At 44.4% G+C, this 72,089-nt stretch overlaps 1 protein-coding gene across 1 annotated transcript; it reads left to right on the top strand.

The window, feature by feature from the left end:
• Positions 1 to 18,044: 18,044 nt before the first annotated feature.
• Positions 18,045 to 66,604, top strand: LOC106604872 (short transient receptor potential channel 7). Its single transcript, XM_045718219.1, has 7 exons — positions 18,045 to 19,125; positions 40,276 to 41,038; positions 48,061 to 48,243; positions 50,434 to 50,598; positions 56,156 to 56,372; positions 63,670 to 63,903; positions 66,336 to 66,604. Exons 1-7 carry the CDS (start codon positions 18,662 to 18,664, stop codon positions 66,602 to 66,604), a joined length of 2,295 nt encoding a protein of 764 aa, XP_045574175.1. The 5' UTR covers positions 18,045 to 18,661.
• Positions 66,605 to 72,089: the final 5,485 nt, after the last annotated feature.

Genomic DNA, 72,089 nt, shown 5'->3' with positions numbered 1-72,089 from the left:
CCATGACAGAATTAAAAAGTATTTCCTGTTACCAAGTCATTTACGGTTTCTATACCTTTAGTATTCCATGAGAACCAATTTATCAGTAAATTCTGAAAAGCTATCCAAGGATCGTTCCATGAGGTTGTGTTTTTAGAGGGTGATATTGGTTATTGTAGAATATGTTTATTTTTCTTCCATATTGTTCTTAACTTTAGCCTTTGAAAATAGACACTTAAAAAGTTTCTGGGCATGAGCATGGACATCTTCAATATGTAACCATTGTTCCTCTTTAGTGTATTTAACCAGACAGCATGTCGCAAGTAAAAGCCTTGGGTAGCAAGTTGATACAATTCCAAGTCTGGAAGGTTAAAACCACCCTCAGACTTTTTATTCTATGAATTGTCTTTGCCTATATAAAGTGTTATGACTGAGTATACTTTTTCAAAGAATGTCTTCGGTGGGGTAATTGGTTTTATCGAAAATAAATACAGAAAAATTGCCAGCCATGCCTTTCTAAAGAGGTTTATTGTACCTGTAGGATTTATGGGAAGATTATTCAAATTAATTAGATCTGCTTTCATACCGTTGAGTAATGGAATAAATGTATATTTATATATTTGTAGTTTGTTGTCACTTATTAAGCATTTTAATTATTTAATATTTTTGGTGGTCTACTTAAAGGATCGCTGTACATCGTGAGTTATTGTTTTTCCTTTCCTATTGCCATTATATCTCCTGAAAATATTTTTTGCAAAGGGGCCATTGAGTTTTCAATATTGGTCAGGTATATCAGGAGATCATCTGCAAATAAGTCTAGTTTAAATCCATGTTTACCAATACTGATACATGTTACATTTGGGTCCTGTCTAATTCTTTCTGCAAGCAGTTCAATTGCCAGTGCAAACAGGAGGGAGGAGAGGGGACATCCTGGTCTTTCTTTCTTTCTTTTACATTTTATTTCACCTTTATTTAACCAGGTAGTCTAGTTGAGAACAAGTTCTCATTTGCAACTGCGACCTGGCCAAGATAAAGCAAAGCAGTTCGACACATACAACAACACAGAGTTACACATGGAATAAACAAACATACAATCAATAATACAGTAGAAGAATCGATATACAGCATGTGCAAATGAGGTAGGATAAGAGAGGTAAGGCAATAAATAGGCCATGGTGGCGAAGTAATTACAATATAGCAATTAAACACTGGAATGGTAGAATGTGCAGAAGATGAATGTGCAAGTAGAGATACTGGGGTGCAAAGGAGCAAGATAAATAAATAAATACAGAATGGGGATGAGGTAGATTGGATGGGCTATTTACAGATGAGCTATGTACAGGTGCAGTGATCTGTGAGCTGCTCTGACAGCTGGTGCTTAAAGCTAGTGAGGGAGGTCTGAGTCTCCAGCTTCAGTGATTTTTGCAGTTCGTTCCAGTCATTGGCAGCAGAGAACTGGAAGGAGAGGCGGCCGAAGGAAGAATTGGCTTTGGGGGTGACAAGTGAGATATACCTGCAGGAGTGCGTGCTACCGGTGGGTGCTGCTATGGTGACCAGTGAGCTGAGATAAGGCGGGGCTTTACCTAGCAGAGACTTGTAGATGACCTGGAGCCAGTGGGTTTGGTGACGAGTATGAAGCGAGGGCCAGCCAACGAGAGCGTTCAGGTCGCAGTGGTGGGTAGTATATGGAGCTTTGGTGTCAAAACGGATGGCACTGTGGTATACTGCATCCAATTTGTTGAGTAGAGTGTTGGAGACTATTTTGTAAATGACATCGCCAAAGTCGAGGATCAGTAGGATGGTCAGTTTTACGAGGGTGTGTTTGGCAGCATGAGTGAAGGATGCTTTGTTGCGAAATAGGAAGCCGATTCTAGATTTAATTTGGGATTGGAGATGTTTGATGTGAGTCTGGAAGGAGAGTTTACAGTCTAACCAGATACCCAGGTATTTGTAGTTGTCCACGTATTCTAAGTCAGAACCGTCTAGAGTAGTGATGCTAGGCGGGCGGGCATGTGCGGGCAGCGATCGGTTGAAGAGCATGCATTTAGTTTAACTTGCATTTAAGAGCAGTTGGAGGTCACTGAAGGAGAGTTGTATGGCATTGAAGCTCATCTGGAGGTTAGTTAACATTGTCCAAAGAAGGGCAAGAGGTATACAGAATGGTGTCGTCTGCGTAGAGGTGGATCAAAGAATTTTAGTAAGAGAGGGTCCAGATTGTCTAGCCCTACTGATTTGTAGGGGTCCAGATTTTGCAGCTCTTTCAGAAGAAATTTCATCAGATAATGAATTACTTGTGTATATTTTTGCTTTAGGACATTTATACAATATTTTTATTCAATTTATTATTTCAGCTGGAAAGTTGAAAGCTTACAAAGTTGAGTAGAAAAGGTCATTCAAGACGGATGAAAGCCTTTTCGGCATCAACAGCATTATTGAAATCTATATCTTTTTTTTTTTTTGCGTATGGTATTAAACTATTTTTAATAAACCCTGTTTGATATGTATGTATCAAGTCTGGTAAGATTTTTGCCATTCTATTGCTTATAAGCTTTGTTATTATTGTATTCTCATAATTTATCAAACGTATGGGTCTATAATCAGCAAGATTTTCCTGGTTTTAACCTTTTCACATGTACCAGATTTGTGGGTTCAATCTCCTAACATGCTTGCCACGTCACACACAGAGCCAGAAGCTAGTGCTACTTTGATGACTTCTAATTGGACGAACAGGCTACACTCTCCACTCTCGTGAAAATTCTGCGCAGCAGCATGAAAGAGTCATTGCTGCTGTGTATCCAGGGTTGGGGAGTAACGGATTACAAATAAACTGTAACTGGAATACAGCTAAAATACTCTAATCAGATTAGAGATACTTTTGATTACTTTTAAATTCAGAAAGGATGTTTTTGAAAAAATTATTTGACACCTTTCTGTTTTCTAAATGACATTCAAATAAGAATTGAAAAGGCCCAAATTTAAGTTTGTTCCACCTGAGCGAGTCTGACCACAAGCCAGAGACCATTATAGTCCTCCACTGTGGACGCGTCCCATAAAACCTGGTGGTCAAACACAGAAGTGGTTCCAATCATTTTTGTGTTTGGTGTAGGCTTACCTTGGTGTGATGTTTGATAACCGTGTAATTCTTTCTCGGACAAGGTGAGTTTTATCAATATATTTGCCTCAAAATTCAAAATGCTAATTAGCAACAGAGAAGACCTCAGCAAGACTACAAATTCCTGCAAGTAGATCCTGCATGTCATCTCTAGCTGACACTGTCAGCTACCGTTCACCAGCGCAATCAGAAACCTGATGAATCCATGCGCTCTATTGAAATGAATTGAATAAAGTGTTTAACATCTTCAGTCCCCTTTCTCAGTCTTAGCTAGCCACTGACTACACTTTCGCTAGCTAGTTAGCAGAGCAGTAGATAAAACAATTATTTTCTATTACTTAACCTAGATAATTTGGTGTACAGTATGTCGAGTTTGGGGTCTATTTCAGATCTGATGGCATTTTTCAAGGATGAGCATAAGATCATTAAAAGGCGAGAAGACCACTATAAGTCTGGCCATGTGGAGAAGTGCAGCTATAGTGAGAGGCAACTTACCGGTTTGGTCAGGGCCAGCATGAGGGATAAAGTTTATCCTTTGTAGGTGTGTAGCTATTAAGTTAAGTTTAAGCATCTTAGCAATACAATGTGTTCTACACAGCTGTCAACATTCTACAAGGAAAGAGCCACTTCATTAATTATTTATTAATCATTAACCAGATTACCCCGGATACTAGACTTAAATGAGTGATAACTCAGTTCTAGAATGTTGTCACTGATGAGAATGAATCTAACTGTCTATTGACATTCAGAATTTACTTTGTTTAGACATTCAGCCTGCATTGTGGTTGCATGACCAGAGACAAATCTTCAAAAGCACAGTATTTATTTATATGGAATGGTACCTGGAATGGTACACAGTCTTGATTGATAGTACCCTTCCCACTATATGTGTCACACCCTAATCTGTTTCAGCTGTCCTTGTGATTGTCTCCACCCTCCTCCAGGTGTTGCCCATTTTCCCCATTATCCCCTGTGTAGATATACCGGTGTTATGTTTGTCCGTTGCCAGTTCGTCTTGTTTGTCAAGTCAACCTGCGTTTTGTTTCTCAGCTCCTGCTTTTTCCCAGTCTCTCTTTTCTCTCCCTCCTGGTTTTGACCTTTGCCTTTCCTGACTCAGAGCCCACCTGCCTGACCACTCTGCCTGCCCCTGACCCTGCCTACCGACCTGTACCTTTGCCCCCACTGGATTTTTGACCTCTGCCTACCCTGACTCTGAGCCTGCCTGCCGTCTGGTACCGTTGCCTCACCTCTGGTTACTGACCCCTGTCTGCCTTGACCTGTCTTGCCTGCCCCTATTGGATCATTAAACAATTGTTTATTTAACACGGTCTGCATCGGGGTCTTACCTTAAACCTGATAGTACGAACTGGCCATGACTGACCCAGCAGACCTGGGCCAGCTGCTCAACGCCATCTCCTCCCAAGGAGCCTTCATTGGTAGGCCCGAAGAGTTTATTTGTAGGCTGATGGAGGGGTCCAAACGTTGGCTGAGCAACATGACTGGGCGTTGGACATGTTGCAGTTCCGCTGGTTGGCTGGGGGCAGCCTGCCACGGTGGTAACCGCACCTCATTAACTCGGCGGTTAGCAGCGCCGCCTCACCATCCACTCCACCTTCCTGGGAGCCCAGTTACCTCCCCCGGAATGGTTTAATGGAGAGCCGAGCACCTGTCGGGCATTTTTAGTTCAGTGAGTCCTCATTTTTGAGCTACAGCCCTCCTCCTTCCCCTCGGATCGCTCCAGAATAGCCTACCTCATCACATTAATGTCAAGAGGGGCTCTCACCTGGGCCGACCATATGCGTGAGCCTGGAGGGGTTCATGGGGAGGTGAGGAAGGTTTTTGATGCCCGTGGAACCCGGAAGAATTGTTTGACATGTTCCTGCACGGCGTCTTGGAGGAGGTTAAGGACGAGCTTGCGGCTCGGGAATTACCCACGGCTCTTGACTCCCTCATCGCTTTGACCATCTACCTCGATGGGCGATTGCGGGAACTATGGATGGAAAGGGAATTCGATGTCACTCGCACGTCCAGGGATTCCACCTGCCTCTCAGCCATCCCGGAAGACCCCAACGTGGCTGAGAGCACCCGAGGTTTCCCAACCTTCCTCGAGAGTCAACGAAGAGGGCCGAGGCACTGTTTCCCAAGCCCATGCAACTAGGCAGTGCTGGGCTGTCGCCAGCGGAATGGCAACACAGGATCAGCACAAGGAGCTGTCTGTATTGTGGGAGTTTTCGTCATTTTGTGTCCTCGTGCCCGGTAAAGGACCAGTCTCACCAGGGAACGAGTACTCTGGAGGGCCATATGGAGAATGTTTCTGCTTCCCTTACTCGCAACCCTTTTCATGTCATTCTGCTGTGGGGAAATCAGTCCAAATCTCTCCGGGTCCTCATTGACCCTGGGGCCGATGAGAGCTTTTTGGATGCCACACTGGCTTCCCAGCTGAACATCCCCACTCAGCCTTTCTCCATTCCCATGGATGTTAGAGTGCTGGACGAGCACTCTATAGGTTGCGTCACCCATACCATCACTCCCATCAACCTTCGTGTGTCAGGGAATCACAGCGAGACCATTCAGTTCCTGCTCATCAAGTCCCCCCAGATTCCACGTGGTGTTGGGATTCTCCTGGCTCCAGCGACACAATCCACTCATCAACTGGTCTATGGTGGCTATCATGGGCTGGAGTCTGTTCCACGCCCATTGTCTGAAATCGGTGCATCCTGCCCTGGGATGTCTTCCTGGGACCTCGGAGGTGGCTCCGGACCTCTCTGCCATTCCCGCAGACTACCAGGACCTCCAGGAGGAGGTGTTCAGCAAGGCCCGGGCCTCTTCCCTTCCGCCGCACCACCCCTATGATTGCGGGATTGACCTTCTCCCCAGTACGACGCTGCCCCAGAGACGCCTGTACTCACTGTCGGGACCAGAGACCAAGGCCATGGAGAACTACATTGGGGACTCCCTAGCTATAGGATTTATCTATCCCTACTCCTCTCCCGCTGGTGCAGGGTTCTTCTTCGTGGAGAAGGAGAAGACCCTGCTCATTGACTACCGGGGACTCAATGACATCACAGTGAAGAACTGTTATCTGCTACCACTCATTTCCTCGGCCTTCGAGCCGCTCCAGGGGGCCATGATCTTCTCCAAGCTGGATGTATGAAACACCTACCACCTGGTGTGGATACGAGAGGGGGACAAGTGGAAGACCACCTTCAACACGGCCAGCGGCCACCACGAATATCTGGTCATGCCCTTTGGCCTCAGCAACGCCCCTGCCATGTCCCAGGCTCTGTTGAATGACGTTCTCCGCAACATGCTGAACCGGTTCGTCTTCGTCTACCTTGATGACATCCTCGTCTTCTCCCGCTCCCCCAAAGAACACGTGCTCCATGTCCGGCAGGTTCTCCAGCACCTTCTCGAGAACCAGTTGTTCATTAAGGCGGACAAGTGCAAGTTCCATCGCTCCACCATTCCCTTTCTGGGCTACATAATTTCTGCTGGGAGTGTCCAGATGGATCCTGAGAAGGTGAATTCAGAGACTTGACCCGAAGTCACTCCTGTGTTGTCTTGACTGTGTGCTTAGGGTCATTGTCCTGTTGGAAGGTGAATATTTTGCAGAGTCTGGAGCTCTGTCAGAGTTACCATCGGGTTCTTGGTCACCTCCCTGACCAAGGCCCTTCTCCCCTGATTGCTCAGTTTGGCTGGCTGGCCAGCTCTAGGAAGAGTCTTGTTGGTTCCAAACTTCTTCATTTAAGAATGATACAGTCCACTGTGTTCTTGGGGACCTTCAATGCTGCAGAAATCTTTTGGCACGCTTCCCCAGATCTGTGCCTCGATCGAATCCTGTCTCAGAGCTCTACGGACAATTCCTTCAACCTCATGGCTTTGTTTTTGCTCAGACATGCACTGTCAACTGTGGGACCATATACAGATGAAGTCGGAAGTTTACATACACTTAGGTTGGAGTCGTTAAAACTTGTTTCTCAACCACTCCACTAATTTCTTGATAACAAACTATAGTTTTGGCAAGTCGGTTAGGACATCAACTTTGTGCATGACACAAGTCATTTTTCCAACAATTCTTTACAGACAGATTATTTCAGTTATATCTCACTGTATCACAATTCCAGTGGGTCAGAAGTTTACATACACTAAGTTGACTGTGCCTTTGAACAGCTTGGAAAATTCCAGAAAATTATGTCATGGCTTTAGAAGCTTCTGATAGGCTAATTGACATAATTTGAGTCAATTGGAGGTAGACCTCCACAAAATGGTAGACCTCCACAAGTGTGCTTCATCCTTGGGAGCAATTTCCAAATGCCTGAAGGTACCACGTTCATCTGTACAAACTATAGTACGCAAGTATAAACACCATCGGACCACGCAGCCGTCATACATCTCAGGAAGGAGACGTGTTCTGTCTCCTAGAGATGATCATACTTTGGTGCAAAAAGTGCAAATCAATCCCAGAACAACAGCAAAGGACCTTGTGAAGATGCTGGAGGAAACGGGTACAAAAGTAGCCACTGCTCCAAAACCGCCATAAAAAAGACAGACTACGGTTTGCAACTGCACATGGGGACAAAGATTGTACTTTTTGGAGAAATGTCCTCTGGTCTGATGAAACAAAAATGGAACTGTTTGGCCATAATGACCATCGTTATGTTTGGACTAGGATTGCAAGCCAAAGACACCATCCCAACCGTGAAGCACATTTTTTGTTCATTTTTTGTTGTTGTTCATTTTAGCAGATGCTCTTATCCAGAGTGACCTACAGTAGTGAATGCATACATTTCATTTCATGCATTTTTTGTTGTTTTTGTACTGGCCCCCCGTGGGAATCAAACCCACAACCCTGGCGTTGCACACACCATGCTGGCGTTGCAAACACCATGCTCTACCAACTGTGCCACAGGGAAGACAGCACGGGGGTGGCAGCATCATGTTGTGGGGGTGCTTTGCTGCAGGAGGGACTGGTGCACTTCACAAAATAAATGGCATCATGAGAAAGGAAAATGATGTGGATTTATTGAAGCAACATCAAGACAGTCAGGAAGTTAAGGTGTGGTCACAAATGGGTCTTCCAAATGGACAATGACCCCAAGCATACTTCCAAAGTTGTGGCAAAATGGCTTAAGGACAACAAAGTCCAAGGTATTGGAGTGGTCATCACAAAGCCCTGACCTCAAGCCTATAGAAAATTTGTAGGCAGAACTGAAAAACCGTGTGCGAGCAAGGAGGCCTACAAACCTGACTCAGTCACACCAGCTGTCAGGAGGAATGGGCCAAAATTCACCCAACTTATTGTGGGATGCTTGTGGAAGGCTACCCAAAATGTTTGACCCAAGTTAAACAATTTAAAGGCAATGCTACAAAATATTAATTGCGTGTATGTAAACTTCGGACCCATTGGGAATGTGATGAAAGAAATAAAAGCTGAAATAAATCATTCTCTACTATTATTCTGACATTTCACATTCTTAAAATAAAGTGGTGATCCAAACTGACCTAAGACAGGGAATTTTTACTAGGATTAAACGTCAGGAATTGTGAAAAACTGAGTTTAAATGTATTTGGCTAAGGTGTATGTAAACTTCCGACTTCAACTGTAGACAGATGTGTGCCTTACCAAATCATGTCCAATCAATTGAATGTACCACAGGTGGACTCCAATCAAGTTGTAGAAACATCAAGGATGATCAATTGAAACATGATGCACCTGAGCTCAATTTCGAGTCTCATAGCAAAGGGTCTGAATACTTATGTAAATAAGGTATTTCTGTTTTTATTTTGGGGATCAGTGTCCTGACCACGGGACGGTTGACGTAGGCTAATGCGATTAGCATGAGGTTGTAAGTAACAAGAACATTTTCCATTACATAGACATATCTGATATTGGCAGAAAGCTTAAACTCTTGTTAAATCTAACTGCACTGTCCAATTTACAGTAGCTATTACAGTGAAAGAATACCATGCTATTGTTTGAGGCGAGTGAACAATTTTGAACATGAAAAGTTATTAATAAACAAATTAGAAACATTTGGGCAGTCTTGATACATCATTTTTAACAGAAATGCAATGGTTCATTGGATCAGCCAAAAACTTTGCACATGCGCTGCTGCCATCTAGTGGCCAAAATCTAGGCAGGAATAATACATTATGGCCTTTCTCTTGCATTTCAAAGATCATGGTACAATAATAATACAAGAGAACGGTTGTTTTTTTCTTTGTATTATCTTTTACCAGATCTATTGTGTTATTTTCTCCTACATTCCTATCACATTTCCACAAACTTCAAAGTGCTTCCTTTCAAATGGTACCAAGAATATGCAGATCCTTGCTTCAGGGCCTGATATACAGGCAGTTAGATTTGGGTATGTCATTTTAGGCAAAAATTTAAGAAGAAAAAAAGGGGCGGATCCTTAAGAAGTTTAATACATTTGCAAAAATGTCTAAAAACCTGTTTTCACTTTGTCATTATGGGGTATTGCGTGTAGATTGATGAGGAAAAAAACGATTTAATCAATTTTAATGTAACAAAACGTGGAAAAAGTGAAGGGGTCTGAATACTTTCTGAATGCACTGTAGCTCACTGGAATGGCATACAGTGGCTTGCGAAAGTATTCACCCCCCCTTAGCATTTTTCCTGTTTTGTTGCCTTACAACCGGGAATTAAAATTGATTTTAGGGGGGGGGTTGTATCATTACACAACATGCCTACTACCCCTTTGAAGATGCAAAATATTGTGTTTTGAAACAAACAAGAAGTAAGACAAAAAAACTACTTGAGCGTGCATAACTATTCACCCTACAAAATCAATACTTTGTAGAGCCACATTTTGCAGCAATTACAGCTGCAAGTCTCTTGGGGTACGTCTCTATAAGCTTGGCACATCTAGCCACTGGGATTTTTGCCCGTCCTTTAAAGCAAAACTGCTCCAGCTCCTTCAAGTTGGATGGGTTCCGCTGGTGTACAGTAATCTTTAAGTCATACCACAGATTCCCAATTGGATTGAGGTCTGGGCTTTGACTAGGCCATGTTTCCCTTAAACCACTCGAGTGTTGCTTTAGCAGTGTGCTTAGAGTCATTGTCCTGCTGGAAGGTGAACCTCTGTCCCAGTCTAAAATCTCTGGAAGACTGAAACAGGTTTCCCTCAAGAATTTCCCTGTATTTAGCGCCATCCATCATTCCTTCAATTCTGACCAGTTTCCCAGTCTCTGCAGATTAAAAACATCCCCACAACACGATGCTGCTACCACCATGCTTCACTGTGGGGATGGTGTTCTCTGGGTTATGAGAGGTGTTTGGTTAGCGCCAGACATAGCATTTTCCTTGATGGCCAAAAAGCTCAATTTAGTCTCATCTGACCAGAGTACCTTCTTCCATATGTTTGGGGAGTCTCCCACATGCCTTTTGGGGAACACCAAATGTGTTTGTTTATTTTTTTCTTTACGCAATGGCTTTTTTTCTGGCCACTCTTACATAAAGTCCAGCTCTGTGGAATGTACGGCTTAAAGTGGTCCTATGGACAGATACCCCAATCTCCGCTGTGGAGCTTTGCAGCTCCTTCGGGGTTATCTTTGATCTCTTTGTTGCCTCTCTGTTAAATGCCCTCCTTGCCTGGTCTGTGAGTTTTTGTGGGCGGCCCTCTCTTGGCAGGTTTGTTGTGGTGCCATATTCTTTCAATTTTTTGGGGATAATGGATTTAATGGTGCTCTGTGGGGTGTTCAAAGTTTCTGATATTTTTCATAACCCAACCCTGATCTGTACTTCTCCACAACTTTGTCCCTGGCCTGTTTGGAGAGCTCTTTGGTCTTCATGGTGCCGCTTGCTTGGTGGGGCCCCTTGCTTAATGGTGTTGCAGACTCTGGGGCCTTTTAGAACAGGGCTGCGGTCCAAACACTTAAAATACACACCCTCATCCTCTTATCCTCGACTTATGCCCTTGGGGGAATCCCCGTCGCTATCTTGAAGGGTGGTCCAAATGATTAGCCAAGCAAGGAATGTTTGCAACGTAAGCCCCTCAGCCATCGTTTTCAGTCGGCTTTGCGAGTGTATAATTATGTTCACTCGGGGCCTGAAACTCCCCATAATTCAATTTGCGACAATTGTGCATCCGCTAAGTAAAGTCAGCGAAAACTTAAAAACAACATCAATGGAGAAGTCAACATACAAGTGTAAGTAAAAACGAATGCAAATAATTTAGAAATGTTGCTACCACATAAAAAGTTAATGTTTTTGTTTGGTTGTCTTTTGGAAATTGCAGAAATTAAACATTTCCCTTCTTCAGAAGTTCCAGCTAGCCAGGCTAACGTTAGTTAGCTATTTAATTTGCTAGCTATCATACAGTAGGCATATATTAATAATTATTTGTTTAATATAAGTAGACATGCACTCATAATTGAATGTAGCGCATATAAAGCACCCACAAGCCACCGGTGGCTGAAAACACAATCATCGCGGGATGAACGAGTGATGAATTTCTGGCCAAGGGTGGTCCATTTAAAAATCATTCCTTCTTCCTGCAAGTGTATACTCGTCAGACGTCATGATACGTCATCAGAAGTGTCCACTTAATTTGAGGGCTACGGGGATAGTGTTTAAGTGTTTGGACCGCAGCCCAGGTCTATATATGAGATCATGTGACACTTAAATAAAGTCCACCTGTGTGCAATCTAACTAATTATGTGACTTCTGAAGGTAATTGGTTGCACCAGATCTTATTTATAGCTTCGTAGCAAAGTGGGGGAATGCACATGCACGCACCACTTTCCAGTTTTGTACATTTTTTTACGTTTTTGAAAAAAGTACTTTTTTTCATTTCCCTTCACCAATTTGGACTATTATGTGTATGTCTATTACATGAAATCCAAATACAAATCCATTTAAGTTACAGGTTGTAATGCAACAAAATAGGAAAAATGCCAAAGGGGATAAATACTTTTGCAAGACACTGTAGGTGTGTCCAAACTTTTGACTGGTAATGTAGACCAAAGCCTAGTCTATTTTACCGTTACTAAAGTCAAGTGAGTTATTGTATTTTAATATAGATGTTACCAGTTTAGTGAGCAACTTAGCTAGCTAGTAAAATAAAAGTTTTTTGTCTTTTAGATGGGCGGACCGGAAACCCAGAAACCCACACTCGGGTCTGCTGCTGCCGTTTTCCGTGGGGAAAGAAAAATACGACAATGAATTTGCAAGATATATATATATATACACACAGTATGTTTGTGTATTATGCTCATGACTTAAGATTGGGTGTTGATGGTGTCACGATTGTCGTAAGGAGTGGACCAAAACGCAGCGGGAAAATGTATACTCATCTTCTTTTTTATTTGAAGAAGGAAAAACTAAATAAACACGTATACAAAACAAACGACTCCAAACAGTCCCGTCAGGTGCAACAAACACTAAACCAGGAAATAACTACCCACAAACCCCATAGAACAAACACCCCTATAAATAGGACCTTCAATCAGAGGCAACAAGAAGCAGCTGCCTCCAATTGAAGGTCAACCCAATAAACACCACATAGAAATAGACCAACTAGAAATAACATAGAAATACACTAACATAGAACATAACCCAAACAACCCCGAACCACACTAAACAAACACCCCCTGCCACACCCTGACCAAACTACAATAACAAACAGCCCCTTTACTGGTCAGGACGTGACAGATAGACGACTTATCACATTGTCCAAGGTGTGTTTGTGTTATGAGACACAATGAGTTTTCTGTCCAGATAAAGATGTGATACAGCATTGAAAAATACCTACCACTGACGAAATGTCTCTTTGTTTTACAGTCCAAAAGGAGTGCATCCCTCAGAGCATCCGGTGCATGGATAGCCTGTGTCAGTGTGATCCGAGTGCGAGCATCCAGTTGGGGAGACTACAGCACATCGAGCCTGTGGACGGACAGGCCAGTAACTCATCAAATATGATAATATCCAATATTGTGTAAAACATTGAATTTGTAGATGCATTGAAATTTTGACTTTCTGTCCACTTTTCCCCATGTTTTAGACATGATGCGTGACATGCGGAACATCAGGCTCACCCTACGAGAAGCACTGCATGATCAATGCCAACCTCAGCACGGATATCTACTGGAAGGGATGCACTCTATCTCTCACTCTCTCTCACTCTGGGGGTAAGACAATTTGAACATCACAGATATAAATTCCCACTGTACCCATGAGAAAATGCAATGTGAATTGTGTGGTACTACTGAATTAAACTACATTACTTTAGTTCGCTGCTTTGAGCAAAACGTGTATGTAATATAACATATTCTGGGTGCCAGGTGTGTGGGCATGATCTATGTGGAATATTTGTTGGACTATTGGCTTCCCTAAAATCAGGTACTGACCAGAGGAGCAATACGAGTCTGTCATAGGTCATCATGCTGGACCTTGGACCTGGTGCCAGTAAGGATGATCTTCACAAAGGTGGTAAGACCCTCACTCCTTGATATAGAAACCCTTTGACTTCACTGCCTCTTCAATAGTAAGGTCCCTTGCACCATAGGGATACTTGACCTCCACCACTACTGTGGTGCCCACCAGACAATCCGGTGAGGCAGGCAGGATCCCAGGCACCGTGACCCAAATCCCTGACTCCTGCGCATCCCTGTAGCCATTTTGATCCTCTCCTCGTTATCTGTGCCCCACTTCACAGACAACACACCATCCAACGACTGTTTTCAGAGGACCCATTTTAGCAGTGACGGAGTAACGCGCTTGGCCATAACCACTGCTCCATAATTGCTGGCCGTCAACCTCCCTCTCTCATGGTGTGCCAGTTGGTGCGCTGTCCAACTGTTGGCTGCCGTAAAGCCTCCTGCTGCTCCACAGACAGCGCCATGCCAACCAGGCTGCCTGCATGCCCCAGGTGCCCCTCTTGTGTATCAATGTCCGGTACAGACAGGGATGACAGGAAGGGTAGCGGTTGTTCTGGCTCAGGTTCAAGGAGATACAGTGCCTTGCAAAAGTACTCATCCCCCTTGGCATTTTTCCAATTTTGTTGCATTACAACCTGTAATTTAAATGGATTTCATGTAATGGACATGCACAAAATAGTCCAAATTGGTGAAGTGAAATGAAAAAAATTACTTGTTTCAAAAGATTTTAAAAATTAAAACGGAAAAGTGGTGTGTGCATATGTATTCACCCCCTTTGCTATGAAGCCCCTAAATAAAATCTGGTGCAATTTACCTTCAGAATTCACATAATTAGTTAAATAAAGTACACCTGTGTGTAATCTAAGTGTCACATGATCTGCCACATGATCTCAGTATATATACACCTGTTCTGAAAGGCCCCAGAGTCTGCAACACCACTAAGCAAGGGGCCCCACCAAGCAAACGGCACCATGTGGACCAAGGAGCTCTCCAAACAGGTCAGGGACAAAGTTGTGGTGAAGTACAGATCAGGGTTGGGTTATAAAAAAATATCAGAAACTTTGAACATCCCACAGAGCACCATTAAATCCATTATTAAACCATTTAAAGAATATGGCACCACAACAAACCTGCCAAGAGAGGGCCGCCCAGCAAAACTCACGGACCAGGCAAGGAGGGCATTAATCACAGGCAACAAAGAGACCAAAGATAACCCTGAAGGAGCTGCAACGCTCCACAGCGGAGATTGGAGTATCTGTCCATAGGACCACTTTAAGCCGTACACTCCACAGTGCTGGGCTTTACGGAAGAGGGGCCAAAAGGCCTGTGGGAGACTCCCCAAAGGTATGGAAGAAGGTACTCTGGTCAGATGAGACTAAAATAGATTTTTTTGGGCCATCAAGGAAAACGTTATGTCTGGAGTAAACCCAACACCTCTCATCACCCTGAGAACACCATCCCCACAGTGAAGCATGGTGGTAGCAGCATCATGCTGTGGGGATGTTTTTCATCGTCAGGGACTGGGAAACTGGCCAGAATTGAAGGAATGATGGATGGCGCTAAATACAGGGAAATTCTTGAGGGAAACCTGTTTCAGTCTTCCAGAGATTTTAGACTGGGATGGAGGTTCACCTTCCAGCAGGACAATGACCCTAAGCATACTGCTAAAGCAACAGTCAAATGGTTTAAGGGGAAACATTTAAATGTCTTGGATTGGCCTAGTCAAAGCCCAGACCTCAATCCAATGGAGAATCTGTGGTATGTCTTAAAGATGTTGATGTAACATGGCGCCGACAGAGATGGTCGCCTCGCTTTGCGTTCTTAGGAAACTATGCAGTATTTAGTTTTTTATGTATTATTTCTTACATTGTTGCCACAGGAATTATTAAGTCTTATTACATATAGCCGGGAAGAACTATTGGATACATTGAGACCTCGCCTTCTGGATGATAGCGGGGTGAACAGGCAGTGGCTCGGGTGGTTGTTGTCCTTGATGATCTTTATGGCCTTCCTGTGACATCGGGTGGTGTAGGTGTCCTACTACTTGTTCACCCACGACTGCGTGGCCATGCACACCTCCAACTCAATCGTCAAGTTTGCAGACGACACTACAGTGGTAGGCCTGATCACCAACAACGACAATACAGCCTACAGGGAGGTGGTGAGACCACTCGGAGTGTGGTGTCAGGAAAACAACCTCTCACTCAACATCAACAAAACAAACGAGATGATCGTGGACTTCAGGAAACAGCGGAGGGAGCACCCCCCTATCCACATCGAAGGGACAGCAGTGGAGAAGGTGGAAAGTTTTAAGTTCCTCGGCGTACACATCACAGACAAACTGAAATGGTCCACCCCCACAGACAGTGTGGTGAAATTTGGCTTGTCACCCAAAACCCTGACAAACTTTTACAGATGCACAATCAAGAGCATCCTATCGGGCTGTATCACAGCCTGGTACGGCAACTGCACCGCCCACAAGCGCAAGGCTCTCCAGAGGGTGATGCGGTCTGCACAACGCATCACCGGGGGCAAACTACCTGCCCTCCATGATACCAACAGCACCCGATGTCACAGGAAGGCCAAAAAGATCATCAAGGACAATAACCACCCGAGCCACTGCCTGTTCACACCGCTATCATCCAGAAGGTGAGGTCAGTACAGGTGCATCAAAGCTGGGACCGAGAGACTGAAAAACAGCTTCTATCTCAAGGCCATCAGACTGCTTAACAGCAATCACTAACTCAGAGAGGCTAATGCCTACATTGAGACCCAATCACTAGTTACTATAAACAATGCCACTTTAATAATGTTTACATATCTTACATTACTCATATCACATGTATTTACTGTATTTTATACCATCTACTGCACCTTGCCTATGCCGCTCATCCATATACTTATATGTACATATTCTCATTCACCCCTTTAGATTTGTGTGTATTAGGTAGTTGTTGGGGAATTGTTAGATTACTTGTTAGATATTACTGCACTGTTGGAACTAGAAGCACAAGCATTTTGCTCCCCTTGCATTAACATCTGCTAACCATGTGTATGTGAACAATAACATTTTATTTGAGATTGCTGTACACCAGCGGAACCCATTCATCTTGAAGGAGCTGGAGCAGTTTTGCCTTGAAGAATGGACAAAAATCCCAGTGGCTAGATGTGCCAAGCTTATAGAGACATACCCCAAGAGACTTGCAGCTGTAATTGCTGCAAGAGGTGGCTCTACAAAGTTTTGACTTTGGGGTGGTGAATAGTTATGCATGCTCAAGTTCTGTTTTTTTGTCTTATTTCTTGTTTGTTTCACAATAAAAATATTTTGCATCTTCAAAAGTGGTAGGCATGTTGTGTACATCCAAATAATACAAACAACCAAAAAAAATCTATTTTAATTGCAGTTTGTAAGGCAACAAAATAGGAAAAATGCCAAGGGGGTGAATACTTTCACAAAGCCACTGTACTCATTCAAGGGTTTTTCTTCATTTTTACTATTTTCTACATTGTAGAATAATAGTGAAGACATCAAAACTGTGAAATAACACATATGGAATTATGTAGTAACCAAAAAAGTGTTCAACAGATCAAAATATATTTTATATTTGAGATTCTTCAAAGTATCCACCCTTTGCCTTAATGACAGCTTTGCACACTCTTGGCATTCTCTCAACCAACTTCCCCTGGAATGATTCTCGCTTTTTTGAAAATGTGTCGCTAGAGGGGTCTGAATACTCGCTAAATATAGCGACAAAGTCGCTAAGTTGGCAACACTGCAGGCTCCGCCCTATGGGACTCCCAACCACGGCCAGTTGAAATACAGCCAGGAATTGAACCAGGGTCTGTAGCGACGCCTCTAGCACTGAAATGCAGTGCGTTAGAGCACTGCACCACTCGGGAGCCCCGGGAAAGTAATCTAAAAGTAATTTACGGTAAACAGATTACATTACTGAGCTTGGGTAATCCAAAAGTTACATTACTGATTACAATTTGACAGGTAACTAGTAACTGTAATGGATTACATTTCGAAAGTAACCTACCCAACTCTGAGTGTATCAGTGTTAGTGTGTGTGCTGTCGGCAGGGGTCAGGGAGACCTCGGTACACTTGAGTAATTGGTCTGTGTCTAATTAGGGGACTCCACCTGCAGCTCTTCAGCTACCAGTCTTGCATGTCAAATATCTTGTCCTGGACCACGCACACACACACACAAACTGTTTAAACAAGACTCACAATAATTAGGGTACTCATAAAAACCGTAATAAAACCTTAGTGTACAACTTCATGTATGCCTTAATTAGTTTTTGTGGGAATGACGGGGGCACATCGCTATTTCAAGTAGACCCATACACAACTGAGTGACGTCTACCGGTGGATAAGACAGCCACAACAGCAGGTGCGTTTATTTAATAACAGGTGATACAACCCCTTTTTACAAAATACATTTCAAGTAGGTCTTCACAAAGGGGCGACCCCGACCTCGTTCACACGAGAAGGGAATCTCTTTTCATAGCAAACAGACGATGAAAGGCAAGGCGACCGTTTCATTCTGTCAGTTCTTACCTGGACAAGATCTTACTTCAAAACCACCAAGGATTTAAGAATGTAAATCACAGCTTCACATAACCAAAGATACCTACCTTACCCAAAGGTAGGCCTACAGATAGCCAGTTGTCTAATTAGAATTGCATTCTGCATGCTTCACCTTTAAATCAACTCCTACAGGACTATGCTCTAATTCAGTCTAAATTGAATTAGGAATATAGAATATAGGCTAAACTATTGAATTTGGTCTGTTTATAGTCAAGAGCTGAGCTCCCTCCCTAGTCGTATGCTTGTCAGTTGTATTATTTCAACCTAAGCACTAACGACTTAACGACTTTATCGATCTGAGGGCTTCATTATTTTCCAAGCGAGCATGTTAAATAGGATAGTTGCGTGCGCATAGTGTGTGTGTGCCAGGCTTCCGGCTTGTGTGTGGGTGAGAGTTGCTTTTCGAAACACTGGTGCCATCGGTCCCGACCCGTGCTGGAGAAAAAATATGAAATTGTGCCTTCAACTTGCCACACCTGCCCTGACCTGATTTTTTAAAATGTTTTATCTCAGATGCAGTATTTTGTCTCTATAGCTAAATATTAACTCTAACTTATGCTGCTCACGAATTCTCCCGATGTCTGACGAAGGAAGCGACAGCGCCGAGCTAGCAGAGCTCCGGTGCTCTCCCTCCCCATCTCCACCCGGGCCCCCCGGAACCCCTTCTCCTCCACTGTCGCCAGACCTCTCCTCCAGTCCCCCGGTGCTTCGAGACCCAGCCCCGTTACCCCAGGACTGCCTCCGCCCGTCGCCAGAGCGCTGCAAACCCGGGGACTCCCCGCGCGGTACCCTGCCAAAGTTAACCCAGCGCCTGACGAAGACGGGCTCTCAGTTCCGCCAGAGACAGAATGCGCGCTTAACAACTGCGGCGGACAACGGGCGCGATGCCCCCTCTCCAAAGCGCAGAGGAGACGGAGACACCTCCTCGGCAACGTTTCAGGACCTCGGACAGCAACTCCCCCGCGGACAGGACCAAGTGTATTACCGCTGCACTAATCAGCTCCTAGAACCCCAGCGAGACAGCAGTGAGACCCAGCCACCGTGAGTCTACCCTTTAATTAATTATGACAAGGTTAGGCTTTACCTTATTCAAATATGAGGAAACACAATTAGTTGTTACAGAATAATTGAGTAAAATTAATAATGTGGGTGGCGTAGTCTATGTAGCCTATAGGCTACGCAAAATATTAACCCCATACAATGAATGACTGGATACAGATGTGCCATATTGTTTGATTAAATATTGGGGTGTGCAGACATAATATTATACTCAAGAGATACTGTACACGCGCAATGGGGATGTATGGGCTAATGGGGTTTCCCACTGGACCTCAACAGGTACAGTGACCATATTGTTGATGATGTCAGATAAATAGCTTCATTCTCTAGTTCATTGTCTTTAACTGTGCATGTTTTCTGTCATTCTATTAGGCTACTTTTGTCTTTCTGTTTTTCAATGCAATGTTGTATGCTCAGTGGAAATCTAGTTGAGTGTGTCTCCTCTTTGAAGACTGAGCAGGGGGATTCCATCCCCGTTTAAAGGAATTCGTCTCGTGTTGTCCAAATCCTAAATAAATAAATAATAAATAAATAAATAAAATACATAGAACCCATCAGTCAGATCCAGCTAAAATATACACACCCTAATTCGGGTCCATGACACCGCTTGGCGGTTAACGGATTCTACCATGGCAGCGTGTTTGTGCTGCTTGTTCTTGATTTGAGAGAGTCTTGATTGACACCGGAGAGACCGATACGTTAAAGGATGGCGGCGAGAGGAACCGAGGCAGGGTCGTACGTGCCGTGCAGTGTCAATATTCCCGTATGCAAATGAGAAGTTTGACAAATAAGCCTATTGGACAGACGTGGACATGTGAGGTCATCCACTGCATTACCCAGGTAGAAAGGCTGCCACATCAAAGTATAACATAAAGTCTAAGCCAGTGGTATTACAGTTGGAAATATAATAGGAGATATTCCAAACGGCCTGCAGTGTCTGTGTTTGATCACTCCGGTCTCTATCTGCTCTATGATACAGTAGCATTAAGCTTGAAATCCTTGTCTTTGACGAGAAGAAGAAAGCATCATAGGCCTGTCTAAAGTCCAGCCTGAGAGAGAACATTGCTACTTATTATAAGCTCTGTGATCTACTGGCCTTTTATCTTAAACTGTACATTTAGTGGCTGCTAGTAGTAGTAGTAGTAGTAGTAGTAGTAGTAGTAGTAGTAGTAGTAGTAGTAGTAGTAGTAGTACTAGGGGAGTAATCTGATTATAATTTTTTTAAACAGTTATGTTACCAGAAATAATATTGGAATCAGATTAAGATACTTTTTCAAAACTCAATGATTACTTCTTGGATTACTTTTAAATTCAGAAGAGATGTTTGCGAAGAAATGCATTATGACACATTATGTTTTCTCAGTGACATTCAACCCAGAATTTAATATACTGCTCCAAAAAATAAAGGGAACACTTAAACAACACAATGTAACTCCAAGTCAATCACACTTCTGTGAAATCAAACTGTCCACTTAGGAAGCAACACTGATTGACCTTAAATTTCACATGCTGTTGTGCAAATGGAAGAGACAACAGGTGGCAATTATAGGCAATTAGCAAGACACCCCCAATAAAGGAGTGGTTCTGCAGGTGGGGACCACAGACCACTTCTCAGTTCCTATGCTTCCTGGCTGATGTTTTGGTCACTTTTGAATGCTGGCGGTGCTTTCACTCTAGTGGTAGCATGAGACGGAGTCTACAACCCACACAAGTGGCTCAGGTAGTGCAGCTCATCCAGGATGGCACATCAATGCGAGCTGTGGCAAGAAGGTTTGCTGTGTCTGTCAGCGTAGTGTCCAGAGCATGGAGGCGCTACCAGGAGACAGGCCCGTACATCAGGAGACGTGGAGGAGGCCGTAGGAGGGCAACAACCCAGCAGCAGGACCGCTACCTCCACCTTTGTGCAAGGAGGAGCAGGAGGAGCACTGCCAGAGCCCTGCAAAATGACCTCCAGCAGGCCACAAATGTGCATGTGTCTGCTCAAACAGTCAGAAACAGACTCCATGAGGGTGGTATAAGGGCCCGATGTCCACAGGTGGGGGTTGTGCTTACAGCCCAACACCGTGCAGGACGTTTGGCATTTGCCAGAGAACACCAAGATTGGCAAATTCGCCACTGGCGCCCTGTGCTCTTCACAGATGAAAGCAGGTTCACACTGAGCACGTGACAGACGTGACAGTCTGGAGACGCCGTGGAGAACGTTCTGCTGCCTGCAACATCCTCCAGCATGACCGGTTTGGCGGTGGGTCAGTCATGGTGTGGGGTGGCATTTCTTTGGGGGGCCGCACAGCCCTCCATGTGCTCGCCAGAGGTAGCCTGACTGCCATTAGGTACCGAGATGAGATCCTCAGACCCCTTGTGAGACCATGTGCTGGTGCAGTTGACCCTGGGTTCTTCCTAATGCAAGACAATGCTAGACCTCATGTGGCTGGAGTGTGTCAGCAGTTCCTGCAAGAGGAAGGCATTGATGCTATGGACTGGCCCGCCCATTCCCCAGACCTGAATCCAATTGAGCACATCTGGGACATCATGTCTCGCTCCATCCACCAACGCCACGTTGCACCACAGACTGTCCAGGAGTTGGCGGATGCTTTAGTCCAGGTCTGGGAGGAGATCCCTCAGGAGACCATCCGCCACCTCATCAGGAGCATGCCCAGGCGTTGTAGGGAGGTCATACAGGCACGTGGAGGCCACACACACTACTGAGCCTCATTTTGACTTGTTTTAAGGACATTACATCAAAGTTGGATCAGCCTGTAGTGTGGTTTTCCACTTTAATTTTGAGTTTGACTCCAAATCCAGACCTCCATGGGTTGATAAATTGGATTTCCATTGATTATTTTTGTGTGATTTTGTTGTCAGCACATTCAACTATGTAAAGAAAAAAGTATTTAATAAGATTATTTCATTCATTCAGATCTAGGATGTGTTATTTTAGTGTTCCCTTTATTTTTTTGAGCAGTGTATATAGGCACAAGTTTAAGTTTGTTCCACTGGAGTGAGTCTTACCAGAGGTCAGAGCCCACTATGGTGACACACCAAATGTATTTGATGGATCCTATTTGTCTTCTTCTAATGCCTCTTAAAGGAAAATTCCACCACTTTATAACCAGTTATTATGCTGTTAGTGTTCATGCGCTACTGTCAGATTTGATACACATTTTGATGTTTTATCGTTTTTGTTAGTCATACTGTCATTTCGAAGCTGTTACGGTGAGCGCTACAGGTGGAGAAGTCAGGTGCAGGAGAGCAGAGAGTTGTGAACAGGTGCACACTTTATTTGTGTAGAGGCAACAAAACAGACAGACGCCACTGCGTCAAAACCTCCAGCCAAAGGATAAAGTGCAAGGCGCGAAACAGTCCCAACAAATGAGCAAATGTTACAATAAACAACCTTCGTGAAATACCACGGAAAATATGGGAAAAACCCAGCCTGGCGCGTACACATGAAAACACGTAACAATTACAATTTCACACAAAGACATGGAGGGGAACAGAGGAATAAATACATGCAGTGTGATTAGGGAATGAGAGCCAGGTGTGCAGGGAACAAGACAAAACAAATGGAACAATGGAAAAATGGATTGGCGATGGCTAGAAAGCCGGTGACGTCGACCGCCGAACGCCACCGAAACAAAGAGAGGAGTCGACTTCGGTCGGAAGTCGTGACAGAAGCTTCTGTAATGCCTTGCCTTCACTATGATTCTCAGGGTGCATTTTGTCTCTCATGATGCAATGCGCCGCTTAGATAGCCTGCCGTTAGCGTAGCTAGCTGGCTATCAAGCCCAGACAAAGCTTAGTCTAAATACACTGAACAAAAATATAAACACAACATGTAAAGTGTTGATCCCATGTTTCATGAGCACGTATTTCTCTCAAATTTTGTGCACAAATGTGTTTACATCCCTGTTCACCAATCCATCCACTTCACAGGTGTGGCATATCAAGAAGTTGATTAAACAACATGATCATTACACAGGCGCACCTTGTGCTGGGGACAATAAAAATGTGCAGTTTTGTCACTCAACACAATGCCACAGATGTCTCAAGTTTTGAGGGAGAGTGCAATTGGCATGCCAACTGCAGGAATGTCCACCAGAGCTGTTGTCAGAGAATTTTATCTTACTTTCTCTACCATAAGCCACCTCCAACGTCGTTTTAGGGAATTAGAGTGCCCCATGGTGGCAGTGGAGTTATGGTATGGGCAGGCATAACCTATGGAAAATGAACACAATTGCATTTTATCACCGGCAATTTGAAGGCACAGAGATACAGTGACGAGACCCTGAGGCCCATTGTCATGCCATTCATCCGCCGTCTTCACCTCGTGTTTCAGCATGATAATGCATGTCGTAAGGATCAATAAACAATTCCTGAAAGCTGACAATGTACCTGTTCTTCCATGGCCTGCATACTCACCAGACATGTCACTCCCTGAGCATGTTTGGGATGCTCTGGATCAATGTGTATGACAGCGTTTTCCAGTTCCCACCAATGTCCAGCAACATCGCACAGCCATTGAAGTGGAGTGGGACAACATTCCACAGGCAACAATCAACAGCCTGATCAACTCTATGTGACGCACTGCATGAGGCAAATGGTGGTCAACAGATACTGACTGGTTTTCTGATCCACGGCCCTAATTAATAAAGGTATCTGTGACCAACAGATGCATATCTGTATTCCCAGTCATGTGAAATCCATAGATTAGGATATAATGAATTTATTTCAATTGACTTATTTCCTTAAATAAACTAACCTAGTAAAACCCTTGAAATTATTGCATGTTGCGTTTATATGTTTGTTCATGTCATAAGTTATGAGTGCATTTCACATTACTTTTGGGTTGTAAATATATTATAATGATTACATGACTGTCATGCTGAATATATGTTCATGTCATTGTCACCAATCAACTGCAATACACTCAAAATGTATTAGAATTTAGATGCTAACTACCTATGCTAAACATAATTTGAACTTCTACTTTTAAAAATCCACCTCTCCAAATACAAGTCTCTCACCGTTGCCGCCTGCTATAGACCCCCTTCAGCCCCTACCTGTGCTCTGGACACCATATGTGAACTGATTGCCCCCCATCTATCTTCAGAGTTCGTGCTACTAGGTGACCTAAACTGGGACATGCTTAACACCCCAGCCATCCTACAATCCAAGCTTGATGCCCTCAATCTCACACAAATTATTAATGAACCCACCAGGTACAACCCCAAAGCCGCAAACACTGGCACCCTCATAGATATCATCCTAACCAACGTATCCTCTAAATACACCTCTGCTGTTTTCAACCAAGATCTCAGCGATCACTGCCTCATTGCCTGGACCCGTAATGGGTCAGCGGTCAAACGACCTCCACTCATCACTGTCAAACGCTCCCTGAAACATTTCAACGAGCAAGCCTTTCTAATCGACCTGGCCCTGGTATCCTGGAAGGATATTGACCTCATCCCGTCAGTAGAGGATGCCTGGTTATTTTTTTTAAATGCCTTCCTCACCATCTTAAATAAGCATGCCCCTTTCAAGAAATTTAGAACCAGAAACAGATATAGCCCTTGGTTCTCTCCAGACCTGACTGCCCTTAACCAACACAAAAATATCCTGTGGCGTTCTGCATTAGCATCGAACTGCCCCCGTGATATGCAACTTTTCAGGGAAGTTAGAAACCAATACACACAGGCAGTTAGAAACGCCAAGGCTAGCTTTTTCAAACAGAAGTTTGCTTTCTGCAACTCAAACTCTAAAAAGTTCTGGGACATTGTAAAGTCCATGGACAATAAGAACACCTCCTCCCAACTGCCCACTGCACTGAGGATAGGAAACTCTGTCACCACCGATAAGCCCACTATAATTGAGAATTTCAATAAGCATTTTTCTACGGCTGGCCATGCTTTCCACCTAACTACCCCTACTGCATTCAACAGCACTGCACCCCCCACAACTACTCGCCCAAGCCTCCCCCATTTCTCCTTCTCCCAAATCCATTCAGCTGATGTTCTGAAAGAGCTGCAAAATCTGGACCCCTACAAATCAGCTGGGCTTGACAATCTCGACCCTTTCTTTCTAAAATTATCTGCCGAAATTATTGCAACCCCTATTACTAGCCTATTCAACCTCTCTTTCGTGTCGTCTGAGATTCCCATAGATTGGAAAGCAGCTGCTGTCATCCCCCTCTTCAAAGGAGGGGACACTCTTGACCCAAACTGCTACAGACCTATATCCATCCTGCCCTGCCTTTCCAAGGTCCTCGAAAGCCAAGTCAACAAACAGATTACCAACCATTTCGAATCCCACCGCACCCTCTCCGCTATGCAATCTGGTTTCAGAGCTGGTCATGGGTGCACCTCAGCCACGCTCAAGGTCCTAAACGACATATTCATTGCCGTATTCATTGACCTGGCCAAAGCTTTTGACTCTGTTAATCACCACATCCTCATCGGCAGACTCAGTAGCCTTGGTTTCTCAAACGATTGCGTCGCCTGGTTCACCAACTACTTCTCTGATAGAGTTCAGTGTGTCAAATCGGAGGGCCTGCTGTCCGGACCTCTGGCAGTCTCTATGGGGGTACCACAGGGTTCAATTCTTGGGCCAACTCTTTTCTCTGTATACATCAATGATGTCGCTCTTGCTGCTGGTGAATCTCTGATCCACCTCTACGCAGACGACACCATTCTGTATACTTCTGGCCCTTCTTTGGACACTGTGTTAACAACCCTCCAGACGAGCTTCAATGCCATACAACTCTCCTTCCGTGGTCTCCAACTGCTCCTAAATACAAGTAAAACTAAATGCATGCTCTTCAACCGATTGCTGCCTGCACCTGCCCGCCTGTCCAGCATCACTTCTCTGGACGGTTCTGACATAGAATTTGTGGACAACTACAAATACCTAGGTGTCTGGTTAGACTCTAAACTCTCCTTCCAGACTCACATCAATCATCTCCAATCCAAAGTTAAATCTAGAATTGGCTTCCTATTTCACAACAAAGCATCCTTCACTCATGCTGCCAAACATACCCTCGTAAAACTGACCATCCTACCAATCCTCGACTTCGGCGATGTCATTTACAAAATAGCCTCCAATACCCTACTCAACAAGCTGGATGCAGTCTATCACAGTGCCATCCGTTTTGTCACCAAAGCCCCATATACTACCCACCACTGCGACCTGTACACTCTCGTTGGCTGGCCTTCGCTTCATAATCGTCGCCAAACACATTGGCTCCAGGTCATCTACAAGACCCTGCTAGGTAAAGTCCCCCCTTATCTCCGCTCACTGGTCACCATAGCAGCACCCACCTGTAGCACGAGCTCCAGCAGGTATATCTCTCTGCTGACCCCTAAAGCCAACTCCTCCTTTGGTCGTCTCTCCTTCCAGTTCTCTGCTGCCAATGACTGGAACGAACTACAAAAATCTCTGAAACTGGAAACACTTATCTCCCTCACTAGCTTTAAGCACCAGCTATCAGAGCAGCTCCCAGATCACTGCACCTGTACATAGCCCATCTATAATTTAGCCCAAACTACTACCTCTTTCCCTACTGTATTTATTTATTTTATTTATTTTGCTCCTTTGCACCATATTATTTATATTTTAACATTGAACTTTCTTCAAATTACAAATCTACCATTCCAGTGTTTTACTTGCTATACTTTATTTACTTTGCCACCATGGCCTTTTTTTGCCTTTACCTCCCTTATCTCACATCATTTGCTCACATTATATATAGTCTTATTTTTTTTCTACTGTATCATTGATTGTATGTTGTTTTACTCCATGTGTAACTCTGTGTTTTTATATGTTGTCGAACTGCTTTGCTTTATCTTGGCCAGGTCGCAATTGTAAATGAGAACTTGTTCTCAACTTGCCTACCTGGTTAAATAAAGGTGAAATAAATAAATAAATAAAATAAGAGTTACTGTATGTAGTTAGCATGTTAGCTAGCCCGACAGCTAACGTTACATCCAAAATAAGTGTTTGCTACAATGACAGCCAACTTTCATCTTAGCAGCTGTCTTAAACAACAGTCCAAATAGCATGTCATAAGTTATGTTCATGTCATTGTCACCAATCAACTGCAATACACTAACAAATAATTTGAATTTAGATGCTTACTAGCTACGCTAACCATAACACAGAATTACTGTATTTAGTTAGCATGCTAGCTAGCCCGACTGCTACATCCAAAATAAGGGTTTACCCCAATTACAGCTGACTTTCATCTTCGAGACTCTTAAACAAAAGTCCAAACAACATGTAGGCCTGTTAGAAGAACAACATTTCTTACAAAATGTCCAGACAAATCATGAAATAATCCTTGTGTCTCAGCCTGTATCTTTGGTGCTAACATTAGCAATGCTAGCTAGGTAAGTAACTAAACCTGCTGCATATGAAATTATGTGTTTTCAACAATAACAGACAAATACTGCCTCAGCAACTGCCCAAGTAACCATCCAAGTAACCAGTATTTCTACTTTGCACATTCATCCACTGCAAATCTACCATTCCAGTGTTTTACTTGCTATATTGTATTTACTTCGCCACCATGGCCTATTTATTGCCTTTACCTTCCTTATCTCACCTCATTTACTCACATTGTATATAGACTTATTTTTCTACTGTATTATTGACTATGTTTGGTTTACTCCATGTGTAACTCTGTGTTGTTGTATGTGTCAAACTGCTTTGCTTTATCTTGGCCAGGTCGCAGTTGTAAATGAGAACTTGTTCTCAACTTGCCTACCTGGTTAAATAAAGGTGAAATTAAAAAATATTAAAAAATAAAACAACACTTGAGGCCCATTGGAACTAATAAAAAGTATAAAGTTTACAAGTAATTCAATACAAAAATATATGCTATTTGGAAAGGGCACATGATGGCTGCCAGATCTGCAACTCCTGTAGGTGATAGTGGTAGTGGTTTTGTCAAATACAATCGTGGGAGTTTGAGCATTAAACAACAGAAAAATAAGATGACTATGAATTTCATTCTATAGGTTTTTGAGCGTCTATTTAAAATATTTACAGATGTTATTAAACAAAGACAACCAGAGTAACATACAGTATATTCGGAAAGTATTCAGACCCCTTCCCTTTTTCATTTACATTTACATTTACATTTAAGTCATTTAGCAGACGCTCTTATCCAGAGCGACTTACAAAATGGTGCATTCACCTTATAATATCCAGTGGAACAACCACTTTACAATAGTGCATCTACATCTTTTAAGGGGGGGGGGGGTTAGAAGGATTACTTTATCCTATCCTAGGTATTCCTTAAAGAGGTGGGGTTTCAGGTGTCTCCGGAAGGTGGTGATTGACTCCGCTGTCCTGGCGTCGTGAGGGAGCTTGTTCCACCATTGGGGTGCCAGAGCAGCAAACAGTTTTGACTGGGCTGAGCGGGAACTGTGCTTCCTCAGAGGTAGGGGGGCCAGCAGGCCAGTGGTGGATGAACGCAGTGCCCTTGTTTGGGTGTAGGGCCTGATCAGAGCCTGAAGGTATGGAGGTGCCGTTCCCTTCACAGCTCCGTAGGCAATCACCATGGTCTTGTAGCGGATGCGAGCTTCAACTGGAAGCCAGTGGAGAGAGCGGAGGAGCGGGGTGACGTGAGAGAACTTGGGAAGGTTGAACACCACACGGGCTGCGGCATTCTGGATGAGTTGTAGGGGTTTAATGGCACAGGCAGGGAGCCCAGCCAACAGCGAGTTGCAGTAATCCAGACGGGAGATGACAAGTGCCTGGATTAGGACCTGCGCCGCTTCCTGTGTGAGGCAGGGTCGTACTCTGCGAATGTTGTAGAGCATGAACCTACAGGATCGGGTCACCGCCTTGATGTTAGTGGAGAACGACAGGGTGTTGTCCAGGATCACGCCAAGGTTCTTAGCACTCTGGGAGGAGGACACAAGGGAGTTGTCAACCGTGATGGCGAGATCATGGAACGGGCAGTCCTTCCCCGGGAGGAAGAGCAGCTCCGTCTTGCCGAGGTTCAGCTTGAGCTGGTGATCCGTCATCCACACTGATATGTCTGACAGACATGCAGAGATGCGATTCGCCACCTGGTTATCAGAAGGGGGAAAGGAGAAGATTAATTGTGTGTCGTCTGCATAGCAATGATAGGAGAGACCATGTGAGGATATGACAGAGCCAAGTGACTTGGTGTATAGCGAGAATAGGAGAGGGCCTAGAACAGAGCCCTGGGGGACACCAGTGGTGAGAGCGCATGGTGCGGAGACAGATTCTCGCCATGCCACCTGGTAGGAGCGACCTGTCAGGTAGGACGCAATCCAAGCGTGGGCCGCGCCGGAGATGCCCAACTCGGAGAGGGTGGAGAGGAGGATCTGATGGTTCACAGTATCAAAGGCAGCAGATAGGTCTAGAAGGATGAGAGCAGAGGAGAGAGAGTTAGCTTTAGCAGTGCGGAGAGCCTCCGTGACACAGAGAAGAGCAGTCTCAGTTGAATGACCAGTCTTGAAACCTGACTCATTTGGATCAAGAAGGTCATTCTGAGAGAGATAGCAGGAGAGCTGGCCAAGGACGGCACGTTCAAGAGTTTTGGAGAGAAAAGAAACAAGGGATACTGGTCTGTAGTTGTTGACTTCAGAGGGATCGAGTGTAGGTTTTTTCAGAAGGGGTGCAACTCTCGCTCTCTTGAAGACGGAAGGGACGTAGCCAGCGGTCAAGAATGAGTTGATGAGCCCTAAGCACACAGCCAAGACAATGCGGGAGTGGCTTCGGGACAATTCTTTTTTTTTTTATGGTTTTGCTTTATCATTATGGGGTATTGTGCGTAGATTGAGGGAAAAATATATTGAATCAATTTTAGAAAAAGGCTGTAATGTAACAAAATGTGGAAAAAGTTAACGGGCCTGAATACTTTCCAAATGCACTGTATAACAATGAGTTCCAATATGATCAGAAAACTACAAAAGGGGTTATATAGATCACTTAAAATGACTGTCCATAATTTCTTGTATTAGTCATCTCAGGGATCCTACTTAAATACATTACAGAGAAGCAATTTCCGCTTTTTCTTGTCACTAAACAGTCAATAGACATTAAATCATAACATTTTACTAAAACTGTGTAAAATAACAACCCTAATAACCCTAATGTGAAAAGTTGTCATTAAAGGGGGAAGTAATCAAAAAGTAACGGAAAGTAATCAGATTACGTTACTAAATTTGGGTAATCCAAAAATTACGTTACTGATTACAATTGTGGACAGGTAATTAGTAACTGTAAAAGATGACATTCAGAAAGTAACCTACCCAACCCTGGTAGTAGTAGTAGTAGTAGCCGTAGTAGTAGTTGTTCCCGTGTGTTTGAGGGGGGTACTGGAAATCTCCAAAAGTCCCCACAAAGATAGTAAAACAAGGAAAATTCTCCCTCATGGGGACATATCCCACGTCCCAACGAGGACAAAGGCTATTTTAACCTTAGGGGTAGGTTTTGTGTTACACTTTTGGTTAGGGTTAGAATTAGGTTTAGGAGTTAGGGTTAGGGTTACAGTAAGGCCTAGCATTAGGGGTTAGAGAAAATAGGATTTTGAATGGAAATCAATTTTGGGTGTGTGTATATGTGTGTGTGTTTGAGGGACTATTTAGTCTCAGTGGTTGTGGAGTTAATGGGTTCTCTGTTCCACCCTGAGCTGAGGGACATGACAGGCATAAAAACACACAGGGTTTACTGATCTAAGTGGCTCTCACAGCCCATGATGGTAGCTGCTGGCAATTATGTGTGTGTGTGTGTGTGTGTGTGTGTGTGTGTGTGTGTGTGTGTGTGTGTGTGTGTGTGTGTGTGTGTGTGTGTGTGTGTGTGTGTGTGTGTGTGTGTGTGTGTGTGCGTGTGCCACCACAGCAGAGAGAGGACTAGGAATCCTTTAAAAAAAAACAATTAGGGCATCTCCCATCGACCTTCTTCACAGCTTACTCATTCAATCACTCTGCAATAAGCTCTCACAGTCTCACTGCAGAATCAAAGGTTAACATTGGTTAAGTTAAGGGGTAAGGTTTGGCATAGGGTTAAAACAAAAACAATTTTATGGTTAAGGTAGGGGTTAAGGTTTGGTATAGTTTTAAAACAAAACATTTAATAACAAGTACCTAGCACTGGGATTAAACACTCGACCCTCAGAGCCTGAGCCCGTGGTTTACGTCCATCCACCATCCCCGTCCACACCCTAGCAAACCCCAAGACTACTTGATGGTAATAGCGCTCACCGTTGCCCCCAGTGGCCGGTTTTGAAGTGATCTCAAAGTCCTATTTACCTGGACGGACGTCAACTGAGCGCCAGCCATATAATTAGAATGGAGCATTGATTTGAATGAGAATGTCAGTCCTATCAATTGTAATTCTAACGTGTTGACATTGTGCTGAAGCTCACTAGGTTTGTGTCATAAGGGCTTTTGCTCGGTTCTCTTTTTTTGGCTCTATTCCATTGATTTCCAGTCTACCACACACAGCTCTGATCGACTGTAAATTTAAGTCGATACCCATAAACGGTGTGCTTTGTACTGTATAATCACACACAAACACAATAAACATGCACAAACACATACCGTTGTTAATGTCATCAACAAAAATAGTGACAATACTATTCGTCAACCTTTTTCATTGGCAATTTACAAGACTATAACTGACTAAATAGACCCAGAAAAATGTCACTTGACTAAAACGAGACTAAATTATCTCTGTGTCTAAAATATGAGTACTAAGTGGACAGGACAAAAGTGTATTTTGTTGTTGCTTTTCAGTGATAAGCACAATAGCGGCACAGATGCGCAGTTCTGTTCAGCAGTGGGAATGGCGCACCACACCCGGCACAGGAGCTCCGGGCGAGCAAGCAATGCTCCAGCTCAAATTATACACACTGTAGCAAACCAGTCACCTCCAGCCTTCTAGGTACAGTAGATCCCGTTTGTCTGGTTAAGAAACACAAGCTGCTTTACAAAAATGAAAAACAATAGCAGCATTACGTTTAATAGTAAATTAACAGTCTAGCTATGTTTTTCTTCTCCCTTGAGTATAGAAACGTTTTTGAATTCGTAGCCTCACTCAACCCTCGTACTTTCCCCACTGCATTTCATAGGCAGGTTCTGAAGCCAACGTAGCCTCGTCTCCCTCTTTTCCTCAGAGAAAACTGCTTGATTCTAGGCCTTGCCGTTCAAAAGATATGACCCATAATACTGGCACTACGTTTTTTTTATTTCTATCGTTCATTGGCGGATCCCATTTTGCATTCACAAAGCATATCGCGGGCCAGTCTAAAACTAGACTACTTGCGGACCGGACCGTTAACCATTTGTTAAGGCTACACCTTGTTCAGTCATGTTACCTCATCAGCTAGCTATAGCTAACCTGGGGCGCGTTGAGCAGGACCACTATTAGTTCTGGGGGGGGGGTAGTACCCCTGTGTCAACAATTTTGGACCCCCTTGTGGCCCCCCTAAATGTGGAGTATGAAATCATTTTTATGTAACTAATTTTTGCTGTCATTCTTTTTTTACATCTGTTATTAGCCAGTGGCAACAATGATTATGAACATGGTATTTTGCCTGCTAATGCCTGCAATGCAGTGAAGAAAACGATGTGACAACAATAACGTCTAATGTAACTGGCCCCTCTAACAGTACAACTGGCACCAGCTTGCCCCCCCCCCAGTTGAAATGGTCTAGAATCACCACTGAGCAGGACGCAACGTTTTGGAACATTCCGATAGAATATTTATATATATGTAAAACAAACATGCCTCTCTGACGTGTTGGATAAGGAATAATGTCGGCTCAATTCATGGAATTTCTATCGGCAATGCTCGTTTTGAAACTGAGTGTGGCCCTGGTAACATTACCAGTAGCCGATATGCAAAAATTTGGTCGCATATAAAGAATGGAATGGATAGCAAACAATTTATTGACAAAATGGCTCTTGCCACTACACTATATCTGACTGGGTAAATAACTTTATTTATGAGTAAATATGCACCCAGTGACTCAGACTTGAGCACTTGGACCAGGACTCGAGCGCAAGGGATGTGGGACTCGATTCGAAACTTCAGGTTTATTGACTCGACTATATCACTGGGCGAAACCGTCTTTAGCTCTCGTTCAAAGTCATTAGGTCCCGTTCAACTTTTGTTCATCAATTTGGCTGTGCCGTCAGTGGAACATTGAACAATGGCAATGACGCAACCGAGTGGCGGAAGTGCAACCCATTATACTTGGCCAAACTTTGCTGCACTATCTGGTGATTGTGCTACTCTCTCTGCTTGTGTTTGTCTGTTTGTTTGGTAATGTGCAATATCGATATAGGCTGAATTAGGAATTTACAATTTAAAAATTGTTATATATTCTTATACATGTTTGTCATATCTCTTCTGTTGGGAAGAGAACAGGATGTTATGCAGAGAAACATGTTGGTAGGACAAGGCTTTGTATGTTTGTGCACATGGAAGTCAGGGGTTTATGTTTACTATAGGTTAAACCTCTGGGCTAGGTGGGACGAAATCGTCCCACCTACGCAACAGCCAGTGTAATCCCGTGGCGCGATATTCAAATACCTTAGAAATGCTATTACTTCAATTTCTCAAACATATGACTATTTTACACCATTTTAAAGACAAAACTCTCGTTAATCTAACCACACTGTCCGATTTCAAAAAGGCTTTACAACGAAAGCAAAACATTAGATTATGTCAGCAGAGTACCCAGCCAGAAATAATCAGACACCCATTTTTCAAGCTAGCATATAATGTCACATAAACCCAAACCACAGCTAAATGCAGCACTAACCATTGATGATCTTCATCAGATGACAATCCTAGGACATTATGTTATACAATACATGCATGTTTTGTTCAATCAAGTTCATATTTATATCAAAAACCAGCTTTTTAAATTAGCATGTGACGTTCAGAACGAGCAAACTTCCGGTGAATTTACTAAATTACTCACGATAAACGTTCACAAAAAACATAACAATTATTTTAAGAATTATAGATACAGAACTCCTTTATGCACTCGCTATGTCCGATTTTAAAATAGCTTTTCGGTGACAGCACATTTTGCAATATTCTGAGTAGATAGCCCGGCATCACAGGGCTAGCTATTTAGACACCCACCAAGTTTAACCCTCACCAAAGTCAGATTTACTATAAGAAAAATGTTATTACCTTTGCTGTTCTTTGTCAGAATGCACTCCCAGGACTTCTACTTCAATAACAAATGTTGGTTTGGTTCAAAATAATCCATAGTTATATCCAAATAGCGGCGTTTTGTTCATGCGTTCAAGACACTATCCGAAAGGGTAAAGAAGTGTGACGCGCCCGACGCGTTTCGTGACAAAAAAAATCTAAATATTCCATTACCGTACTTCGAAGCATGTCAACCGCTGTTTAAAATCAATTTTTATGCCATTTTTCTCGTAAAAAAGCGATAATATTCCGACTGGGAAACCGTGTTTTAGTTCAAAGAGAGAGAAAATAAAAACATGGGGTCGCCTCGTGCACGCGCCTCAGTCTCATTGTCCTCTGATAGACCACTTACCAAAGGCGCTAATGTTTTTCAGCCAGGGGCTGCCTCGAAATCATTCAGCTTTTTCCCGGGTTCTGAGAGCCTATGGGAGCCGTAGGAAGTGTCACATTACAGCAAAGATCCTACATTTTCAATAAAGAGAGTCAAGAAGCCCAAGGAATGGTCAGAGAGGGCACTTCCTGTACAGAATCTTCTCAGGTTTTTGCCTGCCATATGAGTTCTGTTATACTCACAGACACCATTCAAACAGTTTTAGAAACTTTAGGGTGTTTTCTATCCAAAGCCAATAATTATATGCATATTCTAGTTTCTGGGCAGTAGTAATAACCAGATTAAATCGGGTACGTTTTTTATCCGGCCGTGTAAATACTGCCCCCTAGCCCTAACAGGTTTTAATGATAGAAATGTAAGGTAACTAAAATGGCCCACGGTTTTTGTAATTTTGAAATTTACTAAATCATTATTCAAATGACAAAACTGTGACTAAGACTTAATGATATTTTAGTCAAAATGACTAAGACTAGACAAAATCTGAAAAAAAAGAGTACCAGAATGAACACTTACTCACTCATACACACAGCGTTGCATGAGTGAGCTCACTTCATCTTCTCAGTCCCACATCCTTTGATGCCCCTGGGGAACGTTCCCTGCGTGAATAGGTTCCCATTTTCACCTGTTCTCCAATTCTCCCGACACTCCTCCGTTTTCAACCTGTGATGGCTTTGTTTAGCCCCTAAAAACGAAGCCTGTAGATGGCGATATATACTGAGCTAACAAATTGAATTGTTTTAATATGGCCATAAGATGGACCATTTAGCTATTTGATTTAGAGTTTTAGGACCCCTGTAGGTATCCCAAAAAATAAACAAATAATTATCTGATGAAACATTGAATTTGTCCTTAGTGTTATTAGCCCCATAGCAACGCATTGAATAATACATTCATACGTGGCAAAAAATAAATTAAAAAATACATAAAAAGGAAATATGGTTTGAGGTGTCTGTAATGCATCTGAGAGATATAGGAAAGCATCAGGGACAAAAACAAAAAAGTTACATGTGTAACCCTGGTTCTGTGAAGCTTCGTAGAGCAAAATGGACACTTTCTTGTTCGTGAGTCTCAACTTTCCATAGTGGGATCATATTACTTTGTAGCTCAAACCATTCAGACTTTGCAGACATTTCACAGATGCGGAAGGCCGATATCGTGGATTTAAAACAGGCCTTGCAAAAACCAGGAAGTCTCTAGCTTAATCAGACGGATTGTGATGAATAAAACCGCAATTAAAATAAGAATAAAACAGTTCTTCCGCACGGCTGCAGACATCTACACTAGGGGTTACATTTACATTTAAGTCATTTAGCAGACGCTCTTATCCAGAGCGACTTACAAATTGGTGCATTCACCTTATGATATCCAGTGGAACAACCACTTTACAATAGTGCATCTAAATCTTTTAGGGGGGGGGGGGGATTAGAAGGATTACTTTATCCTATCCTAGGTATTCCTTAAAGAGGTGGGGTTTCAGGTGTCTCCGGAAGGTGGTGATTGACTCCGCTGTCCTGGCGTCGTGAGGGAGCTTGTTCCACCATTGGGGTGCCAGAGCAGCGAACAGTTTGGACTGGGCTGAGCGGTAACCGTGCTTCCTCAGAGGTAGGGGGGCCAGCAGGCCAGAGGTGGATGAACGCAGTGCCCTTGTTTGGGTGTAGGGCCTGATCAGAGCCTGAAGGTATGGAGGGTGCCGTTCCCCTCACAGCTCCGTAGGCAAGCACCATGGTCTTGTAGCGGATGCGAGCTTCAACTGGAAGCCAGTGGAGAGAGTGGAGGAGCGGGGTGACGTGAGAGAACTTGGGAAGGTTGAACACCAGACGGGCTGCGGCGTTCTGGATGAGTTGTAGGGGTTTAATGGCACAGGCAGGGAGCCCAGCCAACAGCGAGTTGCAGTAATCCAGACGGGAGATGACAAGTGCCTGGATTAGGACCTGCGCCGCTTCCTGCGTGAGGCAGGGTCGTACTCTGCGAATGTTGTAGAGCATGAACCTACAGGATCGGGTCACCGCCTTGATGTTAGTGGAGAACGACAGGGTGTTGTCCAGGATCACGCCAAGGTTCTTAGCACTCTGGGAGGAGGACACAAGGTAGTTGTCAACCGTGATGGCGAGATCATGGAACGGGCAGTCCTTCCCCGGGAGGAAGAGCAGCTCCGTCTTGCCGAGGTTCAGCTTGAGGTGGTGATCCATCATCCACACTGATATGTCTGCCAGACATGCAGAGATGCGATTCGCCGCCTGGTTATCAGAAGGGGGAAAGGAGAAGATTAATTGTGTGTCGTCTGCATAGCAATGATAGGAGAGACCATGTGAGGATATGACAGAGCCAAGTGACTTGGTGTATAGCGAGAATAGGAGAGGGCCTAGAAAAGAGCCCTGGGGGACACCAGTGGTGAGAGCGCGTGGTGCGGAGACAGATTCTCGCCACGCCACCTGGTAGGAGCGACCTGTCAGGTAGGACGCAATCCAAGCGTGGGCCGCGCCGGAGATGCCCAACTCGGAGAGGGTGGAGAGGAGGATCTGATGGTTCACAGTATCAAAGGCAGCAGATAGGTCTAGAAGGATGAGAGCAGAGGAGAGAGAGTTAGCTTTAGCAGTGCGGAGAGCCTCCGTGACACAGAGAAGAGCAGTCTCAGTTGAATGCCCAGTCTTGAAACCTGACTGATTAGGATCAAGAATGTCATTCTGAGAGAGATAGCAGGAGAGCTGGCCAAGGACGGCACGTTCAAGAGTTTTGGAGAGAAAAGAAAGAAGGGATACTGGTCTGTAGTTGTTGACATGGGAGGGATTGAGTGTAGGTTTTTTCAGAAGGGGTGCAACTCTCGCTCTCTTGAAGACGGAAGGGACGTAGCCAGCGGTCAAGGATGAGTTGATGAGCGAGGTGAGGTAGGGGAGAAGGTCTCCGGAAATGGTCTGGAGAAGAGAGGAGGGGATAGGGTCAAGTGGGCAGGTTGTTGGGCGGCCGGCCGTCACAAGACGCGAGATTTCATCTGGAGAGAGGGGAGAAAGAGGTCAAAGCACAGGGTAGGGCAGTGTGAACAAGACCAGCGGTGTCGTTTGACTTAGCAAACGAGGATCGGATATCGTCAACCTTCTTTTCAAAATGGTTGATGAAGTCATCCGCAGAGAGGGAGGAGGGGGGGGAGGGGGAGGAGGATTCAGGAGGGAGGAGAAGGTAGCAAAGAGCTTCCTAGGGTTAGAGGCAGATGCTTGGAATTTAGAGTGGTAGAAAGTGGCTTTAGCAGCAGAGACAGAAGAGGAGAATGTAGAGAGGAGGGAGTGAAAGGATGCCAGGTCCGCAGGGAGGCGAGTTTTCCTCCATTTCCGCTCGGCTGCCCGGAGCCCTGTTCTGTGAGCTCGCAGTGAGTCGTCGAGCCAGGGGAGGACCGAGCCGGCCTGGAGGATAGGGGACAGAGAAAATCAAAGGATGCAGAAATGGATGAGAGGAGGGTTGAGGAGGCAGAATCAGGAGATAGGTTGGAGAAGGTTTGAGCAGAGGGAAGAGATGATAGGATGGAAGAGGAGAGAGTAGCGGGAGAGAGAGAGCGAAGGTTGGGACGGCGCAATACCATCCGAGTAGGGGCAGAGTGAGAAGTGTTGGATGAGAGCGAGAGGGAAAAGGATACAAGGTAGTGGTCGGAGATTTGGAGGGGAGTTGCAATGAGATTAGTGGAAGAACAGCATCTAGTAAAGATGAGGTCAAGCGTATTGCCTGCCTTGTGAGTAGGGGGGGAAGGTGAGAGGGTGAGGTCAAAAGAGGAGAGGAGTGGAAAGAAGGAGGCAGAGAGGAATGAGTCAAAGGTAGACGTGGGGAGGTTAAAGTCACCCAGAACTGTGAGAGGTGAGCCATCCTCAGGAAAGGAACTTATCAAGGCGTCAAGCTCATTGATGAACTCTCCAAGGGAACCTGGAGGGCGTTAAATGATAAGGATGTTAAGCTTGAAAGGGCTGGTAACTGTGACAGCATGGAATTCAAATGAGGAGATAGACAGATGGGTCAGGGGAGAAAGAGAGAATGTCCACTTGGGAGAGATGAGGATTCCAGTGCCACCACCCCGCTGGCTCGATGCTCTAGGGGTATGCGAGAACACGTGGGCAGACGAGGAGAGAGCAGTAGGAGTAGCAGTGTTATCTGTGGTAATCCATGTTTCCGTCAGCGCCAGGAAGTCTAGGGACTGGAGGGTAGCATAGGCTGAGATGAACTCAGCCTTGTTGGCCGCAGACCGGCAGTTCCAGAGGCTGCCGGAGACCTGGAACTCCACGTGGGTCGTGCGCGCTGGGACCACCAGGTTAGAGTGGCAGCGGCCACGCGGTGTGAAGCATTTGTATGGCCTGTGCAGAGGGGAGAGAACAGGGATAGACAGACACATAGTTGACAAGCTACAGAAGTGTTGTTTCTTGTATTATTGTCTCTTGTGTCTTTAGAGAACTGTTTCACTTTGATATCCTTTTTCTTCTGTCCTGATTTTCTCTTTCTTTTCTTCAGTTAACTAGATATTCTTTGTTATTCTTCGTTAGCTAGCTAGCTTCTTCCAAAAGAGTCCCTAGCAACTGCTTAGCAACTGGTAAACAATTCAGCTAGCTAAGATAACTACAATTTTATGAAAAATAGTAACTTTTTTCAAAAGCCTATCTTCTTTGTTTGTTGCTTGTTTTTTCTCCTATTCAGTCTTGCAGTTTTCTTTGGATTTTTTCCGATGTACTTCACTCTGAAAACCATGTAAATTTCAATATTTGTAGGAGCTCATTTTTCAGCTGCTGCTGCTCAGTGATTGGAATTGGGTTAGTGGACTGTGTTTTGTAACCACCTCTATTTCTCAAACAAAGATTTCATCTAGCCCTTTCATGAAGACTAAATTCTAGGACAAAATGCTAAAAGAGTAAGCCTGTTACCCTAGTTGTTGATAGCATATTGTATGCAGTTGTTGTACATTTCATCCTTTTCACTGCAGAAACTTTACCGCCTCTTCACCCTCCTATCTCTCTCTTTCTCTAGCTCCATCCCTCCTCCATCTCTCTGGCTCCCTAACCCTACCCCTTTTCTACCTCTCATATTGTTTCTCTTTTCCGTTCATTTGAAAATGAATGTGTGTATAGATTTTCCTCCACACAGAGAGCAGTTGAGCACTGAGTGTTGTGCTTCAGCGTTACGGTGCCCTTTGTGTGTCTAACATGTGATTTGAGGAGCTGAACAGTTTGTTTTTGAGGTAACCATATAATGGAGGCTTTTGTCTGAGGGGCCTGCCGCACACTGTGTTGATTCAAGAGATTCAGATTGAACCGTTCAGTTCCTCTGAGAGGCTAGCAATGTGTACATTTACAGCTCAGGGCAGATATACTGTCAATACACAGTTATGGAGAACAAAAAATGAACTGGTGGTGCAAGACACAGCTAGATGTCATGCAGTATTTGGGATTGTGTGATTCAGTGCCGCATTATTTGAGTGTTTGTGTGTGTGTGTGTGTGTGTGTCATTTTACAGTGGTTTAACCCTTGCTTAATAACCTTTTCTCTCTCCCTGTCACCCTCCCCCTCTTCTAGAGTGGAAGCAATGCACCGGAGACACACCACGCTGAGGGAGAAGGGGCGTCGCCAGGCTGTGCGAGGCCCAGCCTACATGTTTAACGAGCGCGGCTCGGCCCTGACGCCCGAGGAAGAGGGTTTCCTTGACGCTGCCGAGTACGGCAACATCCCCGTGGTCCGCAAGATGCTGGAGGAGTCCAAAACCCTCAACTTCAACTGTGTGGACTACATGGGCCAGAATGCATTGCAGCTGGCGGTGGGCAATGAACACCTGGAAGTGACTGAGCTGTTGCTAAAGATGGACGGGCTAGCCAGAGTGGGCGACGGGCTCTTATTGGCTATCTCTAAAGGGTATGTGCGTATCGTGGAAGCCATATTGGCGAACCCGGCGTTCAGCCAAGGGCTGCGGCTCACCCAGAGTCCCCTCGAACAGGAGCTACGGGATGACGATTTTTACGCTTACGATGAAGACGGGACACGCTTTTCCCACGACGTCACCCCAGTCATCCTAGCAGCACACTGTCAGGAGTATGAGATTGTGCATATCCTGCTCACCAAGGGGGCCCGCATCGAGAGGCCTCATGACTACTTCTGTAAGTGCAATGAGTGTGTAGAGAAGCAGAAGAGAGACTCATTCAGCCACTCCCGCTCCAGGATGAATGCTTATAAAGGGCTGGCCAGTGCTGCCTACCTGTCCCTGAGCAGTGAAGACCCTGTCCTCACCGCCCTGGAGCTCAGCAATGAACTGGCCAGACTGGCTAACATAGAGACTGAGTTTAAGGTGAGTTTAACTGGCCAGACTGGCTAACATACAGGTAACTGCCAAAATAATGGAAACACCAACATAAAGTGTCTTAATAGGGCGTTGGGCCACCACGAGCCAGGACAGCTTCAATGCACCTTGGCATAGATTCTACAAGTGTCTGGAACTCTATTGGAGGGATGCAACACCATTCTTCAACAAGAAATTGCATCAATTGGTGTTTTGTTGATGGTGGTGGAAAACGCTGTCTCAGATTACGCTCCCGAATCTCACATAAATGTTCATTTGGGTTGAAATCTGGTGACCGAGACAGCCATGACGTATGGTTTACATCATTTTCATGCTCATCATACCATTCAGTGACCACTCGTGCTCTGTGGATGGCGACATTGTCATCCTATGGAGTCATAACCATGGTAGCCAAAATAATGGCTTGCCCAGCATTTTTATACATGACTCAAAGCATGATGGGATGTTAATTGCTTAATTAACTCAGAAATCACACCTGTGTAGAAGCACCGGCTTTCAATACACTTTGTATCCCTCATTTACTAAAGTGTTTCCATTATTTTGTCAGTTACCTATACAGTACATACTAAATGTAAGGTGAGCTTACCTGGCCAGACTGGTTAACATAGAGACTGAGAGAACGGGAGACCGAGAGAGAGTGAGAGACCGAGAGAGAGACCGAGAGCATCATCAGAGTACAGATAAAAACTCCAAACAACGCAAGCAGAGCAGAATTAGACCAATTCCCTCTTCTGATTAATATCCAAAAAAGAGCCACCAAGTTGCATGATAATTTAGAAACAAGTTACCCCCACTCCTCCCATTATAAAGCCCTCAAATGCCAAAAGGTGACCCATAGAAAAGAGTCTACTGAGGTCCAGAGGCTCAGTTCACTAACCACTACCAACCCAACGAAGCCTCAGGACAGAGAGAGAGAGAGGAAGAGAGAGAGAGAGAATCCATGTATTTGCATGTGAGGATTTGCTGCTCCCTCATCTGCTATAATGTTTGATATGTCTCTGCTAGGAGTCGTAGCAGCTTTGGCTCAGAACTGAGGCTGCTCTCTCTACTTTGCTGTCTCACTAGTCCTACACGTGATATACACACATACTACTGTACATGGGCTCCCGAGTGGTGCAGCAGTCTAAGGCACTGCATCTCAGTGCTAGAGGTGTCACTACAGGCCCTGGTTTGATTCCAGGCTGTATCACAAACGGCCGTAATTGAGAGTCCCATAGGGCGATTGGCCCAGCGTCGTCCGGGTTAGGGTTTGGCCGGTGTAGGCCGTCATTGTAAATAAGAATTTGTTCATAACTGACTTGCCTAATTAAATAAAGGTTAAATAAAAATTATAATTCAAAATGCACAAATACACACATACACTAATACACACGTTAACGTGTTAACAGCACACAACTGGGTCTGTGTGTTGGAAGTAGAAGGTTCATGCTGCAGTGTGGGGTATACAGCCACAATGACAGGAATAAAATTCAAGCCCAGGAGCTCTAGGAAGGAAGGAAGGCAAAGGGGAACATTTTGGCATTTCGGCGGTGAGGTAAAGTGAGTAGAAGGGTGCAGTCCAGAAGGGTGCGTGGGTTGGTATTTGTCATGACTGCAGCTGTGTCTGCTCAGGTGTCTGTCTGTCTGCCTGCTTCCTAGATGTGTAAATGAGAAGTAGTGACCCGGGGGGCTTAGTTCTATTACCCTCCATCTCTTTCATTACACACTCATTATCACCTTCCATGTCTCTCTCCTCTATCTATCTCTCCCTCTCCCTCTCTCTCCCTCACTTTCCATCTCCTTCCCTGTCTCTCCCTCCACTCTCTGAGGTAAGAATACATATGTTCTGGCTCAGACGCAGTCGGTACTCGAACACTCTTTCCTTATGTAGTCCACTTATCTGAAAGGAAGGAAAGTGCTGATCTCATTGGAGAAAGTCCCTGTGGGCATTATCCGTGTTATTGTTGTTTTAATGCAGCTGCCCTCTGCAATCTTTACATGGTTAAGTGCAGGATTAGACCTGTTGCCCAGGGTTATGTTGACACGGTGCCACATGTACTATTGTCCCAGTGGGTTCATTAGATGGGGGACAGCATACAGTGTGCTCCTAGTGTTAAATGTTTACATACACATTGAGTGTACAAAACATTAAGAACACCATGACATACAGTGACTTGCGAAAGTATTCGCCCCCTTGGCATTTTTCCTATTTTGTTGCCTTATAACCTGGAATTAAAATAGAGTTTTTGGGGGGTTTGTATCATTTGATTTACACAACATGCCTACCACTTTGAAGATGCAAAATATTTTTTTTATTGTGAAACAAACAAGAAATTAGACCAAAAAAATGGAACTTGAGCGTGCACAACTATTCACCCCCCCTCCCCCCCAAAGTCAATACTTTGTAGAGCCACCTTTTTCAGCAATTACAGTTGCAAGTCTCTTGGGGTATGTCTCTATAACTTGGCACACCTAGCCACTGGGATTTTTTCCCATTCTTCAAGGCAAAACTGCTCCAGCTCCTTCAAGTTGGATGGGTTCCGCTGGTGTACAGAAATCTTTAAGTCATACCTCAGATTCTCAATTGGATTGAGGTCTGGGCTTTGATTAGGCCATTCCAAGACATTTAAATGTTTCCCCTTAAACCACTCGAGTGTTGCTTTAGCAGTATGCTTAGGGTCATTGTCCTGCTGGAAGGTGAACCTCCATCCCAGTCTCAAATCTCTTGAAGACTGAAACAGGTTTCCCTCAAGAATTTCCCTGTATTTAGCATTCCTTCAATTCTGACCAGTTTCTCAGTCCTTGCCGATTAAAAACATCCCCACAGCATGATGCTGCCACCACCATGCTTCACTGTGGGGATGGTGTTCTCGGGGTGATGGGAGGTGTTGGGTTTGAGCCAGACATAGTGTTTTCCTTGATGGCCAAAAAGCTAAATTGTTGTCTAATCTAGCCAGAGTACCTTCTTCCGTTTGTTTGGGGAGTCTCCCACATGCCTTTTGGCGAACACCAAACGTGTTTGCTTATTCTTTTCTTTAAGCAATGGCTTTTTACTGGTCCCTCTTCCATAAAGCCCTGCTCTATGGAGTGTACGGCTTAAAGTGGTCCTATGGACAGATACTCCAATCTCCGCTGTGCAGCTCATTCAAGGTTATCTTTGGTCTCTTTGTTTGTTGCCTCTCTGATTAATGCCCTCCTTGCCTGGTCCGTGAGTTTTGGTGGGCGGGCCTCTCTTGGCAGGTTTGTTGTGGTGTCATATTCTTTACATTTGTGAATAATGGATTTAATGGTGCTCCGTGGGATGTTCAAAGTTTCAGATATTTTTTTATAACCCAACCCTGATCTATACTTCTCCACAACTTTGTCCCTAACCTGTTTGGAGAGCTCCTTGGTCTTCTTGGTGTCGCTTGCTTGGTGGTGCCCCTTGCTTAGGGGTGTTGCAGATTCTGGGGCCTTTCAGAACAGGTGTATATATACTGAGATCATGTGACAGATCACGTGACACTTAGATTGCACACAGGTGGACTTTATTTAACTAATTATGTGACTTCTGAAGGTAATTGGTTGCACCAGATCTTATTTAGGGCTTCATAGCAAAGGGGGTGAATACATATGTACGCACCACTTTTCCATTTTTTACGTTTTTTGAATTTTTTTAAACAAGTTATTTTTTTCATTTCACTTCAACAATTTGGACTATTTTGTGTATGTCCACTACATGAAATTCAAATAAAAATCAATTTAAATTACAGGTTGTAATGCAACAAAATAGGAAAAATGCCAAGGGGGGTGAATAATTTTGCAAGGCACTGTGACTGACCAGGTGAATCTAGGTGAAAGCTATGATCCCTCATTGATGTCACTTTTTTAAATCCACTTCAATCAGTGTAGATGAAGTGGAGGAGACAGGTTAAAGAAGCATTTTTAAGCCTTGAGACAATTGAAACATGGATTGTGTATGTGTGCCATTCAGAGGGTGAATGGGTAAGATAAGATATTTAAGTGGTTTTGAGCGGGGTATGGTAGTAGGTGCCACGCGCACCGGTTTGTGTCAAGAACTGCAACGCTGCAGGATTTTTTACGCTCAACACTTTCCCGTGTGTATCAAGAATGGTCCACCACCCAAAGGACATCCAGCCAACTTGACACAACTGTGAGAAGCATTGGAGTCATCATGGGCCAGCATCCCTGTGGAATGCTTTTGACACCTTGTAGAGTCCATGCCCCAGCGAATTGAGGCTGATCTGAGGGCAAAAGGGGGTGCAACTAAATATTAGGAAAAATGTACAATGTGTAACCTTTCTCCTCTTCATCTACACTGATTGAAGTGGATTTTAACAAGTGACATCAATAAAGGATCATAGCTTTCACCTGGTCAGTCTATGTCTTGGTATTTAAAAATGTAAGAAAATGTATGCACTCTACTGTAAGTCGCTCTGGATAAGAGCGTCTGCTAAATGACTAAAATGTAAATGTAAATGTGAATGAGCAGGGGTTCTTAATGTTTTATACACTCAGTGGATATCCATTGGTGGAGAGACTATAGTTAACATCTAAGAATTGTTATGGGAGCCAATGGACTAATTTACTGACCGACAGAGGAACTCCAAAAACTTCCTTAATGTACTGTAACACCACACACACACGCACGCACGCACGCACGCACACACACACACACACACACACACACACACACACACACACACACACACACACACACACACACACACACACACACATGCACACACACGCACACTCTCTCTGTCTCTCTCTCTCTCTCACAGTCTTGTAAAACTAACTTTGTGGGGACACACAATTCAATCTCGTTCAAAATCCTAATTTTCATATCCCTAACCTTAACCCTAACCCGAAACCTAACCCTAAAACTAACCCTAGCTCCTAACCCTGACCCTTAACGTAATTCTAACACGAATTCTAACCTTAACCCTAAACCCCCTAGAAATACCATTTGACCTCGTGGGGACTAACAAAATGTCCTGACTTCTGGTCCCCACAAGAATAGTTAAACACGTCCACACACACACACACACACACAACTGCTCAGAAGTGTGAAATTGGCTGGTGAGGAGCACCTGTGTCTAATCACAGCTGGAGAGGGAAGCGCCACAGAGTCACAATCAGCAGAGCTGGGTCACGAGATATCCCCTCTCTCTCTCTCTCTCTCTCTCTCTCTCTCCACATCTCTCTCTCTCCTCACCCATCTCGCTCTTCATCTCTTTCTCTTCCTCTCTCTTTCCGCCTCACTAGTTCTTCCATTTCTTCTCTCTATATCTTTCAGCATTTTCCATCTCTTTCCATCTCCTTCCATCTCTCCTTTTCGGGTTTCTTTCTGTCCACCTTTCTCAACAACTTTTTCCCTACCTCTTCATCTTTTTTTCTGCCTCTTTCATGATGTATACCTGTGTGTGTGTGTGTGTGTGTGTGTGTGTGTGTGTGCTCATTCATGGGTTTCTAACACCTACCATTTTCTTATTGTCCCCTGGGGGCCTAAATACACTCAATTCCACTGGCCTAGAGTGATTCTCATTGGCACATTGCAAAATGTCACTTCAGAATGTATGAATGTACCATCTCCTCTTCCTCTCACTGTCACCCCCCCTCTCTCTCTGTCAGTCATTAGTGTGGCTCTGTATAATGGTGAAATTTCCATCAATTAGTACGGTGGTATCATCAGCATGTGGATAATGCCTGCAGGGTGGAGTAATTATCATGTGTCCTCTAGAACCTCATTACAATGTTCTGAATTCAAACACGGCTAGACACGCCATCATAGAATGACGATCCCTGAGTCAAAGGAAATAGTTACCTTCGAGGCGTCCAAAATTCCTTACAGCGGCAATCAGCAGTAGCAAGAGTAAGACAGCGGCCTCCCCAACCCTGGTTCAGTAAAAAGCTGAGGGACGGGGCTGGAGAAATTGAATCACTCTCAAATTCATACACAGAGCTGTGGATGCAAGGATTGACCCTCCATGACATCAACATTTTAACCATATGTTGAGGCTATCTAGTGTTAGTTTACATTTTCTTTGTTTACAGACATTGGAGTAAAACAAGGTTATATTTTGGCTTCTGATGGGGGACATATCATTAATTTATTAAGTCCAAAAAAGGAACGTAGAAACTGCTTATTGCCCCTTTAAGGGTGGCATAGAAGTGAACGAAGAAAAATGGAACCATGGAGTGTTTTTGTCCTGAAGAGAAGCAAGGGAAGAGCTAGCTAATACCAGCGTGCTTGGTATGAAGTGGTGATCACATAGCAGAGGAAGCCCGTCGGTGACATATAACTGCAAGGGCTGAGGGAAACTTTCCCAGAAAGCATGTTATCACTGAGCTGTACTCGTTCGTTTGAACACAGTGCAGCTATGCATATACAATTAGGCTTTAGTCTCTGTGGACAATTGGCTCTACAAACCACTTTGACTGGTCTAGGAGGGATGGGTTGGCAGATTTTGTATGCTCTTGTGTGAATGCATGAAAGACAATGAGGGCTCTCTGGTTGTGTGTTACTCGTGTGCTTGTGTGTGTGTGTGTGTGTGTGTGGTCGTTTGTTTGTTAATGAGTGTTTGTGTGTGTGTGTAACTGCATCTGAGGGGCCTCAGGCACTGGCCTGAAGAGCTACGGTTAAGCAGAGATGGAGGAGGGAGTGTGGAAGGATGGGAGAAGAAGAAGGGAGGGGTGAATGGATGAAGGAGGTAGAGGAAAGGAAGAATGAGAAAGGAAGATTCAATTACGTTGAACCAACGTGGATTAGACGTTGAATTGACGGCGGTGGGGAGCTTCCAACAATTCGCCTAATCAAGTCATTATACATTATACAAACACTAGCTGCACAGGAACATTCTACCAATCTCCTCCCTCTCTTTTCCCACCTTTTCTTCCTCGCATCTTCCTCTTCTGTATCCTCCTCTCCTTCACCCTCTCCTTATCTCTCCCCTTTTTCTCTGCCTCTCTTTCTCATTCACTGTCTTCTTGCCCTCTCTCTCTCTCTCTCTCTCTATCTCTCTCCATAGAATGACTACAGGAAGTTGTCCATGCAGTGTAAGGACTTTGTAGTGGGGGTGTTGGACCAGTGCAGAGACACAGAGGAGGTGGAGGCCATCTTGAACGGAGACGTGGACAATGCCCCGCCCAGTGACAACAACCGGCCCTGCCTCGAACGCGTCAAACTGGCAATCAAATACGAGGTCAAGAAGGTGAGACCCCCCCAAAACCAGGACCACAACCTGATCGCACTACTTGACACTGCTGTAAATGACCATATATATATGTACAGTATGTTCATGTTTTTTATGGTTTAGTTTACATGTCATCATTTCTATCTGATATCATTGTTTGTTCCTGTAGCATTTGACCCCATGTGTGTGTTTGTTAACAGGTGTATTCGGAGCGGGAAAATGTTGATTTATGTTCAACCAGGAACATCTCACAGGGAAAAATATTGGATCAGTGATGTAGTATTGTAGTAGCGATGCAGTGATACACATTTCTGTGCTCGTGTGTCCCGACACCTGGTAGCATTTGTAAATATCAGACAAGTGTCTATCAGAATGCCAGAGGTGTTTCAGCTGAATGTAAAACCAAGTCCCCTCTCCCTACATCACCCGGGACTCACAGAGACACACAGGCACTCACACAAACACATTTCAGCAAAAAAGGTAAATAAGTTTCTCTGACCTTATGGTTGAACATCCGATATGTAAACATTGTGAGACATAGCACCATACGGTTCATACTAGCTGCATATCATCTAAGGCAGTGGTTCACAACTCCGGTCCTCGAGTACCCCCGACAGCACACATTTTTGTTGTGGCCCCGGACCCCAAAAAAATCTTTGAGCAGTGGTTCTCAAACCTCTCCTCGCGGGGACCCCCTGCTGTTCTATTCCAGCGCTAACACACCTGATTCAACTTGTCAACTAATCATCAAGCCTTTGACGAGGTGAGTCAGGTGAGCTAGTTCAGGGCTCCAACTAAATAGTGAAACGTCCATCCTGCGCGTAGGCTTCCAGGGAAACGGTGAAGTGTAGTGCCTGGGATGTTTTCCCAAACCAGGGAGCGTGACCACAGCTGAGTGTGTTAATCAACCTGCCAGATGAGGGGGAGGATGGGTTGCTATGACAACCAGGTGGCCTTGAATGCTATTGTGTAAACTCAGTGGGGGAAACATACACACGCGCACGCACGTTCGCTTAGGCGGGCGCCCACGCACACGTGCACACACACACACACACACACACACACACACACACACACACACACACACACACACACACACACACACACACACACACACACACACAGAGCATGGGGACTCTCAGACAGATGCACAAAGACTTAGACATATTGACATACAAACTAGTGACAGGGTTCCCATGATGGGTCAATGAAGATGATTGCAATCACCAAGGGGGTGGAGGAATGAGGGACACTGTTTCATTTGAATTGTTTGTTGCTGGGTTGAAGTCGTAGTGTGTGTGTGTGCGTGTGTGTTTGGGTGTGTGTGCGTGTATGTGCTTGTGTGTGTGCTTGTGTGTGCTGTGGTTAGTCATGAATGATCCTTGAATGTCAGTAGATGGGCTGTGCTGATTGAGTGACCTGTTGAGGGAACACACACACACACACACACACACACACACACACACACACACACACACACACACACACACACACACACACACACACACACACACACACACACACACACACACACAAACACTGGAAATCTGTAAATCACACACACATGCACAGACCGGGGGGTGGACGCTGGACAATGGTGACCCCATTATCTGCGGGTGTCTCAGGGGGAGTTGGGATATGCAAGAAATATGTTTCCATTACACTCTTGTACAAGTGTCCATCCACAGGTGTGTAACAGGACAAATACGAGCACCCTCCAAATTATTATTCATTCGTTTAATTGCACACATGCACACACACACGCATGCCGCACACGCAGTGAAAATCTGAGAATCACAGACACACGTGATCCTATTGGCTTTTTAGATGGACACACACACACACACACACACACACGCACATAACACACACACAGATGGATGTCACTCACAAATCTCATTCCCTCACTTTGTCCCTCTCCCTCTATTTTTCAGTCTGTCCACAGTGGATTGAGACTGTAGACAATCTCTATTTAAACACAGACTGTTCCTCGATGAGACAGAGGGTGAATAGCTGACAGGGAGAACAGGTCCATTTAGAGAGGACTTCCAGAAGAGTTTAGCTTTAATATATTTTTTTTACAGTGTGTTTGTACACTGCTGTAACCTGTAACCGGTTTGTAAGTGTTTTCATCTCTCTCTCTCTCTCTCTCTCTCTCTCTCTCTCTCTCTCTCATGTGTTTTCATCTCTCTCTCTCTGTGTGTGTAGTTTGTGGCGCACCCTAACTGCCAGCAGCAGCTGCTGACTATCTGGTATGAGAACCTGTCAGGTCTGAGGCAGCAGTCCATCGGGGTCAAGTGTTGGACCGTGCTAGGGGTCACCGTGGGACTGCCCTTCCTGGCTATTGCCTACTGGATCATGCCCTGCAGCAAGGTAATGCATCTATGCACTGCAGATACACACACATGCATGCCGCATGCACATACACACGTACACGCGCACACCAGTGGAGGCTGCTGAGGGGAGGGCAGCGCATAGTAATGCCTGGAATGGAGTCAATAGAATGGTATCAACCACGTGAAAACCACGTCAAGGCACAAGGCGAGACCCAGATGCAGACACAGGAGGCAGATGGTTGGAGTCTTTGATATTTATTAACAATCCAAAAGGGGGAGGCAAGAGAATGGTCGTGGACAGGCAAAAAGGTCAAAAGGTCATCGTTGTATGATTTTTTGTGTGAAAATGAACTCAAGCTTACAGACAATGTCAAATGTGATACAGCGAAGCACCTGAGTGAGTTGGGTGCGCAATTACGCAGGTACTTTCCCAAAACGGACGACACAAACAACTGGATTCCTATGTGAGAGTGGATTCTCGGCCCTCACTAGCATGAAAACTAAATACAGGCACAGACTGTGTGTGGGAAATGATTTAAGACTGAGACACTTTCAAATACAACCCAACATTGCAGAGTTATGTGCATCCTTTCAAGCACACCCTTCTCATTAACCTGTGGTGAGGTATTCACAATTTTCGATTAACAAATAAAGTTTTATATGTAAGATGGCTAAATAAAGTGCAAGACTATTGATTATTATTATATTATTATTTGTGCCCTGGTCTTATAAGAGCTCTTTGTCACTTCCCACATGCCGGGTTGTGACAAAAACTCACAATCATTCTTATGTTTAATAAATGTATTTTATAGTTTGTGTGTGGCAGGTTTACTATGATGGCAAAAAAAACATTTGAGAGTGCGCTGACCCTGGTGCTAGAGGGGGTACGCAGCTGGAGGTTGAATGTTTGAAGGGGTACGGGACTATAAAAAGTTTGGGAGCCACTGCTCTAAGGGATCATAATGTGATTAGGTTGCCCGCATTCTGAATAAATGCCTGAACTTAACTGTCGAAATGTAACATTTACCACCACAGCTTGCAGATACTGTAGACGTCACACTAACCTTAACCCCCACAGCTTGCTGATACTGGAGAGGTCACACTAACTTAACCCCCACAGCATTCAGATACTGGAGAGGTCACACTAACTTAACCCCTACAGCATTCAGATACTGGAGAGGTCACACTAACCTTAAACGCTACAGCATTCAGATACTGGAGAGGTCACACTAACTTAACCCCTACAGCATGCAGATACTGGAGAGGTCACACTAACCTTAACCCCTACAGCATTCAGATACTGGAGAGGTCACACTAACTTAACCCCTACAGCATTCAGATACTGGAGAGGTCACACTAACTTAACCCCTACAGCATTCAGATACTGGAGAGGTCACACTAACTTAACCCCTACAGCATTCAGATACTGGAGAGGTCACACTAACTTAACCCCTACAGCATGCAGATACTGGAGAGGTCACACTAACTTAACCCCCACAGCATGCAGATACTGGAGAGGTCACACTAACTTAACCCCTACAGCATGCAGATACTGGAGAGGTCACACTAACGTAACCCCCACAGCATGCAGATAATGTCGAAGTCACACTAACCTTAACCCCCACAGCTTGCAGATACTGTAGAGGTAACACTAACTTAAACCCCACAGCATGCAGATACTGTAGAGGTCACACTAACCTTAACCCCCACAGCATGCAGATACTGCAGAGGTCACACTAACCTTAACCCCCACTGGCAGGCCCATCTCAGCTTCCTCTCTGACATAGGCAAGTCCTCTGAAGAGACAGAAAGGAAAGAGAAATGAAAGGAACGAGAAAGAAAAGAAAGAGCTAAAGAGAGCAGGCCAAGAGGAAGAGATAAGTGGGGAGGGAGAGGAATGGTGACAGAAATTAAAGGATAGATATGAGCGAGAGAGGGCGAGAGAAGGAATTGACTGAGAGAGAAGGACAGAGAGAGAGAGATTGAGAGAGAGAGGAAAAAATAGGGAGGGCGACGTGGGGAGACTGGGGTTAGTCGAACAGGGAGACAGACAGCGGGATGGAGGGAGGGAGTGGTGGGGGGGAGTCTCTCTCCCCCCTGAAACTACTGAGAAAAACAGTGGGTAAATCCCAAATGGCACCATATTCCCTATATAGTGCACTACATTTCACCAGAGCCATGTGAGCCCTGGTCAAAAGTAGTGAACTACATTATATAGGGAACAAGGTGCAATTTGGGACGTAGCCAGTCCTTGTCCAAAGAAAACAGATAGGAAAAACACACACACCTGATTGATTAGGATTAGATGGCGGCGTGTGTGTGGCGAACAACAACCTTGATCTATCGGTTGTTTGATATCGGACTGATTTTAATGACCTGTATTGGCTAATGGCCTTGATTAAAAACAGAGGGGCACATATAAGCAGACACACACACACACATGCACACACACACAGCACAATGGATGTGATGGCTGTGTGTTGTTAAATGAACAACCTAGCAAATACTCTTTCATCCCCCTCCTTCTCAGCCTTCCTACATATTGTTGTGGGTGTTTGTGTCAATGGTTGTACTTATGTGAAAGGCTCACATTCACAAATACGTGTGCCCGTGTTTTGAGTGCATATTGAATGCACATTTTCAGTGTGTCGATCTGCATGTGTTTGTGAAGGTGTGTCTCCTCCCTAGCTCTCCAATCCCGTTGAGACATAGCTGGATCCTCCAGGGTTAGTATTGAAAAATAGAATACACAACAAGGCCCTGTGAAATTCACATCTCTCTCTCTCTTAATTCTCTCTGTCTCATTTACTGAGTCTCTCCTCACTGCTTCTGATGTAGGGGAGATAAATAATGTGTGTGAACCTGACACCAAATGGTCTTCACACATAGTAACACACTTTGATGTCTGGACATTGTTCACTGAATTGTCAATAACACATTTTTATGTTGTCTACACTCCAATATGAGAAACGTTCTATTCAATTGACAGGAGTATTGAGTCTGACTCAATGTCCGACTGAACTGATCCCTGGACGAACCTGGAGTGTTTCTCAAAGCGCACACTACCGTGCTCCAAGCACGGGAGGGTCGGAGTATGAGCCCAAATCAAAGTATGCGAAACGGAGCGCGGAGGGCACTCCTCGAATGAGTAGTCCGTTTGTACATATTTTGTTTCGTGCATCATTGCAAGCTTCAATGGAAAGTATGTTAAGAAATATGACGCAACCATGTAAAAAAAAATTACATATATTTTGGCCATTTTTTCAGCTGAAGCGAGAGACAATTAACTCCGACTTCATAATTAAATGTTGCTTAATCACATCTCATATATTGCCTTACTACAATATTCGATCTAGATACGTTAATAAATTAATGCTGTGTTCATTTTGGCATGTCTACCTGCCTACAGTTGAAGTCGGAAGTTTACATACACTTAAGTTGGAGTCATTAAAACTTGTTTTTCAACCACTCCACAAATTTGTTGTTAACAAACTGTAGTTTTGGCAAGTCGGTTAGGACATCTACTTTGTGCATGACACAAGTATTTTTTCCAACAATTGTTTACAGACAGATAATTTTACTTATAATTCACTGTATCACAATTCCAGTGGGTCAGAAGTTTACATACACTAAGTTGACTGTGCCTTTAAACAGCTTGGAAAATTCCAGAAAATTATGTCAAGGCTTAGATGCTCCTGATATGCTAATTTACATAATTTGAGTCAATTGGAGGTGTACCTGTGGATGTATTTCAAGGCCTACTTTCAAACTCAGTGCCTCTTTGCTTGACATCATGGGAAAATCAAAAGAAATCAGCCAAGACCTCAGAAAAATAATTGTAGAGCTCCACAAGTCTGGTTTATCATTGGGAGCAATTTCCAAACGCCTGAAGGTACAACGTTCATCTGTACAAACAATAGTACGCAAGTATAAACACCATGGGACCACGCAGCCGTCATACCGCTCAGGAAGGAGACGCGTTCTGTCTCCTAGAGATGAACGTACTTTGGTGTGAAAAGTGCAAATCAATCCCAGAACAACAGCAAAAGACCTTGTGAAGATGCTGGAGGAAACAGGTACAAAAGTATCTATATCCACAGTAAAACGAGTCCTATATCGACATAACCTGATAGGCCGCTCAGCAAGGAAGAAGCCACTGCTCCAAAACCGCCATAAAAAAAGCCAGACTATGGTTTGCAACTGCACATGGGGACAAAGATTGTACTTTTTGGAGAAATGTCCTCTGGTCTGATGAAACAAAAATAGAACTGTTTGGCCATAATGACCATCGTTATGTTTGGAGGAAAAAGAGGGAGGCTTGCAAGCTGAAGAACACCATCCCAACCGTGAAGCACAGGGGTGGCAGTATCATGTTGTGGGGGTGCTTTGCTGCAGGAGGGACTGGTGCACTTCACAAACTAGATGGCATCATGAGGTAGGAAAATTATGTGGATATCATATCATCATCTCAAGACATGAGTCAGGAAGTTAAAGCTTGGTCCCAAATGGGTCTTCCAAATGGACAATGACCCCAAGCATACCTCCAAAGTTATGGCTTAAGGACAACAAAGTCAAGGTATTGGAGTGGCCATCACAAAGCCCTGACCTCAATCCTATAGAACATTTGTGGGCAGAACTGAAAAAGTGTGTGCGAGCAAGGAGGCCTACAAACCTGACTCAGTTACACCAGCTCTGTCAGGAGGAATGGGCCAAAATTCACCCAACTTATTGTGCGAAGCTTGTGGAAGGCTACCTGAAATGTTTGACCCAAGTTAAACAATTTAAAGGCAATGCTACCAAATACTAATTGAGTGTATCTAAACTTTTGACCCACTGGGAATGTGATGAAAGAAATAAAAGCTGAAATAAATCATTCTCTCTACTATTATTCTGACATGATCCTAACTGACCTAAGACAGGGAATTTTACTAGGATTAGATGTCAGGAATTGTGAAAAACTGAGTTTAAATGTATTTGGCTAAGGTGTATGTAAACTTCCGACTTCAACTGTACGCACTGCAGATCGCAAACCAATAATAAGTCAATAGGGCTAACTGGCTAGCTACTAGCCAGATAGCCACAAAGAATTGTTAGTTTGCTACCCACGAAGAATTGACATCTATCTTGCGTAATATTAGTTTTAGGTCACTTTTGCCTGTTAAACTATCTGGTTAGCTACATTATTATGATTTACAAATAGCTAGCTGATAGTTATGAAGTAAAACGATTGCTTTGTGTATATCTTGCTTCATTTCTATTTTTGCCTCTGGTTCCTGACCATAGGTTAGACCAGTTCCATCTAGTTTATTACTCATCCTGACAGTGATACTGTTTACTTTAACTGACTTCATAGGGGGAATGTATTTTCAATACCATGTACACGTTTACCATGGTACTACATTTACATTTGAGTCATTTAGCAGATGCTCTTATCCAGACCAATCATCTTATGTTTGCTAGGTAAGTCAACCACATATCACATTCATAACAAGTTAAACCTTTCCTCAATCACCGAAGGCGAAGTGCTAGTAAGAAAAGAGAAGGGCAAGTGTTAGTGCAAGTAACCAGGCAGGGTGTTTTTTGTCTTTGTCCAGCTGGGTCAGATCCTGAGAAGTCCCTTCATGAAGTTTGTGGCCCACGCCGTGTCCTTCAGCCTCTTCCTGGGCCTGCTGGTCATCAACGCCTCGGACCGTTTCGAGGGGGTCAAGAACCTGCCCAACGAGACCATCACTGACCATCCTCGCCAGGTGTTCCGGGTCAAGACCACTCAGTTCTCTTGGACCGAGATGCTCATCATGAAATGCGTGCTGGGTGAGTAGGAGAGAGGGAGAAGGGGAGGGGGGTGGGAGGCAGAGAGAGGGGAGGAAGGGAAAGACAGATGAATGGAGAGAGAGAGGGAGAAAGGAGGACAGAATGAGAATTCCATTGTTTTACTTTTAGATTTGTGTGTATAGTTGTGAATTGTTAGATGCTACTGCACTGTTGGAGCTAGGAACACAAGAATTTCGCTACACCCGCAATAACATCTGCTAAATATGTGTATGTGTCACGGATGTCGTAGGAAGGACCGGACCAAAGTGCAGCGTGTTTGTCGTTCCACATTTTATTTTCACTGTGAAACTATGCAATACATATAAATAAACTGAATAACACAACAACAAACCGTGACGCAGAGTTGCAACATACACCAACTCAAAAACAATCTCTCACAAACCCAGGTGGAAAAAACACCTACTTAAGTATGATCTCCAATTAGAGACAACGATGACCAGCTGCCTCTAATTGGAGATCATCCCAAACAAAACCCAACATAGAAATACAAAACTAGAACATAACAACATAAAAAAACTAAACTAGAAAACCCCCCTGTCACGCCCTGACCTACTCTACCATAGAAAATAACAGCTTTCTATGGTCAGGATGTGACAGTATGTGACCAATGAAATTTGATTTGATTTGAGGAAGAATGAAAGGGATGGATTAAGAGAGAAAGAAAGGAACAAGGATGGAAAGAATGGTGGATGGAGAGAAAAAGCAAAAAAGGAAGGAAGAAATAGAAAAATAAAAAGAGCTGGGGGGGATTAATCACACACATACAGTTGATGTCGGAAGTTTACATACACCTTAGACTAATACATTTAAACTCAGTTTTTCACAATTCCTGACATTTAATCCTAGCAAAAATTCCCTGTCTTAGGTCAGTTAGGATCACCACTTTATTTTAAGAATGTGAAATGTCAGAAAAATAGTAGAGAGATGTCACGCCCTGACCTTAGAGAGCCTTTATATTTCTCTATTTGGTTAGGTCAGGGTGTGATTTGGGTGGGCATTATAGTTTTTCTATTTCTTTGTTTGCCGGGTATGGTTCCCAATCAGAGGCAGCTGTCTATCGTTGTCTCTGATTGGGGATCATACTTAGGCAGCCTTTTTCCCACCTTAGTTTGTGGGATCTTGTTTTTGCATAGTTGCTGTGTAGCCTGCAGAACTTTACGTTCGGTTTGTATTTTGTTGGTGTTCATTTTAAATAAAAGTAAAATGTTCGCCTACCACGCTGCACCTTCATCCAATTAAGATCCCACCACCAAACTACCAAGCAGCGTGGCCAGGAGGAGCAGGGATCCTGGGCCCGGGAGAAAAGGGAGTGGAGGACATCATGGACATGGGAGGAGGTTATCGCAGGGGACAAGACCCTGCCATGGAAGCAGGTGGAGGCAGCGAAGGAGGATCAACGACGACTCCGGGGTTCGCAACCAGGACACAAGCCCAAAAGACAGCCTGAAAAATATGGGAGGGGGGGCACACGGAGTGGTCGGCGGAGCCGAGGGGTGAACCAAAGCCAGTCAGGGAGTCGAGTGAGGAACTCGACGAAAGATTCCGGAGAGAGGTGTTGGCATTGAGAGTGCTGCAGAGCGGGCGTGCTGAGGAGCGTGACACCATTCCGGAGTCATATGCACCAGTTTCACGCATCTGGCCTCCAGTGCGCTTCCCCAGTCCGGTACGTCCTGTGTCTCCTCCACGCACTCGCCCTGAGGTGTGTGTCACCGTTCTGGTACAATGTGTGCCGGTTCTACGCACCGTGTCTCCAGTGCGCCTCCACAGCCCAGTGCGTCCTGTGCCAGCCCCCCGCACTTGCCGTGCGAAGGTGGTCATCTGTCCAGGACGCGTTGTGCCAGCTCTACGCTCCAGACCGCCAGTGCGCCTCCACGGTCCAGTACATCCTGCACCGGCTCTATGCGCTTTATCTCTGGTGCGCCTCCACAGTCCAGTACGTCTTGTGCCTCCTCCCCACACTCGCCCTGAAGTGCATGTCACCAGTCTGATGCCACCTGTTCCGGCTCCACGCACAAAGCCTCCAGTGACGATCCATGGCCCGAAGCCTCCAGTGACGATCCATGGCCCGGAGCCTCCAGTGACGATCCATGGCCCGGAGCCTCCATCGACGATCCATGGCCCGGAGCCTCCATCGACGATCCATGGCCCGGAGCCTCCAGCAACGATCCATGGCCCGGAGCCTCCAGCGACGATCCATGGCCCGGAGCCTCCATCGACGATGCATGGCCCGGAGCCTCCAGTGACGATCCATGGCCCGAAGCCTCCAGTGACGATCCATGGCCCGGAGCCTCCAGTGACGATCCATGGCCCGGAGCCTCCATCGACGATCCATGGCCCGGAGCCTCCAGCAACAATCCATGGCCCGGAGCCTCCAGCAAAATCCATGGCCCGGAGCCTCCAGCGACGATCCATGGCCCGGAGCCTCCAGCGACGATCCATGGCCCGGAGCCTTCTGCGGCGATCCACGGTCCGGAGTCGCCACCAAAGATGGCGGATCCGCGAGCGGAGCGGGGTCTACGTCCCGCACCGGAGCCGCCACTGAGGATAGATGCCCACCCGGACCCTCCCCTATAGAGTCAGGTTTTGCGGCCATAAATTGCGGCCATACAAGTAAAATGTTCGCCTACCACGCTGCACCTTGGTCCAATGTTTACGACGAGCGTAACAAGAGAATGATTTATTTCAGCTTTTATTTCTTTCATCACATTCCCAGAGGGTCAGAAGTTCACATACACTCAATTAGTATTTGGTAGCATTGCCTTTAAATTTGGCCCTGGTATCCTGGAAGGATATTGACCTCATCCCGTCAGTAGAGGATGCCTGGTAAAAAAATTTAAATGCCTTCCTCACCATCTTAAATAAGCATGCCCCTTTCAAGAAATGTTGAACCAGGAACAGATATAGCCCTTGGTTCTCCCCAGACCTGACTGCCCTTAACCAACACAAAAATATCCTGTGGCGTTCTGCATTAGCATCAAACTGCCCCCGCGATATGCAACTTTTCAGGGAAGTTAGAAACCAATACACACAGGCAGTTAGAAACGCCAAGGCTAGCTTTTTCAAACAGAAATTTGCTTCCTGCAACTCAAACTCTAAAAAGTTCTGGGACATTGTAAAGTCCATGGAGAATAAGAACACCTCCTCCCAACTGCCCACTGCACTGAGGATAGGAAACTCTGTCACCACCGATAAGCCCACTATAATTGAGAATTTCAATAAGCATTTTTCTACGGCTGGCCATGCTTTCCAACTAACTACCCGTACTGTATTCAACAGCCCTGCACCCCCCACAGCTACTCGCCCAAGCCTCCCCCATTTCTCCTTCTCCCAAATCCATTCAACTGATGTTCTGAAAGAGCTGCAAAATCTGGACCCCTACAAATCAGCTGGGCTTGACAATCTGGACCCTTTCTTTCTAAAATGATCTGCCGAAATTATTGCAACCCCTATTACTAGCCTGTTCAACCTCTCTTTCGTGTCATCTGAGATTCCCATAGATTGGAAAGCAGCTGCTGTCGTCCCCCTCTTCAAAGGAGGTGACACTCTTGACCCAAATTGCTACAGACCTATATCCATCCTACCCTGCCTTTCTAAGGTCTTCGAAAGCCAAGTCAACAAACAGATTACTGACCATTTCAAATCCCACCGCACCGTCTCCGCTATGCAATCTGGTTTCAGAGCTGGTCATGGGTGCACCTTAGCCACGCTCAAGGTCCTAAACGACATCGTAACCGCCATCGATAAGAAACAATACTGTGCTGCCGTATTCATTGACCTGGCCAAAGCTTTTGACTCTGTTAATCACCACATCCTCATCAGCAGACTCAGTAGCCTTGGTTTCTCAAACGATTGCGTCGCCTGGTTCACCAACTACTTCTCTGATAGAGTTCAGTGTGTCAAATCGGAGGGCCTGCTGTCCGGCCCTCTGGCAGTCTCTATGGGGGTACCACAGGGTTCAATTCTTGGGCCAACTCTTTTCTCTGTATACATCAATGATGTCGCTCTTGCTGCTGGTGAATCTCTGATCCACCTCTACGCAGACGACAAATACCTAGGTGTCTGGTTAGACTCTAAACTCTCCTTCCAGACTCACATCAATCATCTCCAATCCAAAGTTAAATCTAGAATTGGCTTCCTATTTCACAACAAAGCATCCTTCACTCATGCTGCCAAACATACCCTCGTAAAACTGACCATCCTACCAATCCTCGACTTCGGCGATGTCATTTACAAAATAGCCTCCAATACCCTACTCAACAAGCTGGATGCAGTCTATCACAGTGCCATCCGTTTTGTCACCAAAGCCCCATATACTACCCACCACTGCGACCTGTACGCTCTCGTTGGCTGGCCTTCGCTTCATAATCGTCGCCAAACACATTGGCTCCAGGTCATCTACAAGACCCTGCTAGGTAAAGTCCCCCCTTATCTCCGCTCACTGGTCACCATAGCAGCACCCACCTGTAGCACGCGCTCCAGCAGGTATATCTCTCTGGTCACCCCTAAAGCCAACTCCTCCTTTGGTCGTCTCTCCTTCCAGTTCTCTGCTGCCAATGACTGGAACGAACTACAAAAATCTCTGAAACTGGAAACACTTATCTCCCTCACTAGCTTTAAGCACCAGCTGTCAGAGCAGCTCCCAGATCACTGCAGCTGTACATAGCCCATCTATAATTTAGCCCAAACTACTACCTCTTCCCCTACTGTATTTATTTATTTAATTTATTTTGCTCCTTTGCTCCATATTATTTATATTTCAACTTCGAACTTTCTTCAAATAACAAATCTACCATTCCAGTGTTTTACTTGCTATACTGTATTTACTCTGCCACCATGGCCTTTTTTTGCCTTTACCTCCCTTATCTCACATCATTTGCTCACATTGTATATAGTCTTATTTTTTCTACTGTAACTCTGTGTTTTTTGTATGTTGTCGAACTGCTTTGCTTTATCTTGGCCAGGTCGCAATTGTAAATGAGAACTTGTTCTCAACTTGCCTACCTGGTTAAATAAAGGTTAAAAATACAAAAATACAAAAAAATAAAGAATTGTTAACTTGGGTCAATCGTTTCAGGTAGCCTTCCACAAGCTTCCCACAATAAGATGGGTGAATTTTTGGCCAATTCCTCCTGACAGAGCTGGTGTAGGTTTGTAGGCCTCCATGCTTGCACACACTTTTTCATTTCTGCCTACAAATTTTCTATAGGATTGAAGTCAGGGCTTTGTGATGGCCACTCCAATACCTTGACTTTGTTGTCCTTAAGCCATTTTTTCACAACTTTGGAGGTATGCTTGCGGTCATTGTCCATTTGGAAGACCCATTTGCAACCAAGCTTTAACTTCCTGACAGATGTTTTGAGATGTTGCTTCAATATATCCACATAATTTCCCTTCCTCATGATGCCATCTATTTTGTGAAGTGCACCAGTCCCTCCTGCAGCAAAGCACCCCCACAACATGATGCTGCCACCCCCGTGCTTCACGGTTGGGATGGTGTTCTTCAGCTTGCAAGCCTCCCCCTTTTTCCTCCAAACATAACGATGGTCATTATGGCCAAACAGTTCTATTTTTGTTTCATCAGGCCAGAGGATATTTCTCCAAAAAGTACACTCTTTGTCCCCATGTGCAGTTGCAAATCGTAGTCTGGCTTTTTTATGCCAGTTTTGGAGCAGTGGCTTCTTCCTTGTTTCCTCCAGCATCTTCACAAGGTCCTTTGCTGTTGTTCTGTAATTGATTTGCACTTTTCGCACCAAAGTACGTTCATCTCTAGGAGACAGAACACATCTCCTTCCTGAGCGGTATGACAGCTGCGTGGTCCCATGGTGTTTATACTTGCGTACTATTGTTTGTACAGATGAACGCGGTACCTTCAGGCATTAGGAAATTGCTCCCAAGGATGAACCAGACTTGTGGAGGTCTACAATTATTTTTCTGAGGTCTTGGCTGATTTCTTTTGATTTTCCCATGATGTCAAGCAAAGAGGCACTGAGTTTGAAGGTAGGCCTTGAAATACATCTACAGATACACCTCCAATTGACTGAAATTATGTCAATTAGCCTATCAGAAGCTTCTAAAGCCATGACATAATTTTCTGGAATTTTCCAAGCTGTTTAAAGGCACAGTCGATTTAGTGAAAGTAAACTTCTGACCCACTGGAATTGTGATACAGTGAATTATAAGTGAAATAATCTGTCTGTAAACAATTGTTGGACAAATTACTTGTGTCATACAAAAAGTACATGCCCTAACCGACTTGCCAGAACTCTAGTTTGTTAACAAGAAATGTGTGGAGTGGTTGAAAAACGAGTTTTAATGACTCCAACCTAAGTGTACAGTATGTAAACTTCCGACTTCAACTGTATGCACTTAGAGCCATAAGATCAATCACAATAAAAACATCAGCTGGTTTCTCCGCCTCCCCACGCTTTCTGTCTTACCTCTTAACGTAGCAATATAATTTGTGTGTGTGTTTCCAGCAGGGATGGGGTGTACCTGATTGCCTATAATCAGTTACTGATGACAAAAAACTAACTCTAATCAGTTACATTACCCGCAAAAATATTGCATTCAGATTACAGATGCTTTTGAAAAATGGGTATTACTTTTAAATTCAGAATGGATGTTTGTGAAAAAATACATTGGCACCTTTCTGTTTTCTCAATGACATTCAATTCAACATTGAAAAAAGGTGCAAGTTTAAGTTTGTTCCACCGGAGTGAGTCTGTCCACAAGTCAGAGACCACTATGATGACACACCAAATGCGTTCCACACCAAATCCTTTTTCTCTTCTTCTAATGCCTCTTAAGGAGAAAGTAATCCAAAAGTATCTGAAAGGAATCAGATTGTTACTTTTTGGGTAATCCCACAGTTACATTACTGATTACAATTTTGGACAGTTAACTATACAGTAACTGGTGATGGTCGTTGATAGTGGGCCTCTATACGCTTATGTAGATACTCCATAAAAAAATATGCAGCTTCCAGCTACAACAGTCATTTACAAAATTAACAATGTCTACACTGTATTTCTGATCAATTTGATGTCATTTTAATGGGCCAAAAAATTTGCTTTTCTTTCAAAAACAAGGACATTTCTAAGTGACCCCAAACCTTTGAACGATAGTGTAGATTTAAAACAGCTGTGTACCCACCAGATATGATCTCTCGGAAGTATGTGTTGTGTTAATGTGCTCTCTCTCTCTCTCTCTCTCTCTCTCTCTCTCTCTCTCTCTCTCTCTCTCTCTCTCTCTCTCTCTCTCTCTCTCTCTCTCTCAGGTATGATCTGGTCGGAGGTCAAGGAGATCTGGGTGGACGGTCCTAGAGAGTATGTGATGCACCTGTGGAATGTGTTAGACTTCGGCATGTTGTCTATCTTCGTGGCTTCGTTCACCGCTCGGTTCATGGCCTTCCTCAAGGCCTCCAAGGCCCAGCTGTACGTAGACCAGTTTGTCACCGACGAAGATATCCGCAACGCGTCGCTACCTACAGAGGTAGCCTACTACACCTATGGTTCGTAGAAATATACAGTTGGCATTCTCATTTTCTACCCTTCTACAAGGGTCTACATTAACGACTGGGGACCAGTGCCCTACCCTTCCCCGTACACTGCTCGCGCTCCCTAATCACTGCTGTCATCTTGTGGTGTAAGGCTGTTATGACATTAGTACTGAAACAGCCAGCATACGCGATGACGCACTCGGACACATACCCCAAAGCTGTGGTAATTGTCTGTGTGTGTCTGTCTGAGTGTGTGTGTGTGTGTGTGTGTGTGTGTGTGTGTGTGTGTGTGTGTGTGTGTGTGTGTGTGTGTGTGTGTGTGTGTGTGTGTGTGTGTGTGTGTGTGTGTGTGTGTGTGTGTGTGAATTGCTCTGTTCCTCTCTGCTCCTCTCGTTTCTGTGCTTTCCAGAGGTGTTCTGCTGTTCCCCTGGTGTGTATTCAAAGAATAGGGGGTAGATCAGCTTTAATATTGCAAATAGATTGTGGCTTCCATCAATGTAATTGTCTGCATCATTTACAATCCCCATATATATTTTTTGGTAAATATACATATAAAAAATATATATAGGGCCTCCCGAGTGGCGCAGTGGTCTATTTAGTGGTGTATATATATGTGTCACTTTAGAGCAAAGATCCTCAGTCTTCAAAAAAAAAAGCCCAGATGAACAACAACTTGTCAGACAGGCCACTTCCCATATAGAATCCTCTCAGGTTTTTGCCTGCCATATGAGTTCTGTTATACTCACAGACACCATTCAAACAGTTTTAGAAACTTTAGGGTGTTTTCTATCCAAAGCCAATAATTGTATGCATATTCTAGTTTCTGGGCAGTAGTAATAACCAGATTAAATCGGGTACGTTTTTTATCCGGCCGTGGAAATACTGCCCCCTACCCCCAACAGGTTAAGTTAGCACAGCTGAAAATGGTTATGCTGATTAAAGAAGCAATAAAACTGGCCTTCTGTAGACTAGTTGAGTATCTGGAGCATCAGCATTTGTGGGTTCGATTATAGGCTCAAAATGGCCAGAAACAAAGAACTTTCTTCTGAAACTTGTCAGTCTATAATTGTTCTGAGAAATGAAGGCTATTCCATGCGAGAAATTGCTAAGAAACTGAAGATCTCGTACAACACTGTTTACTACTCCCTTCACAGAACAGCGCAAACTGGCTCTAACCAGAATAGAAAGAGGAGTGGGAGGCCCCAGTGCACAACAGCAAGATGACAAGTACATTAGAATGTCTAGTTTGAGAAACAGACGCCTCACAAGTCCTCAACTGGCAGCTTCATTAAATAGTACCTGCAAAACACCAGTCTCAACGTCAACAGTGAAGAGGCGACTCTTGGATTCTGGCTTTCTAGGCAGAGTTGCAAAGAAAAAGCCATATCTGACTGGCCAATAAATAGAAAAGATTAAGATGGGCAAAAGAACACAGACACTGGACAGAGGAACTCTGTCTAGAAGGCCAGCATCCCGGAGTCGCCTCATCACTGTTGAGCACAGAATAACTATTCAACGCTCAACACCCGTGGAATATGGGCAGTGTCAGTCAACGTTGGCAAAGCAGCATAATTAAATTGTTGCCAGCAGCACAGTTACAGTCACCAACGCTCTGGATAACATAAAAACAGCCTAACCAGCTCTGCTAGAGCGAGTAAAATGGTCAGAGTGAGCTGTTCTCTCATTCGTGTCTGGAAGTAGCTAGCAAGCTAGCCAACGTTAGCCAGTTAGCTTGGGTGCTTGACTGCTGTTGTTAAGACAGAATGCTTTGATCAACCCTACTCCTCGGCCAGAATGTCCAGTGTGCGCTCTGAACGCTCCTTAAAGAGATGGGCGGGGCTAAGGCTTAAGAGGGTGTGAACGATGCTGACTGGATGTAGACAAAGAAGAGGTCTCCAGTAGGTGTACTATAACATTCAAAGGCCATTTTCTCAAAAGTGAGGTTACAAGTTTATCAACTTTCAAAGCAGAATTACCTTCCCATTGTTTCTCAACTGATGTGTGTCTCTGTGTCTCTACTTTTATCCAATGTAAAAAAACAAAAAATACATTTCAAGTTTTGCTACATCAAACCGGGTGTATATGAGCAGATTTCATGTTGCTAAAATACTGTCTGTTCCACTTTAATGTTAGGCATTAACTCTGAATTGTTAAGGTAAAGGTTAAGGTATGGGATAGGCTTAAAACAAAAATCTCAAAAACAACATTCTATCGCTGGATTTGAACTTGCAACCTTTGGAATCAGAGGCAGGTGCGTACAATTATCTGCCATCCCTGCCCACAACACCCTAGCAGCGCACAATGTTGCCCCTTGTGACCGGTTTTCACGTCACCTCCCGACGTCCTCAGATGGACGTCAAATACTGATTTATCATGGGTGACCTGTCTGCTTTCTTTTCCACACACTTCTCTTTTTCATATTCTCTCCCTACGGTTTGTCTCAGCCAGGAATAAGTGGCGTCCATCGGACCCCCAGATCATCTCAGAAGGTCTGTATGCCATCGCTGTGGTGCTGAGTTTCTCCCGCATCGCCTACATCCTGCCAGCCAACGAGAGCTTCGGCCCCCTCCAGATCTCCCTGGGCCGGACGGTGAAGGACATCTTCAAGTTCATGGTCATCTTCATTATGGTGTTTGTGGCCTTCATGATCGGCATGTTCAACCTCTACTCTTATTACCTAGGAGCCAAGTACAACCCGGCCTTCACCACGTGAGTGAGAAAATACAATACACATCCTGTACACACACACGTACGCATGCAGGCACACACACACACACACTGAAACACACACAAATGGAAGATTAGTGAGATGAGTGAAACCCATATTTTTGGGGGAGGGGTCAAGTGACATCATGTTATTTAGGAAAGATACTGGTGGAATCCCACAAGGTCACCTTTCTTTCAAAGCTCTCTTCTGACAGGACAGGTGGAAGGAGTGTCTAGCTACATCTCTGTCCAGTTTATCAGTAGAAATCCACTGTGATGTTTTCTGGAACCTGTTGGTCCTTTCACATCAGTGATGACAGGCACATTTACTTTCATTTAATGTCCGCCTGTTGATTTTAGCAACGTCGCAAAGTGATGTCATCAATCTTTATCCTGTGGCAGGCACGTTTAGGAACCATTTGTCAATATTTATCTCAGAGAAAGAAGACGCACACTCATTCAGACACAGTCCTCTTCCCTCCTCTCCTCTCAGAATGTACTTTTAACCGCTTTAGACTAGAGAAACATTATCATTTGATCATTCTATCACTCTTTCTGAAACTGAAACTTTCCCCTCAATCATCGCAGTCACTTTGCTAATGGATTTTGGTTCCAGCCTGTCCATCCGTCCGTCCGTCAGTCTGTCAGTCAGTCAGTCGGTCAGTCATTTTTTATGAGTTAGAGAACTCCTCTGTTCCATCTGTGTGTAGTGAAGTAGAACGGTAGAGTCTGGGATGGGTTCTGCTTGGCTGATCACATAGAACCACCAGTCTGCTGAGGCGGTACCGGTACAAACGTTGGACTCATCACTTCTACAGCGGATATTCAGTTTTAGGGCTCTGTCTTGGACTCTAAGGCCTGAGTAGTACCCTCAAGGGCTGCGTTCACACAGCACACTGAACTTCTTTCCACTAATTGGTCTTTTGACCAATCACATCAGATCTTTTAACATCAGCTCTTTTTTTTGGAGCTGATCTAATTGGTCAGAAGACCAATCTAAACGCAGCCTGCGTTGACTTTACCTTGAAACACAGTTGGGATTTGTTTCTGATGTCAGTTTTGAGGATTCCAGTTGATACATCATTCCATTTGAATTCATAGTAACCTATCAACCAGTGAGCTGTTCTGAATGAATTCTACCATTGACAAGTTCTTACTGGCACCACAAGGGGTCATTATAACTCCAATTACTGATGGAGTCTGAAAAGGCAATAACAGAAGTAACGTTTTCCAGGTGGAATATACATGAATCATTTACCTGGTAAAGAAAAGGAGTGGGTTGGACTGTATCTTAGGCTAGGTTGAGGAGTGATATTGCAGGTCAGGATACAGGAATGTTGGTTGAGGACAAGGTTTCCAGTTCAGGGTATTCAGTTATTAACTAACTAACAAAGGCCCAGCACAAGGACACAAGAGCCCGTGGGGCCTCATAACTAATAGGAGAATGTGAAAAATATAACACACAGGAACAAAGGACATCACTGGTAACTAAAGAATTCCCCAAACCATCACCATTTTCGCCAGACATAATGGGACCCGTCTCCTCGAAAAAGTTGATTCAAGTTTGTCAAAAAGCACCTGGAAGCACCTGGATGATCATCAAGACTCTTGGAAGAATGTTCTATGGACAGATGAGTCAAAAGTATAACTTTTTGGATGACATGGGTCCCATTATGCCTGGTGAAAACCAAACACTGCATTCCACGGTAAGAACCTTGTTCCAACGGTTAAGCATGGTGGTGATATAGAGGATCTTTAGGGATGCTTTGCATGAGAGAATGCCAAGAGTGTGCAAAGCTGTCATCAAGGCAAAGGGTGTATAAAATATATTTGAATTTGTTTAAGACTTTTTTTGGTTACTACGTGATTCCATACGTGTTATTTCATAGTTTTGATGTCTTCACTATTATCCTATAATGTAGAAAATAGTTTAAAAAAAATAAAAATAAATGGAATGAGTAGGTGTGTCCAAAATGTTGACTAGTACTGTATGTATGTGTATATATACAGGCTAGGAAGTTATCATTATATAATCTCCCAACATATGAAAAGGCACTTACTTAAACTCAGGTACGTACAACATGGGCTGCGTTTAGACAGGCAGCCCAATTCTGATATTTTTTCACTAATTGGTGTGAAAAGATCTGATATGATTGATCAAAAGACCAATAAGTGGGGGAAAAAATGATCAGAATTAGGCTGCCTGTCTAAACTCAGCCATGGACAGGAAAGGGAAAACACTTGAGCAGCCTTATGTCACCAAACACTAAGGAAAACACAAGCTGCTTTATACCAGAGGAATGGGAGCGGAATGTTGATTAGCAGAGTGATTTCAGGTGTGGTGAGTTGGCAGGAAAGGGGGAAGTCCAGAGGGTAATTGGAAGTTGGTCGAATTTGCATGATGCTTCAGAACAGTTGGTTTAGGCATATGTGAATGTGTGTGTACGTACGTACGTACGTGCCTGTATCTGCTATCTCTCTGTGTTCTTGAGTTTAACAGACAGGGCAGCTTTTGATGGAGGATGGTAGTGAGGGCAGGTTTGATGGCTCCGGTGCTGATTGAGGGAGGCAGGTGGTGGTGATAATGATACCCCAGGAGGAAGCACTCTGAGTGGGGGCTGTGGAGAGGGTGAAGGGGGTTCTTTGGAGGATGGCTGGAGGGTTCAGGCAGTGAAGGTACAGCTGGAGTAGGCCTAATGAAGACTGTATGCCCTAATGGCTACTATTCTGGCCTCCAGAACCCAACACACTGACTCACTCACACACAAGCACACGTATTATTCCTCTCTTACACACACACACACACACACACACACACACACACACACACACACACACACACACACACACACACACACACACACACACACACACACACACACACACACACACACACACACACGGCAGGTTATTAGGATTCTTAGCTAGGCACCTCTGGAGAAGCAGTTGGCCTGTCTCTATGTTCTAGTCAGCCATGCATGAGTACACTGCTGTACAGACCTGACTGCCAGACGAGAGGAGAGTAATGGAGAGATACAGGAAAGGAGGGGGAGTGGAGGGGGAGTCAGGAAGTAGAAGATAGAGGGAGGACGGAGTCTATTTGAGGAAAAGAGAGAGCGTCTGAGAGAGTAGAGGAGAAAAGAGAGGAGGGCAAATTAGACAGAGAGTAGGAAGATAAACAAATGAGATAAAAGCAAGAGGAAAGGAGGAATGAGTATGGAGTGAAGAGAGGGGAGAAGGAGAGAAGCAGAGGAGGATTCTTGGCTGGCCTGTTTGTGTGGGCACAATAAGGGAAACAGGCCACTGGCACAGACAGGAGAGAGAGAGAATCAGAGGGATAAGCTGAAGAAGACACACAGACATGGAGAACAAGCTGCGAAGGAGGGAGAGGGCAAAACCAAAGAGAGTGAGATGTTATGTTTTGTGAGAGAGGAAGAGTGAAGAGTGGAGAGAGAGAGAGATGAGGATGTGGATGAGACTGATAGAGAGAGAGGGGTACGAGAGGGAGCGTTAAATAGGCCTGGTGGTAAGCCATGCCAGTTTAGCGTGGGGGAAAATAGGAACATATACACAGTACCAGTTAAAAGTTTGCACACACCTACTCTTTCCAGGTTTTTTCTTTGTTTTTACTATTTTCTACATCGTAGAACAATAGTGAAGACATCAAAACTATGAAATAACACATATGGAATCATGTAGTAAGCAAAAAAGTTTATATTTGAGATTCTTCAAAGTAGCCATCCTTTGCCTTGATGACAGCTTTGCACACTCTTGGCATTCTCTCAACCAGCTTCATGAGGTAGTCACCTGGAATGCATTCACTTAACAGGTGTGCCTTGATAAAAGTTAATTTGGGAATTTCTTTCCTTCTTAATGCATTTGAGCCAATCAGTTGTGTTGTGACAAGGTAGGGGTGGTATACAGAAGATTGCCCTATTTGGTAAAGGACCAAGTCCATATTAGGTCAAGAACAGCTCAAATAAGCAAAGAGAAAATACAGCCCATCATTACTTTAAGACATGAAGGTCAGTCATTTCAAGAACTTTTAAAGTTTCTTCAAGTTCAGTTGCAAAAACCATCAAGCATATGATGAAACTGGCTCTTATGAGGATCGCCACAGGAAAGGAAGACCCAGAGTTACCTCTGCTGCAAAGGTAGCAGTTGATTAGAGTTAACTGCACCTCAGATTGCAGCCCAAATAAATGCTTCACAGAGTTCAAGTAACAGACACATCTCAACATCTACTGTTCAGAGGAGACTGCGTGAATCAGGCCTTCATGGTCGAATTCCTGCAAAGAAACCACCACTAAAGGACACCAATAAGAAGAAGAGACTTGCTTGGCCAAGAAACACGAGCAATGAACATTACACCAGTGGAAATCTGTTCTTTGGTCTGATGAGTCCAACCGCCGTGTCTTTGTGAGATGCAGAGTAGGTGAACGGATAATCTCTAACCTTTTATTTCCTGTGGACATGCAAGTCGGGATGTGCCGAGAGAGAGAGAGAATTGATAGAGAGTGATGGACACTCGTGTTGTCATAAAGCTCCTAATTGCTTGTCTTGCACTGTTCAATTCCCTATTCAATACATATGACCAGAGAAGACACACACACTACACATACACACACTCAAACAAATCACATTGATTAAGACCAGAGGTGCTACCCGTCTGTCACCATGGATACAGCTCAGAGGCACGATCGAGGAAAGTTGATGTGAGTTTAATACTTAAAGATGTCTGTCTGTCTGCACCACTCTCCTGAGAGATAGCAGCGATAGATGGAGCGAGGGAGACGGTGAGGGAGGAGAGGAAAGGAGGGAGGGAAGTTCATATATAAATGCTATAAGGGAGGGATAGAGAGGGAGGGAGAGGATTTTAATATTGGAATGATGAGCTAGAGCGAGAGAATATATATATATATATTTTAAGTCGGTCATTAACTGATCTGCAGCATTGATTTCCCTGATTATCGAGAGAGAGAGTGCGATAAAGAGAAAGATACTTACAGAGAGAGACAGAGGGGAAGGGATGGAGAGAGTGGCACTGAAGAAAGATCGAGAAAAGGAACAATGGAAAAGAAAGTTAGAGTCAGCGAGCAAGAGAGACCTACTGTGTGTTCATATGAGTCTCCTAGGGAAGTAGATGAGCAGTAATTGGGTTTGGATTACACACACAGACTAGAGGTGAGTCACCACCATTCTCCCTCGTAGGGAGTGTGTGTGTGGTGTCTTGTACTGCCTCCCTCTCTCCTGTCAGTGAGGTGCTCTCCTGAGGGTTAAGGCTTACTGTGTCTCTGAAGGCACCTGCTGTGACCAGCTGCTAGGGAACTAGACAGAAGCGTTTAATGACGGCTCAGCACCCGACATCAATATCCGCGGGTCTGCTCTCTGTGTGAATAGGAGGGGTAGTGGTAGCCGGCGACTGATATAATTGTTTACATATAGAAAGGACAACTGTATCTCTGCAGACAAGTGGGGATGTCCGTGTATGT

The sequence above is a fragment of the Salmo salar genome, chromosome ssa05 (assembly GCF_905237065.1).
Source record: "Salmo salar chromosome ssa05, Ssal_v3.1, whole genome shotgun sequence".
Taxonomy (NCBI): Eukaryota; Metazoa; Chordata; class Actinopteri; order Salmoniformes; family Salmonidae; genus Salmo; species Salmo salar.
This window is presented reverse-complemented; position numbering and strand designations above follow the sequence as displayed.

Bases quoted from the DNA above. Each gene is read 5' to 3' on its own strand.
- LOC106604872 (XM_045718219.1), top strand. From the start codon at position 18,662: ATGTCTGACGAAGGAAGCGACAGCGCCGAGCTAGCAGAGCTCCGGTGC. The intron at 19,126-40,275 runs GTGAGTCTACCC...CCCCTCTTCTAG, and splicing joins AGCAGTGAGACCCAGCCACC to AGTGGAAGCAATGCACCGGA. The intron at 63,904-66,335 runs GTTCGTAGAAAT...GGTTTGTCTCAG, and splicing joins GGTAGCCTACTACACCTATG to CCAGGAATAAGTGGCGTCCA.